The sequence below is a fragment of the Coregonus lavaretus genome (assembly GCF_964263955.1).
Source record: "Coregonus lavaretus genome assembly, chromosome: 7".
NCBI classification, from domain to species: Eukaryota; Metazoa; Chordata; class Actinopteri; order Salmoniformes; family Salmonidae; genus Coregonus; species Coregonus lavaretus.
The window spans coordinates 49,749,856-49,821,944 of NC_139994.1; the positions used below are offsets into that span (position 1 = coordinate 49,749,856).

The following is a 72,089-nucleotide window of genomic DNA, read 5'->3' on the forward strand; positions in this document are numbered from 1 at the left end:
CCAGCAGTCCAGAGAGCCCCGGAGCTCTAGGGGAGCGCCGCTACCACCTCCCCCACTCTCAGCTGCAGAGTACGGGGGAGGCACCACCACGCCGGAGGGGGTCCCCACAGGAGCGCTGGAGGCCAGAGAGTTGGAGTGCTGGAGGTGGTGGTGGTGGTTGTCGGGAGAGAGCTCCTCGGAGAACTCCAGAGCCTGGTGGTGAGCCCCCTTCTCCAGTGTGCCGCTCATACTCATGGTCAACTGGGGAGGGAGAGATAAAGGTTAGCACAGGTTGATCCAATGTGAACAATACAATGCAACGCTACATGTATAATATGGTCCTTGTTTCTCATTCTCGAGTGTACCAGCTCAGTCTTCAAAGGTAGTTCACAGGGAGGTTAGTTAGAGGAATGATCTGTTAGAGGAAGAGGACGGCAGGCTGCACCGTGTAATCTATAAACACTCTCATATCTTCTATCAGTGCAGGATGGTTATCTGAAAGCTGATTGGTCAGAGCGGGATGGTTATCTGAAAGCTGATTGGTCAGAGCGGGATCGTCATCTGAACGCTGATTGGCCCTGTGGGAAACGCCTCTAATTGCCAGATGAGGGTGCACAGAGGATGATGATGGATAAGATGAAGATGAAGGGTAAGAGACAGAACCAAAGGATGTGTGTGTGCATGTGTGTGTGTGTTTGTGTGTGCTTCTACACATGCCTGAATGCATTTGTTTATCGTTGGGCTGATAACAGACTGCCGTTCCTGTCTTGTTAGAAATAGAAAACTTAGAAAACTTGTTCAAGACACTGTAAAGGTGTTGCCGCAGCCCGTCTGGTGTTCAACCTTCCCAAGTTCTCTCACGTCACCCCCCTCCTCCGCACACTCCACTGGCTTCCAGTTGAAGCTCGCATCCGCTACAAGACCATGGTGCTTGCCTATGGAGCAGTGAGGGGAACGGCACCTCTGTACCTTCAGGCTCTGATCAGTCCCTACACCCAAACGAGGACATTGCGTTCATCCACCTCTGGCCTGCTGGCTCCCCTTCCTCTGCGGAAGCACAGCTCCCGCTCAGCCCAGTCAAAACTGTTCGCTGCTCTGGCACCCCAATGGTGGAACAAGCTTCCTCACGACGCCAGGACAGCGGAGTCACTCACCACCTTCCGGAGACATTTGAAACCCCACCTCTTTAAGGAATACCTGGGATAGGATAAAGTATTCCTTCTAACCCCCCCCCCCCCCCCCCCCAAATTGTAAAGTGGTTATCCCACTGGCTATAGGGTGAACGCACCAATTTGTGAGTCGCTCTGGCTAAGAGCGTCTGCTAAATGACGTTAATGTGCCCTTGAGCAAGGCACTTAACCCTAATTGCTCCTGTAAGTCGCTCTGGTTAAGAGCGTCTGCTAAATGACTAAAATGTAAAATGTAAAATGTTGTTTGATTCTTCCAGTATGGTAAAAAACCACACCAAATCACCATAGACCAAGTTTCAAGTTTCCCTGAATCAGCTATAACGCCTAACTGACATGTGCCATTAACGCTGACAGGATAGCACCCCCTCCCCCATGCTAACTAAGCGTTGCCCTGACCAGCCTGAACAATGGACTGAGGTCAGCGGCCAGCCCGCCTTCCAGAAATACCCCAGACCTCGGCACCGCTCGGCCCCAGTGTGTTAAATCTATCAGGGCAGACCAGAGGGGCCAAGGCCCAGCACTTAACACTGTTAGTTCAGAAGTTGTGTAAAAGTAGTATATTGAGCAATATTCCACAGGTGCAGGGTACAAATAATGCCAAGGGAAAATATAATACTTTTTGGTAGCATTCAAGCACACCCATGAGAATTCTAGCAGCGTGGGTACTGTTCTTTTTCCTCCCCGTAGTACTTTTATTTCTAAAGCAGTGTATGCACATCCAGCACTTCCACAGGTGCAGGAAACAAAATAAAACATTGAATGCCTCACATTGGTTTTAGCCGGGACAAGGGGTTTTCTTGACCGCATGGTAAACTCTTGTGGGTATTTGTGGGTTCATGTTTTTCATCATGAATCTTGTTCTGGAGGCAGCTCTGCAGAGTGGTCACTAGCTGGCACAGCCACAAAGTCATAAAATATGATTTTAAACCTAACCCCAATCACACTGCTAACCCTAATACCTAACACTAACCTTAAATTAAGACCAAAAAGCTCATTTTGACTTTGCAACTGGCCTATCTAAAGGAATATCACTCTGTTCTGCCTCCAGGACAAGACTCCATTTTTCCACCCCTTATTTTTACCAAACAAACACACATCACCCTCATCTGACCGTTAACCCTGACCCTAACCACGCTATGGAAGACGTCCACTTGAGAAGTATTGTTACTGACTCGATAACTGTTTACGTTCTACGTCAGTCTCCTATTGTTAGTAAAGTGTTGTTCAGGTGTAAGGTCAGAGTCCAGTAAGAGGGAGACCTGCTCACGCGTTGTATCCCGACTTAAAATAGGCCTCCACTTGGCTGCTCCATCTGTTTTACACATCCCATGTATTTGCTATTCTTTGAAATATGACACGTCATTGTTTCTCATAACTCTGGAGACACTGATCTTAATCTGCTATAGAAATGACTGAATCATGTCCTATGGTATTTTCAAATGACCTTCCTCTCTAGCTTTGTGGTTACTGATATAACACTGAACTACATTCAAGCTGGTCCTTGAAAGATTATCATAATATATTCTCTAATCTAGAACATACTGAAGCAGCTCTATTGTCTTTTGACTGGCAGTTATTTGTTTCTGGCCATTTTGAGCCTGTAATCGAACCCACAATTGCTGATGTTCCAGATACTCAACTAGTCTCAAGAAGGCCAGTTTTATTGCTTCTTTAATCAGCACAACAGTTTTCAGCTGTGCTAACAATAATTGCAAAAGGGTTTTCTAACGATCAGTTAGCCTTTTAAAATGATAAACTTGGATTAGCAAACACAACGTGCCATTGGAACACAGGACTGATGGTTGCTGATAATGGGCCTCTGTACGCCTATGTAGATATTCCATTAAAATGCAATAGCAATTTACAACATTAACAATGTCTACACTGTATTTCTGATCAATTTGATGTTATTTTAATGGACAAAAAAATTGCTTTTCTTTCGAAAACAAGGACATTTCTAAGTGACCCCAAACTTTTGAACGGTAGTGTACCCCCTGTCTGAAATGTTATTATCTATGCATTTAATTATCAGTGATGCTAACAAGAATAGTAATTTTAAAATGCTGCTAATTTTGTGAATGATTTTCACAGATAGTAGAATAGTTGACGTCTAAATAGAATGTTTTAGTTAGTTCAACTCCCTCCCTGGGTCTGTACGTTCTCACTCACATTGACGTGGAGCCTGGTAGAGCCTCTCTCTCTTCTTCTCTCTTCTCTTCTCCTTCTCTTCTTCTCTCTTCTCTTCTCCTTGAAGTTGCAGTGAAACTCTCTCTTTTTTTCCCACTTCTTCAAGAAGGTGGACAATGTTCACAAGCTTTAACTGTTCTCTCTCCTGTCTTTCCTCAAATCTCCCCTTGCGTTTTGGCTTTGGGTTTTCACTTCTAGTCCCTCTGTATCAGTTCAGATTCCTTTACACTCTTCTTAATGAAGTTGTGACCAGCTCGTGTAGTAATGGTATGCTGGCCTCCAGTAGGTGTAGTCTCATGCTGTTTCCTCTCTGCACTGTGCAGGGTCGTCGGTCCGTCAGGGATAAGTCAGTGTCGGTCCCCCTCCCCTTCTTCTCAGACTGAAGTGCTTCCTCCTTTCATCTGATGTTCTCGCCCTGACTGCAGTCGACCGCTCCAGCCTCAGCGTTTTTGGGCCTCAGCTCTTTAGAAGTATCCCAGACCTCTGTACGTCCCTCCGTCAGTCCGTCAGTCCGTCCCTCCTTCTCCTCCTCTTCTCACACTTACTACGTTTGATACAAGAGCCCGTCTTGAGGAATTAGAGGGATGCCTTTCTCTCACGCTCTCTCTCACTTCTCCCTCACTCCTTCTCCTCCCTCCCCCTTCCCCCCCCCCCCCCCTTTCTTAACTACTACATCGAGTGCTTGTGCCCCCACCACACTCCTCTCCCTCTTAACTACTACACCCAGTGTCTGTAAAGCACCCCCTCTCTCTTCTCTCTATCCGTCTATTAACTGTGTGCAGCAGTCTGTGTTTGGGGATGGAGCCAGGCTGCTTCTCTGATAACCTGTGAAGTGATGGAGCCTGTGGAGAGAGGGAGAGGGAATTAATGTCACGGTTTCGGCCGAGGCTGCTCCTCTTCCTTGTTCGGGCAGGCTTCGGCGGTCGTCGTCTCCGGAGTACTAGCTGCCACCGTTCTATGTTTCATGTTCATTTGGTTTTGTCTGTTCATAACACCTGTCCCTTATTTGTGTCTTAATTGTTCCCTTATTTAGTTTCGTGTGTTTGGGTCAGGTGTTATGCGTGATTGTGAATGTCAGCTTGCCTCTACGTGTTTGGTTCTCTCGTTATTGTGTTTCGAGAGCTCGCACTGCGTGCGCTTTTCTTGTTGTTACCGCACTGTTGTTTTCGTGCGTAATTGTTCGCGCCACCCGGTTGGGTTGGCGACCTATTTTGTGTTTGGACTCTAGTAAAGATCTGTTGAAGTCCTCCTGGTTTCCTGCACCTGATTCCTACTATTCCACCCACCACACTCTGACAGAATCACGCATCCTCACCATGGAATCAGCAGGAGCGACCGCGCCGACAGCCGAGATGGCTGAACGTCTTCGTGGTCAGGAGGACCGCATCAACCAGGTCTGTCATGCCCTGGAGGGGGTGATGAATACTCTGCACCGATGGGAGACCAGCGGGGTTCCCACACCTCCACGAACCGAACCAGCCCCATCGGTCAGCCCCCCTGTCTCATCTCCGGAACCTAGTGGGATTCGGCTCTCGCTCCCGAGGGCGTACGACGGCTCCACTGCCGGGTGTCAAGGGTTCCTGCTGCAGGTGGAGCTCTACCTCGCCACCGTACACCCGGCGCCCTCGGGACACGAGAGCGTCTCAGCCCTCATCTCCTGTCTCACAGGCAAGGCGTTGGAGTGGGCCAACGCCGAGTGGAGGAGAATGGACGCCGCTACCACGAACTATGCGGAGTTCTCCCGCCGCTTCCGTGCTGTGTTCGACCATCCACCGGAAGGGAAGGCGGCGGGGGAACGTCTATTCTACCTCCGACAGGGGATGAGGAGCGCCCAGGACTTTGCCTTAGAGTTTCGGACCCTAGCGGCTGACGCAGGGTGGAATGAGCGGGCCCATATCGACCATTTCCGCTGCAGCCTCCGGGAGGACGTCCAGCGAGAGTTGGCGTGCAGGGACACGTCGTTGACGTTCGACCAGCTGGTCGACATGGCCATCCGGCTGGATACCCTGCTCGCCACCCGTGGGCGTCCCGGAGGGGGGGGTTCGCCCATTCCACTCTCCAGCACCTCCGAGCCGAGCCCTATGGAGCTCGGAGGTGCTGGCGCTAGGGAACGGAGGAGGAGGAGCCCGAGGGGACCCGGCCCTTGCACCAACTGTGGTCGTGGAGGGCACACCGCGGCTAGGTGTTGGGGCGGGTCCTCCAGTGAGGGAGATGGCAGGTCACGCATTGGGGGGTCCCCCCAGGTGAGTAGGCGCCCTGCTTACCCAGAGCTTTCTGTCGTGCACCTAACCTTGCCTGTTTGTTTCCCACAGGTTGCACCTCGTTCCCAGCATAAGGCGCTGGTAGATTCAGGCGCAGCTGGGAATTTTGTAGATCGCCAGTTCTGTATAGAGTTAGGGATTCCCCTCCTTCCAGTGGATAAGCCTTTCCCCGTCCATGCCCTAGATAGCCGTCCGTTAGGGTCTGGGTTGATTAGGGAAGTCACAGCACCCCTTCAGATGACGGCGCAGGAGGGTCATGAGGAGAGAATTCAGCTCTATCTGATTGACTCTCCTGCGTATCCGGTAGTGCTGGGTCTTCCCTGGTTGATGACTCATGACCCTATTATTAGGTGGCGAGAGAAAGCTCTTAAAGGGTGGTCTGCTCAATGTGAGGGGCGGTGTCTGGGTGTTTCCATAGGGGCGACCTCGGTGGAGAGTCCGAATCTAATGCCAGCACTGCAGATTCCCCCCGAGTATGAGGATTTGGCACTGGCGTTCAGTAAGACTAGGGCGGCGCAGCTGCCGCCTCATAGACGGGGGGATTGTGCGATAGATCTCCAGTCAGGAGCAGCTCTCCCGCGGAGCCATGTGTATCCCTTGTCTCAAGAGGAGAGAAAGGCTATGGAGACATACATCTCTGAGTCTCTTAGACAGGGATACATACGGGCCTCCGTTTCACCCGCTTCCTCAAGTTTCTTTTTTGTGAAGAAAAAGGATGGAGGTCTGCGCCCGTGTATTGATTACCGCGGTCTCAATCAGATCACAGTGAAGTACAGCTATCCACTTCCTCTGATTGCGACTATGACGGAGTCACTGCACGGTGCGCAGTTCTTTACAAAATTGGATCTTAGGAGCGCATATAACTTGGTGCGCATTCGAGAGGGCGATGAATGGAAGACAGCGTTTAGCACGACTTCCGGACACTACGAGTATCTAGTCATGCCATATGGGTTGATGAATGCTCCCTCAGTCTTCCAATCCTTCGTCGATGAGATTTTCCGGGACATGCAGGGACAGGGAGTAGTTGTGTACATCGACGACATTCTGGTGTATAGTCCTACCCGTGCTGAGCATGTAGCCCTGGTGCGCCGAGTATTGAGGAGGCTGTTGGAGCATGACCTATATGTCAAGGCAGAGAAATGTCTGTTTTTCCAGAAGTCGGTCTCCTTTCTGGGTTACCAGTTATCTGCGTCAGGGGTGAAGATGGAGGTAGACCGGGTGTCAGCTGTGCGTAATTGGCAGACCCCAACCACTGTGAAGGAGGTGCAACGGTTCTTGGGTTTTGCGAATTATTACCGGAGGTTTATCCGGGGTTTTGGACAGGTGGCAGCTCCCATAACGTCTCTGTTAAAGGGGGGTCCGGTGCGCTTGCGGTGGTCAGCTGAGGCGGACAGGGCATTTGGGAGACTAAAGGACCTGTTTACCTCGGCGCCGGTGTTGGCGCATCCGGATCCCTCTTTACCGTTCCAAGTAGAGGTGGACGCGTCAGAGGCCGGGATAGGGGCCGTTCTTTCCCAGCGTTCTGGCACTCCACCTAAACTCCGCCCCTGTGCGTTCTACTCAAAGAAGCTCAGTCCGGCGGAGCGGAATTATGACGTAGGAGACAGGGAGCTGTTAGCCGTGGTACAGGCCCTAAAGGTGTGGCGGCATTGGCTCGAGGGGGCTCAACACCCTTTCCTCATTCTAACTGACCATCGTAACCTGGAGTACATCCGGGCAGCTAGGAGACTGAATCCTCGCCAGGCTCGCTGGACTATGTTCCTAGCCCGGTTTGTGTTTAAAATCACATACATCCCTGGGTCCCAGAACGGGAAGGCAGATGCTCTGTCTCGGCGGTATGACGCAGAGGAGAGGTCAGTTGAGTCCACGCCCATACTACCGGAGTCTTGTCTGGTTGCTCCGGTGGTGTGGGAGGTTGATGGTGAGATCGAGCGGGCGTTACGCACCGACCCGAGTCCTCCACAGTGTCCTGTGGGTCGGACGTACGTTCCGCTCGAGGTACGCGATCGCCTCATTTGTTGGGCTCATACGTCCCCCTCCTCTGGCCATCCGGGTATCGGCCGGACAGTGCACTGCCTTAGCACGAAGTACTGGTGGCCAACGTTAGCTAGGGATGTGAGGATTTATGTCTCCTCCTGTTCGGTGTGTGCCCAGTGTAAGGCGCCCAGACATTTGCCCAGGGGTAAGTTACAACCCCTGCCTATTCCACAACGACCCTGGTCCCACCTCTCGGTGGATTTTGTTACCGACCTTCCCCCCTCACAGGGGAATACTACCATCCTGGTCGTTGTGGATCGGTTCTCTAAGGCCTGTCGTCTCCTTCCCATGCCGGGTCTACCTACTGCCCTACAGACCGCTGAGGCTCTGTTCACCCATGTCTTCCGGCATTACGGGGTACCCGAGGATATAGTGTCTGACCGAGGCCCCCAGTTCACCTCTAGAGTGTGGAGAGCATTTATGGAACGGTTGGGGGTTTCGGTAAGCCTTACCTCGGGGTACCACCCGGAGAGTAATGGGCAGGTTGAACGTGTCAACCAGGATGTGGGTAGGTTTCTGAGGTCATACTGTCAGGGCCGGCCGGAGGAGTGGGCGAGATATGTGCCCTGGGCCGAGATGGCACAGAACTCTCTTCGCCACTCCTCCACCCAACTAACCCCTTTTCAGTGTGTGTTAGGGTACCAGCCGGTTCTGGCACCATGGCATGAGAGCCAGATCGAGGCCCCCGCTGTGGATGAGTGGGTGCGGCGCTCGGAGGAGACGTGGGACGCTGCACACGTCCATCTGCAGCGTGCCATACGTCGACAGAAGACGAGCGCCGACCTACACCGCAGTGAGGGGCCAGTGTACGCACCTGGAGATCGAGTCTGGCTCTCAACCAGAAACCTGCCCCTCCGCCTGCCCTGCCGGAAGCTGGGTCGGCGGTTTGTGGGGCCATTTAAAGTCCTGAGGAGATTGAACGAGGTGAGTTATAGGTTAGAACTACCTGTTGATTACAAAAATATTAACCCCTCGTTCCATGTGTCTCTCCTCAGGCCGGTGGTAGCTGGTCCACTCCAGGACTTTGAGATTGAGGAGACTCCTCCGCCCCCGTTGGACATCGAGGGGGCTCCGGCGTACACCGTGAGGTCCATCCTGGATTCTAGACGCCGGATGGGGGGTCTTCAATATCTCGTGGAGTGGGAGGGGTACGGCCCGGAGGAGCGGTGCTGGGTGCCAAGGAGGGACGTATTAGACCAGTCCCTACTGACCGATTTCCATCGGGGTCATCCTGCGCGCCCTGCTCCGCGTCGTCCGGGTCGTCCCCGAGCTCCGGGTCGGCGCACGGCTGGAGCCGCGCGTCAAGGGGGGGGTACTGTCATGGTTTCGGCCGAGGCTGCTCCTCTTCCTTGTTCGGGCAGGCTTCGGCGGTCGTCGTCTCCGGAGTACTAGCTGCCACCGTTCTATGTTTCATGTTCATTTGGTTTTGTCTGTTCATAACACCTGTCCCTTATTTGTGTCTTAATTGTTCCCTTATTTAGTTTCGTGTGTTTGGGTCAGGTGTTATGCGTGATTGTGAATGTCAGCTTGCCTCTACGTGTTTGGTTCTCTCGTTATTGTGTTTCGAGAGCTCGCACTGCGTGCGCTTTTCTTGTTGTTACCGCACTGTTGTTTTCGTGCGTAATTGTTCGCGCCACCCGGTTGGGTTGGCGACCTATTTTGTGTTTGGACTCTAGTAAAGATCTGTTGAAGTCCTCCTGGTTTCCTGCACCTGATTCCTACTATTCCACCCACCACACTCTGACAATTAAGAGAGAGTGGGAGAGGGGGAGAAGGAGAGAGGGAGTGTTTATTTAAAGAGCTGCTGTGTCGCTGTGGTCTAATCAGCAGCCAGGGATGGAGCAGAGGCTGCATGGTGCCATTGACATCCCCACCATTTTACAGACAGGATGACAACCCTAGTTGCTTAGACCAACTTATGTAAAGATGTACGTACATTAGTCAGTGCTTTTATTATTTTACAAAGATTTCTGGAAGTAAAGTGTAACACGTTTGGGTATTACACTGTACTTACAATAGTAGACCTAGCCTTAACCATAACCCTAACCCTAGCTGCAACCCTAATCTGAGCTCCAACCGTAACCCATGAGTCTGTAGCAGTGGAAGATAGCGATGTGAGAGAGAGCAGATTCACACTGGGAGGGGACAGGTGGGCCAGTACAGCTCTGATAGTGTTTAGGGATGGGTCCTTGATTCCCACTGAGAAACACCAAGAACCCAGATAAAGAAAGACAAGGAACAGAGGATGAAGGAGGTATAGAGGATGGATGTCATAACAGTTACATTAAGCAGAGATGCAAAAGATGTTAGGAAGTCCAGAGAGACGCCACAACATGGCCACAACAATTCTCTTTTATGATGAAAAAGACAATATCATGAATCGCGGACGGGAGGGATAACTGGAAGGATCAATGGAACAAGGGAAGAAAAAATTTATAAAACGAAAGAGGGGACAGAAGAAGAATTTCTGAACTGATAAGAGCGTGAGTGCAAATCACAGAGTAATTACTGTTATCTGATTGGATTTTCTCTCTCTCTCACCCTTTCTCTCCTTTCTTTCTCTCTGTTCTCGCTCTCTTCTCCCCTTTGAGCTGGTCAGTATTTATTTCCCTTGTCCCTCCACTGGGCTTTATCCCTGATCTCTACAGATATTTGAGTATCTTTTATCTGTATCTGAGCAGAGAAGAGAGGAGTCGAGGGGCAGGAGTGGAGAACACAGAGACCAGGGGGATCCAAACATGCTCAAATAGATGAGTTAGAGATACTGTTGATCTTTACCATCTTTTACTGTACACTTTTACTGGGCTTTACATGTTCATGTTTTTTGTTAGCTTATATCATGCTTATCCGAACCAAGAAAGAAGAAAATGCCTTATCAGTACCATCTTCTACCTCTTAGTGCACTGTACACCCAAGAGACTGACTTACAGATGTGTTTGCGTCATATACGGCCTATGGTTTACATTTTTAAATGTTGGATTATGTAAGAAGAAGCGGAAGATGAATGAGTAGATGGGATGGGAGGAGGGTGGAAGAGAGGGATGTGGTTGATGCAATTCAATCAGAAGTGTTGCTGAAAGAGAGTGTGATGGAGAGGGAGTGAGACAAGAAGAAGTAAGCAATGGAGAAAATAGCTTCTAAAACTAACTGTTGTTGCATCTGTGGCAGGGAATATAATCAAGCATGAAACCGCACACTGGTTGATTGGGTAATTGCAGTGTTCATATGTGAAAGTGTTTTAGTCTGTCCAGCCAACTCTTTCTCAACAGTCTTGTGGAACCTCCATAGTAGACATGTACTGGTAAGCAACTCCAGTGTAGATCTGGCCTTTTGTTGTAGGTTATTTTCCTACTGAAAGATGAATTCCTCTCCTAGTGTCTGTTGCAAAGCAGAATGAAGCAAGTTTTCCTCTACAATTTTATGTGTGCTTAGCTCCATTATCTTTCTCTTTATCATGAAAAACTCCCCAGTATTTGCCGATGTCAAGCATACCCATACCATGATGACAGTGGTGATCGGTGATGATTAAGATGAGGGAGGACAATATTGTTTTTAATGAGCTTGGCCTTCTATTACAGCATATTGGATGACTGTCATTCATATTCCATTCACCCAGTTCAATGTAACATCGATAGGTTTAGGCTACTACATGATACTCGAAGTTTCCCTATACCCATCATGAGGTTGCTACAACCTAGCCTATGAATGAAAGTTTACAACGTAGGAGCACAAGTGGAGAGACACATTAGAGTAATCAAGGTGACAGACAGTGACACATTCAATACCACCTTAGGGTGTAATCATTAGTCCAACAGTTGCAAACGAGAGTATCTATTGGGCAAATTCAGGTATGTTTATCCCTTTTGCTTCCATTTAAGAAACAATTTTCAACAGAATCGGCAGAATGAATACACCCCTGATCACATGCGAACACAGTTCACTTTCATAGCAGCCAAATACAAACAGCAAGATCATTTTTCTCGTTGTATAATTCCTTCTCCTTCTACGCGCTCTCCTCCTCTCACCTTTTCCCTTCACTTGTGGACTTCAGTGCACAACACATCAGCTGCCTGTGACCAGGCGAAAAGATCTTTACAAGCCAAACCTTCATATCATAACCACTAACCATTACACACCGCCTACATTGTTGTACAGTCAGCAAGCAGCAAGCGGTGGCAATACATTTCTAAAACCAAAAGCTTACCTTGACTTTGAAGAGTTCCAGTGTTGGATAGCCATAGCCAACTAGCTAACATAGCACCCCCCACTGTTTGAGCCAGGTGTTTGAGTATGCTACACAAGCTAGCTGCATTCGCTAGCTAAGTGAAAGTGAAATAAAATACTACAAAATATAGCTCTCTCTTTCTCGCTCTCTCTCTCTCTTGCTTCTCCTTCATTTTTAAAGCAACGAATAAGCTACAGTATAGCTGTAGCTTATACTTTCAGTACTAGATTAATTCTCTGATCCTTTGACTGGGTGGACAACATGTCACGATCGTCGAACAGAGATGAGGACCAAGGCGCAGCGTTGCAGGCAAACATACTCTTTATTAGAGACACGATCAAAACCAACAAAACGAAAACGTGACAGTTCACGGTCTAACACAACAGACTCGAAACAAGATCCCACAAACTCTGTGGGGAAACAGGCTGCTAAAGTATGGTTCTCAATCAGAGACAACAAGCAACAGCTGAATCACGTTGCCTCTGATTGAGAACCACACTGGCCAACATAGAACAACAATACTAGAAAGTGAAACCTAGAACAAAACACATAGACTTTACACACCCTGGCTCAACATATTAGAGTCCCCAGAGCCAGGGCGTGACAGTACCCCCCTCTAAAGGCGCGGACTCTGACCGCGCCCACCAAATACCACAGGGGAGGGACCGGGTGGGCACTCCGCTTAGGCGGCGGATCCGGCTCCGGGCCTGATCCCCGCTCCCTCTCCAACCCCCCAAAGTACCCCTGGTCCGGTCTGGCCCCGCTGGCCGGAGCTGGACTGCACACTGGTGGAGCGGATTGCTCTAGCTCCGGCATGAAGCATCTGACCGGTGCCGGACCAGCCACCGGTGGAACAGGCACGGGCCGTGCCGGACTGACGACGCACACCACTGGCTTGGTGTGGGGAGCAGGAGCGGGCTGAGCCGGGCTGACGAAACGCACCACTGACTTGGTGCGGGGAGCAGGAGCGGGCCGGACCGGGCTGACGAAGCGCACCACTGACTTGGTGCGGGGAGCAGGAACGGGACGTGCCGGGCTGACGAAGCGCACCACAGACTTGGTGCGGGGAGCAGGAACAGGCCGGGCCGAGCTGGCGACGCGCACCGTAGACTTGGTGCGAGTGGCAGGAACAGGCCGGACCGTACTGGGAACACACACCACTGGCCCTACGTGGGGATCAGGAACAGGCCGGACCGGACTGGCAACACACGCCAGTACCTCTCGCCGTGCCTCTACATCCTCCTTCCCCCTGGTGACCAGTGACTCCCGTAACCTGGCGGCCTCCTGCTGCCCCGTCGTCCACGGCGTTAGCCCCCCCCTAAAAAAATTATGGGCTTCACTCCTACCCGTGGACCAGGTCTCCATGCTTCTCGCCAGCCTTTCGCCCTTCTGCCTCCACGTCAAGCCCCTCTCTTCCTCACCCGGCTTGACCCAGTCGAGGAGGCGCTGGATATCCGCTAGGGATTTCCCTGGCGATGGTTCCTCGACCCGCTGCTTGGTCCAGTTCTGGTGGGATCTTCTGTCACGATCGTCGAACAGAGATGAGGACCAAGGCGCAGCGTTGCAGGCAAACATACTCTTTATTAGAGACACGATCAAAACAACAAAATGAAAACGTGACAGTTCACGGTCTAACACAACAGACTAGAAACAAGATCCCACAAACTCTGTGGGGAAACAGGCTGCTAAAGTATGGTTCTCAATCAGAGACAACAAGCAACAGCTGAATCACGTTGCCTCTGATTGAGAACCACACTGGCCAACATAGAACAACAATACTAGAATGTGAAACCTAGAACAAAACACATAGACTTTACACACCCTGGCTCAACATATTAGAGTCCCCAGAGCCAGGGCGTGACACAACATGTCAGTTCATGCTGCAAGAGCTCTGATAGGTTGGAGGACGTCCTCCAGAAGTTGTCATAATTACTGTGTAAATCTATGGAAGGGGGTGAGAACCATGAGCCTCCTAGGTTTTGTATTGAAGTCAATGTACACAGAGGAGGACGGAAACTAGCTGTCTGGCTACACCATGGTGCTACCCTACAGAGTGCTGTTGAGGCTACTGTAGACCTTCATTGCAAAACAGTGTCTTTTAATCAATTATTTGGTGATGTGAATATACAGTATTTAGCATAGTTTTATTTTAAAAATGATACATTTTTTAATGTTTCACTATTTTTATTTTTATGAAATTCACTGAGGAGGATGGTCCTCCCCCTCTGAGGAGCCCACTGCATGATGCAGCCACCACCATGCTTGAAAATGAGGCAGTTACTCAGGGATGTGTTGTGTTGGATTTGCCCCAAACATAAGGCTTTCCATTTAGGCCAAAAAGTGTATTCCATTTTCATGTTTTTTTGCAGTATTACCTTAGTGCCTTGTTGCATACAAGATGCATGTTTTGGAATATTTGTATTCTGTGTATTTGTATTCTTCTTTTCACTCTGTCATTTGTCATTATTGTGGAGTCACTACAACGTTGTTGATCCATCCTCAGTTTTCTCCCATCACAGCCATTGAACTCTGTAACTGTTTTAAGATCACCACTGGCCTCATGGTAACATCCCTGAGCAGTTTCATTCCTGTCCTGCAGCTCAGTTCAGAAGGACGACCGTATCTTTGATGTGTCTGGGTGGTTTGATACATAATTGTGTCTAAAACAATTTTCCCCTTGGAACATTAAAAGTAATTCTATCCTAATCCACAGCATAATTATTAACTTGACCATGCTTAAAGATGTATTCAATGTCTGATTTGTTATTGTTACCCATCTACCAATCACTGCCCTTCTTTATGAGGCTTTCAAAAAGCTCCCTGGTCTTCAATACTAAACTGAGGGACCTTACAGATGTTGTATGAATGGGGGACAGAGGAAGGGTTAGTCATTCAAAAATCATGTCAACATATATTATTTAAATGAGAGTGAATCCATGTAATTTATTAAGGGATTTTTTTTTAAGCCACATTTTACTCCTGAACTAATTTAGGCTTTCCTGAACAAAGGGGCTGAATACTTGTGCAACGACTATTTTAGTTATCACATTCTTATTAATCTTTAAAAATATATATATCATTTTTCTTCCACTTTGACATTATAGAATATTTTGAGTAGATTGTTGACCAAAAAATTAAGATTAAATCAATTTCAATCCCACTTTGCAAGGCACTGTATGTATCCACACGACAATCTATATTTCATTGATCCTATCTGAGTAATTATAAATTAATAATAGCTTACTTCATAGTCAGAGCCTCGGCTAACTTTAATAGTAACCCCGGACGACAACAATGACCAACAATAGCTTCAAAGACTTCCTAGGTTTTCCCATCATTAGTCCAACAACATGATGATCACACTAGCCCCTTGAGCCAGCATTGTGTTGGTGGGGTGCGAGTGTTTGGTCACACACACAGGCACAGACACACCAGACTGACCGTCTTTGGCCATCAGATCCGGGTGGAGTTAAGGGGCCAGGGTTCCGGTTTAGAAGCTACAGTTTTGCTTCGGTACTGCAGTTTAACTGACACCTGGCCTAGAAAGACAATTTCCATACATAGCCACATAGAGGGGATTGTACGGAGATTGTGACAGCCGGTTAAATGGCGTCCCTTGACAAGGCAAGAACAAGATGTATGTCAGGACAAGTGCAGTATAATCATAAGGAGACTTATACTTGGAATACGGAGGCGGAATTGAGGGAAAAAGAGAGGCAGAGGAGGTCTAAGAGAGAGAGGGAGGAAGAGGGTGAGCTTGAGTCGGTTAAGAATGGCGGAAAAAAGGGAGATGGTTTGTTAAAGAAGAATGGTAGAAAGTGTAAACAGAGTGAGTTGAAGACAGGAGGAGAAATGGAAGTGAATGAGGGCGAAGTATTGGAGGTGGTAGGTGTGGTGAAGTTCTCGGAGCCCGAGGCTTGCACCAAGGGTCAGGATAAAGATGAGTCTGTGACAGTAGGAGTAAAGTTTTTGGAAAAAGTGGACCCTTGCCTTTTGGCTGACACATTTGTGGTTTCAGGGTGGGTGAAAACAGAGTTGGGTGTATTGGAGATTTTTAGTTAACTACTCTGTCTCACTTAAGGGCAGACAACATAACAAACCAATTATATTAATTATGCATGTTGTAAAATGAAATGCCTATATGCCCTATATGCCTATGGATTAAGAACCAATTAAAGGGTTAAAACAGAGCCATGATGAAATGGCTCTAGGTATTTTTCCATTACATATATTATAATATGCTTAACAATAGTAGAGATATTTCTTTAGTGCAAATGCTGTGCTTCTGAGAAAGGATGGTTCCCTCCAGCTCCCTGCAGCTGGTCTGGCATGTAGTCAAGGACATGGGATGGAGATAAACTTTAGGAACAGATAGACCTGTATTGTTTCCATTTCTCGTTGCTTCTGAGTAACCTGGTCACACGGTCAGGACAAGGAGCCTCAGAATGACCACAGTTTTTTTCAGCTCATCCTAGACAAAGAGCCTCAGAGTGACCACAGTTTTTCAGTTCATCCAGTCTTTTACTATCTTCCAAGGGCGCAGCTGTGTGGAGATATGAATAGTAACGGAACTAACATTATCACTTGTTTGTGCGCTATGACCCGATACACATAGCCACAAGTAGAAAACCATGGTGGCTCCAGGTCAAGGGATGATGGCTGTTTGGATAAAGAGGGGGTTCCGATATGATATGAAAAGGAGACCAAGCAGACATAGGGATAGACAGGAAAGAAGCTAGACAAAGAAACCATAGTGGCTCAGATATGATATGAAAAGAAGTCTGGGACGGCAGTTGCTCTGCAGACCAGCTCGGCTCTATTGCTTGTGTAATAAAGTCTATCTTGATTCTACAAAAACTCTGAAAGTACTTTGTTTGTTTGATAATTTTCTACAACAGGTGCTGTGGAATCGGTGAGGGTAACCAGAAGTGGTCTTGTGATAATTGTTTGTGTTTCTGCTGGTCAGAGAGAGCAGGCGCTCCGTGTTAAACGAATGGGGCAAGATAAATTAATTGTTTTGGTCTCAAGAAAAGTGTGTCATTGAAAGGAGTGATTACTGGGGTAGCAGTAAATGTGAAAGCTGACCAACTGAAGGGGAAGATTGCCGGTGTTTGTGATGTTCGTCGTTTGGTGCAACACAGACAGGGTGGCGTGAGTGGAGAAACAGAAGGGTCATTGTCCATTGTCTGTTCTTTTGAGTTTTGAGTCTTTGCCCGACAAAGTGATGTTAGGATATACAGTGGGGGAAAAAAGTATTTAGTCAGCCACCAATTGTGCAAGTTCTCCCACTTAAAAAGATGAGAGAGGCCTGTAATTTTCATCATAGGTACACATCAACTATGACAGACAAATTGAGAAGAAAAAAATCCAGAAAGTCACATTGTAGGATTTTTAATGAATTTATTTGCAAATGATGGTGGAAAATAAGTATTTGGTCACCTACAAACAAGCAAGATTTCTGGCTCTCACAGACCTGTAACTTTTTCTTTAAGAGGCTCCTCTGTCCTCCACTCGTTACCTGTATTAATGTCACCTGTTTGAACTTGTTATCAGTATAAAAGACACCTGTCCACAACCTCAAACAGTCACACTCCAAACTCCACTATGGCCAAGACCAAAGAGCTGTCAAAGGACACCAGAAACAAAATTGTAGACCTGCACTAGGCTGGGAAGACTGAATCTGCAATAGGTAAGCAGCTTGGTTTGAAGAAATCAACTGTGGGAGCAATTATTAGGAAATGGAAGACATACAAGACCACTGATACTCTCCCTCGATCTGGGGCTCCACGCAAGATCTCACCCCGTGGGGTCAAAATGATCACAAGAACGGTGAGCAAAAATCCCAGAACCACACGGGGGGACCTAGTGAATGACCTGCAGAGAGCTGGGACCAAAGTAACAAAGCCTACCATCAGTAACACACTACGCCGCCAGGGACTCAAATCCTGCAGTGCCAGACGTGTCCCCCTGCTTAAGCCAGTACATGTCCAGGCCCGTCTGAAGTTTGCTAGAGTGCATTTGGATGATCCAGAAGAGGATTGGGAGAATGTCATATGGTCAGATGAAACCAAAATAGAACTTTTTGGTAAAAACTCAACTCGTCGTGTTTGGAGGACAAAGAATGCGGAGTTGCATCCAAAGAACACCATACCTACTGTGAAGCATGGGGGTGGAAACATCATGCTTTGGGGCTGTTTTTCTGCAAAGGGACCAGGACGACTGATCAGTGTAAAGGAAAGAATGAATGGGGCCATGAATCGTGAGATTTTGAGTGAAAACCCCCTTCCATCAGCAAGGGCATTGAAGATGAAACGTGGCTGGGTCTTTCAGCATGACAATGATCCCAAACACATCGCCCGGGCAACGAAGGAGTGGCTTCGTAAGAAGCATTTCAAGGTCCTGGAGTGGCCTAGCCAGTCTCCAGATCTCAACCCCATAGAAAATCTTTGGAGGGAGTTGAAAGTCTGTGTTGCCCAGCGACAGCCCCAAAACATCACTGCTCTAGAGGAGATCTGCATGGAGGAATGGGCCAAAATACCAGCAACAGTGTGTGAAAACCTTGTGAAGACTTACAGAAAACGTTTGACCTGTGTCATTGCCAACAAAGGGTATATAACAAAGTATTGAGAAACTTTTGTTATTGACCAAATACTAATTTTCCACCATAATTTGCAAATAAATTCATTAAAAATCCTACAATGTGATTTTCTGGAGAAAAGAAATCTCATTTTGTCTGTCATAGTTGACGTGTACCTATGATGAAAAATACAGGCCTCTCTCATCTTTTTAAGTGGTAGAACTTGCACAATTGGTGGCTGACTTAATACTTTTTTCCCCCACTGTATAAGTTATCCTGTACAAGCTTTTGTGCTGATACATTACATTGTTACAGGTGTCAAGCTTATGGGCATGTGGCAGCAGTGTGTAGGAGGGAGGTTCCTAGGTGTGAGAAGTGTGCAGAAGGGCATGAAACAAAGGAATGTGTAGCATTAGGGAAAGTAATGGTATGTGTTAATTGTAGGAGTGCCCATGGGGCTGGGGATCAGAAATGTCCCATGCGAGAGAGGCAGGTTGAGGGTTCCAGGGTTAGAGTAGTGCAGAAGTTGTCATATGCTGAGGCAGTGAAGGAAGATGGGTCAAGGGGGAGGGATCCTGAGAGGAGTGGTGTGAGTAGTAGATCTGTACCAGTACAGAGGGATAAACCAATAAGTGATATATGTTTCAGTAAGGTTTGATTTTGGGCATTTATAGCAATGGTTATCAACTGTATTGCATTACATTATTGATGGAACGTAAGTCGCAGAAAATAGAGCTTCTGGTGGCAGCTGCAGAGAGGTATTTGGGTGTGCGAGACTTGACATCAGAAGAGTTACAGGGTGTGTTAAATGGTGGAGTCCCATTCTTTCAGGCTGTTGGCCTGATGTAGGACTAAATATATTTAAATAGTGGAGTATGGTATTTATTATTATTTTATATTTTTGGTGAGTGCAGTGTTAGATGGTAGGGTATTAGTTATTTTTTCTTCTTCTTAAAAAAAAAAAAAAAAAGTATAAGGGAGTAATACTACAGTCTAGTAGGTGGTGGTAATGCAACATTTATTGGATGCCAACCGCCGTTAAACCTCATCGAAGAAGAAGAAGCAACATAGAGGTCAGATTTGAAAATTCCTAATAAGACACTTTAGTAATCAACTTTGTGCACAAAACATCCATTGAATTATTCAAATAATTGTCACAGAGGCCGATTTTTATTTTATTTTTAATTTGTTATCACTCACAGCCGAAGATATTAACATTTTATATTTATCCAATGTCTGTCATGTTTATGGATGACATGATGATGTCGTCGCTGCTCCCTGTGCACACTGAGTGCTGGTGCGCATGTGATGGTCCGTATACACTGGATGCAACCTGGATATAAACGGTCCATGAATCAGCATATGCGAACTTGAGTAGATTACCTTGAAAACAACAGGCGGACATCTTGGACGCAGTCTCCAGTTCTTATTATACCTCAGTGGGTGGAGTGGACGGCGGATGCGACTTCCTGTGTAAGAAGGATATCCTCCATTCTGTCCAGCGTTCCTCCGTACTTGTTGACCTCTTCACTCCGGGGCACAGGATGGGACACACTGACATTCCTTCTCTCACTGCGGGACCTGGATTTTGCGCGATTGATGGATATGTGTTTGGTGTTTACTGGTTATTTCACCACCATTCAGTGGTAGTCCATTCCTATACCCTCAAAGAATGCATAGCCAGAAATGTGTTGGTGGGTGGGCCCCCTCCAAAAAAGAGAAACGTTTGCCGTTTTATAGCTAATCTCATACTATTCTTCACATTTTGTCATGAGGCTAAGACAAAGTGTGGCTGTTTTAAAGCACATTTCCTGCAATGATAAACATTTTACCATGGGGCAGAAAGGAAAATGTACAGTTTTATAGCTCATCTCTTGCTATTCTACACATTTCGCCATGAGGCTGAGAGAAAATGTAGCATTTCTAATGCTAAAATATAGGTGTGTTGACTGTGGTAAAGGCACTGGATTATGAGCTGTCTTGGTGGTCCTCTGTAGCTCAGCTGGTAGAGCACGGTGCTTGTAACGCCAAGGTAGTGGGTTCGATCCCCGGGACCACCCATACACAAAAATGTATGCACGCATGACTGTAAGTCGCTTTGGATAAAAGCGTCTGCTAAATGGCATATTATTATTATTATTATTGTTTGCTAAGTGAACAAATATAAATAGGCAGTGGCATGGTGCATATAGCCATAGAAGCACAGTGACATATGCCTCAATGCAGTCATATTTGTGGCCTATTGGGGGTGTGGCTTTCAGTTAGTTATTTTTGGCAACCCATCCCGTGAGAGTAAATGTCATTCCAGTTAATCCGTTCTGTTATATTTTATCAAATCTGACTAACCCAGTGCACTGCTTGCTATGAATTATATCTAATGGTGTTTGCATGTTTAGGTAAAAAAAACAAATACTGTCCCGTTTGGAACAATAACAAGTAAAGAGCATAATTATTTGTATTTCCTCACTCAGTTTACCTTGGATAGAATTCACCTTACTGTCACTTATTTGTATACACACACACACTCATGTCAAACAAAAGGAACTGAACTGTTATTGATTGACTTGAATGAGGAGACCTCGGCAAGTGCCAGAGATAAGATACAGCTGGGCCAAGAGATATGGGTTCTGGTTGTTAAAAATAGAAGATATAGAAGATATCCGCTTGCCCCCATGTCAGTGGTCTGCCAATCAGCCGCAGGCAGGTAGTCAGATAAAGGGCTGGATTCAATCTGTATCACTTAAGTTCAGCGTAACAGTGTGATTGAAACTTAAAGGCAATGTTCCCGAGTCAGACTGCTTTCACAGTAAACGCTGCATGTCAGCTCAATCAGAAATAACTCTTACATTTCGATTGCGCAATCTGTAACACTACAGCAATACAGATTGAATCCAGTCCAAAAAGGGGTTTATTCATTGGTCTATAGTTCTAGATTCTATATAGATTCTGTATAGTGTAGATTCTATAGGATACTACTCGGGCCTTTGCTTTCAGATTTGATTGACTGGGATGTTACGTTCAATATATAACTATTCTAATATATTCTTCCCATTATTTATTTACATTAAGTCAACCATTGGTGGCTGTATCAGGTATGAGATGTGGTTTGTTTGAGACATCTCCAAAAACACTTGACAGTCAGTGTTAGCTGTTCAGATGAGGTGTGTACCATCAATAGAATTTAAGAAATTAAAAACTATATGCACATTTTTGGCTTTATCAAAAGCGTTTATTTATTAATAAGTCATAGTAATGTCACACAAATTCACAAAGTGTTTAAGACATGTCTGGCTCAGTTTGGTGTGTGTGTGTGTGTGTGTGTGTGAATTCTCTAAACAGTGCAGATTTAAATAAATGACCACAAAGAGAAGGAAAAAGGTATATTGCAACAGGAAAAATATAATTTATCTTAAGGAAAAAACAAAAATATTTCATCCGAAAACTGTAGCACCTTTCTATCCCATAACTCAATATTCCAACAGATTATAATAATAATTATAATAATATTTTAAAAAATCATTTCATCTAAAGCCCCCTAAAAAGAATGAAAAACAAAATTACAATTTCCCCCACGCATTACAAAGACAGTATTCCATTAGTCAACTCTACCTCGGCTGTGGATCCTAGCAACTACCGGGAAAGGTGTAAGTTATATTCATTAGAAATATCATTTATATATATAGAACCAGAAGAAGCACCAGAGAAAACCTTGTCCTCCCGTAACACAACATTTCAGTTGTTACAGAGGACTCAGAATCACCATTAAAAAAAACGTTCAAACTTGTACAACCCTAATAAAAACAAGGGGAGAACATTGACATCCAATAAATAGAAGAAACATTTTAAATAAAAAAAGAACAATGTACAATCCAGAAGAAAAAAATTATAAATCAGAGGTACAACACAATGCTGCAAAATGGAAGCAATTCATTAAAACAAAGACCTGATGTATTCCTAAAGAGTTGTGACAATTGACTCTTCTTTCCCTCTCCCGTGGAAATAAACATTATACATTTGTAAAAACATAAGATTTACAACACATACAAGAGTAAGAAAGACAAAACTAAAAAACTAAAATGACGTTAAAACCCGTATGTTTCTAAGCATTTCAAACAATTGTATTTTTTTTGTCTCTTCTTATTCTTAATGCTTTGAGAAAAAATTTCATATCTCTATTAGTATTTTCCATCTTATTTATCTTCTAAATTCAAGTCACAAGGCCAATGTGGTATATATCTAGGGCTGATCTAGTCTTAAAAAGAAAATACATTATTTTAGAAAAAAACAGCACCCCACAAAAAATACAAAACAGCATTTACAAATTTCAGTATTCAAGATGACAAAAAAAAAAATCGAAGAAATCCAGAAATAATTAAATTCATGCCATTGATAACAACTGTCAACTCTCTGTTGCTTGTTCACAATGGCAGCTAGCACCAACTGCCTTTCCGTTTTTTCAAGTCCTCCGGAAACCAGAACGCTGCTCATGAACACCGTCGGCAACAACTGGCGTTTGATTGGCGTGTTTGGTTTTGTAACCAGTGATGAGTAGTAAACTGGTTTTCGATTGGCTGTTTGATCGGCAAGTATTAGCAATAGTAGTAGTAAAAATATCTTAAATAACGAAGGAAAAAAGGTTAAAATAAAGTTTTTAAAGGTGTGTTTAGTCCTGTCTGGCAGGAGTTTTGGTTATGGCTGTGAGACGGAGGGGGAGGAGCTTTATCACCGTGCACTCGGGGCTGCAGTCTGGAGAGAGGAGACAGACAGAAGAGGAAACGTTACATCTACTGTCCTCAGATTGTTAGGCAGATTACCACCAAAGAAACACTCAGGGCAGATTTCCTTGTATGCGAGAGTGTGCAGGTGTCCGTGTCTCATGAGAAAAAGGTGTGTGTCTCCTCACCAGGTTGAATGTGTCGTAGGTACTCATGAGCTCCTCCATGCGGTACTGCTCCAACACCACTACGTTGTTGGAGAGGCTGGGGTTCCTCTGGCGGGCACAGTCCTCACAGTGGACCACATAGGTCTTCCTGTTGCCGCTCTCAGACGTCACAAACAGCAGGTCAAACACCTCCACCTGGGGACAGAGGAGACACATACACTCAGTATACAGCCAGCGATCACTGGGCTGTGTTAAAGTAAAGGCCTTGTATTGTAATGAATGGGGATGAATTGAAAGCATGCCGAAGCAAGCATGAGGTAAGATTAGGGGGGGTTGAAGTAATGTGGTTTCAGAAGAGCGATGGGCTCTGGCAGTGAGGTAAGTGTGTGTTTTGAGTTCGGTTAGAAGGCGGTTTGGTGCTGGCAGACTGGGGTAAAACATGAGGTTTGAGGTTTTTATTGAGAGGGCAGTAGGTAGATACTGGGTAGAAGTACTACTCACATCACACTCGTTGCAGTAGTAGGCTGGTTCGTCCTTCACTCGGCTCTGGTAAGAGATTTTCTTCCCTGCTGCTACCAGCTGGTCTCTCAGAACCTGGATGTGCTTGATGGACTGCAGCAGGCAGTGTCTGAGAGAGCGAGAGAGCGAAAGATGAGGTTAAGATACAGGCTTCAGGCATGAAGAGGACCTAGAGTGTTTCCTGATCACATGACCTGCCCAGGTAAAACTCTGGTCCAGCACAGTAATAGTCTGTCCCTCATGATACTGCAACCCTTATTAATGGAACAGAAGTTAGTTAGTATAATCAGAATCTGCTCTATTGACTTGTATCATTTGTAACTAATATATCACCACTATAATCAACTACTACAAGTGCAACCAGAAGACCCATCATCAGTCTGAATACTCACTTGATCATCTTGTATGTGTCGGGGTCGGTGACCTTGACGGTGCGGGCCACGTTCCAGGACACGTGGATCATGGGGACGATGGACTTGACCTTCTTGACCTCGTTCCACTCAAACCTCTCCAGGGCCAGCTGGTACTGGTAGGCTGCAGAGAGGATAAGGTACCATTAGTAGTGACCTCACCGGACATTATAAAAGATCAACATCAGTCCTCTGCTTATGAGTCTCATTGGTGTGGATTTGGACAGTGGTCATCATCCTGAAGTTCAAAACTCAGCCAAAATGACTGACCAAGACCATTACTGGTCCATAAAATAACACTAACCATACAAGTCAAGCAAGAGCTCTACTGCAATGTGTTTCAGTAGATGGTTGAGTGGAAGGTCTGCATCTGTAGCAAGACTAACGTACAATAACTTCGGAAAGTATTGAGACCCATTGACTTTATTTTCACATTTTGTTACGTTACAGCTTTATTCTAAAATTGATTTTTCTCTCATCAATCTACACACAATACCCGATAATGACAAAGCAAAAATAGGTTTTTTTTTGTTGCTAATTTATAAAAAATAAAAAAACTGAAATATCACACTTACACAAGTATTCAGACCCTTTACTCAGTACTTTGTTGAAGCACCTTTGGCAGTGATTACAGCATCGAGTCTTCTTGGGTATGACGCTACAAGCTTGGCACACCTGTATTTGGGAAGTTTCTCCCATTCTTCTCTGCAGATCCTCTCAAGCTCTGTCAGGTTGGATGGGGAGCGTTGCTGCACAGCTATTTTGAGGTCTCTCCAGAGATGTTAGATCGGGTTCAAGTCCGGGCTCTGGCTGGGCCACTCAAGGACATTCAGAGACTTGTCCCGAAGCCACTCCTGCGTTGTCTTGGCTGTGTGCTTAGGGTTGTTGTCCTGTTGGAAGGTGAACCTTCGCCCCAGTCTGAGGTCCTGAGCGCTCTGGAGCAGGTTTTCATCAAGGATCTCTATACTTTGCTACGTTCATCTTTGCCTCAATCCTGACTAGTCTCCCAGTCCCTTCTGCTGAAAAACATCCCCACAGCATGATGCTGCCACCACCATGCTTCACCGTAGGGATTGTGCCAGGTTTCCTCCAGACGTGACTCTTGGCATTCAGGCCAAAGAGTTCAATCTTGGTTTCATCAGACCAGAGAATCTTGTTTCTCATGGTCTGAGAGTCCTTAGGTGCCTTTTGGCAAACTCCAAGCGGGCTGTCATGTGCCTTTTACTGAGGAGTGGCTTCCGTCTGGCAACTCTACCATAAAGGCCTGATTGGTGGAGTGCTGCAGAGATGGTTGTCCTTCTGGAAGGTTCTCCCATCTCCACAGAGGAACTCTAGAACTCTGTCAGAGTGACCATAGGGTTCTTGGTCACCTTCTTGACTAAGACCCTTCTCCCCCGATTGCTCAGTTTGGCCGGGTGGCCTGCTCTAGGACGAGTCTTGGTGGTTCCAAACTTCTTCCATTTAAGAATGATGGAGGCCACTGTTCTTGGAGACCTTCAATGCTGCAGACATTTTTTGGTATTCTTCCCCAGATGTGTGCCTCAACACAATCCTGTGTCGGACCTCTACGGACAATTCCTTCAACCTCATGGCTTGGTTTTTGCTCTGACATACACTATTAACTGTGGGACCTTATTTAGACAGGTTTGTGCCTGTCCAAATCAATTGAATTTACCACAGGTGTACTCCAATCAAGTTGTAGAAATATCTCAATACGATCAATGGAAACAGGATGCACCAGAGCTCAATTTCAAGTCTCATAGCAAAGGGTCTGAATACTTATGTGAATAAGGTATTTCCGTTTTAATTTTTTAATAAATTAGCAAAAATTTATAAAAACCTGTTTTCGCTTTGTCATTATGGGGTATTGTGTGTAGATTGCTGAGGATTTGTATTTCTTTAATCTGTTTTAGAATAAGGCTGTAACGTAACAAAATGTGAAAAAGGTCAAGGGGTCCAAATACTTTCCCGAAGGCAATGTAGGCATCTGTATCAGGGAGTTAACTTACAGTTGAGTGGTCCCACGTTCCATGCGATGTTGTTGCACCAGCCCACAGCCTGGACCCAGTGGACGGTCCCTGCGTTAATCCACACCAGGTCCCCTGGTCTCTGAATGAAGCGGTACACAGGGATGTTGGAGCGGTACAGGTCCTCCAGGACAGGCCACCAGGAACCAGTAAGGTAGTCCACTCCATGCCTGAAGGAGGGAGGGAATACGGGGGTTAGATCCTCTGAGGTAATGGGTGATACGTTGGGAGAATGGTAAACTTAAGTAGATGAGACACCTGTGCTATTTTACATTCTACGGTATGCTTTCTTGAAAGCTAATCTCAAGTGACTTGGAAGCGCAGATTCCAACAGGCAAAACTGATTAGGAATATACTATTATACCTCGAAATCATCAACACATTCAATAAGTCAAGGTAAAGTATTAACCAACACTACTTACTTTTCACAGAAGTCGTTGATGGCTGGCCAGTAGTTTTCGTGCACAGAGAACCACTCGCAGTCTCCAGGCCCAATGTTGACGTTCACTGAGCAGAAGTTGTTGTTCTCCTGATGGCCGGGCGTGCGGCTGCCGGGGACCTTCATGTAGAGCTGGACAGTGTTCATGCCCAGGATGGTGTGTCCTACGTGGCTCAGCATGTTACCGCTGGACGCCACACGCATGAAGGCTGGAAGCTTCTGGAGCTCCTGCAGCTGGGGCTTCCACCTGGGAAAGAGAGAGAGGGTTATTGTCTGTTTCAAACGGGCCAACAATACACAATCTGAGCAGCAGTATTGGCATTGATGCTATCATCACTAAGGCGCTTATGTTCTATAGTGATTCTGCAAAATATGGCCATTCTTAGCAATGGATGTTTAGCTTCAGTGATTTTGGGGGGTGGTTTATGTAATAATGCAATACTGACACCTGGCCACTAGGGGTCAGCAAAACCACAGAGGAAACTTCTGGAACAAATGGGAAAAGTTCCACATGTTCTATGTGGTAATACAATGAATCTCCAGCTTACCTCTTGGGGTCTGACAGGTCAATGTTGGTGCCAAACTTGATTATCTTCCCCACTGGTTTCTGCTCGGTACTGGTAGCGTCTTTACTTGTGGGTTCTTTGCTAGATGTCTCAGGGCTGGTCTCCTTACTCTTCTTCTCCTTGTCTTCCTCATCCTCTTCATCACTACCCTTCTCCTCCTGAAGACATAGAAAAGGACAAGGTAGAAGTAAGTTAGATATAAGAGGTGTGTGTGTGTGTGTGTGTGTTGGGGTGTGTGTTGTGTCTGGTCTGTACCTGCAGACTCTCCTGGAAGGATGAAGCCTGGTACTGTGCGTACTTGGCGATGGTGGTGTGTGAGCGGCTGCTCTCGCAGGGCCAGGTCTGCCCCGTCCCACTGGGGTCCCAGTTCTCATCAGCAGGCTGCTGTACCTGGGTCCTCACTTCTACAGCATGCTCGGAGTTAGCATCCACTAGAGACTTAGTGGAGAACAGACCCAGGTCTGAGGAGAGAGAAAGAGAGAGAGAAACAAAGGGGGTTAATATAAAAACATACTAAAGGATGACATGGTATGGCGTAGAGGGAGCAGGTTGACATTTATTGTCATGAGGCGATTTCCCCTTAGATAGGCCAGCTGCAAAGTCAAAATTGGCTATATTGTACAAATTCATTAAAACAAAAATGTGCTTTTTGTCTTAATTTAAGGTTAGGCATTAGGGTTGGCAGTTTGGTTAGGGTTAGGTTTAAAATCAGATTTTAAGAGACTTTGTAGCTGTGCCAGCAAGAGAACAAGATTCATGACGAAAAACGCTAACCTGCATAAAGGGACTACCAAAAGAAATGGAAAACGCTAACCTGCATAAAGGGACTACCAAAAGAAATGGAAAACGCTAACCTGCATAAAGGGACTACCAAAAGAAATGGAAAACGCAAACCTGCATAAAGGGACTACCAAAAGAAATGGAAAACGCTAACCTGCATAAAGGGACTACCAAAAGAAATGGTACTAAGTCCTTTGATTACTGTTTAACATTTGTGGTAGATAGTGTGTTTATGTTGGTGTTAAATAAAGGATTGATTCAATAGTGTGTGTGTGTGTGCAAACTCACTGAGTCGTAGGGACCCGGCCAGTCCTCTGATGACAGTAACAGGGTTCTTGGGGTCAGTACAGAACTGCAGTAGTACAGGGGATAAGGCATCTCTCTTACTCTCCAACTAGAGAGGGGGGAAGAGAAGAGAACAGTTAGTACTGTCATAAATTTCAGGTGCATTTGTCTACCAGAAGAGGGCAGCACAGGCATACAAAAAGGCTTCCTAATATCATACCACACACCTTCAAAGAGAAAGCAAGAGAGTGAAAGGAGAATGACATAGGTGATGGAGAGAGAATAGAATGAAGATAGATCGAGCTACAGTAACTGGTTTGTGTTATGGAGAATGATGATAGACTTACATAAATGCTAGGTGTGGGAGGGTTGAGTTTCTCCCGTGGGAGGGGCTCTGTAGTAAATATGGGCTTGACAGAGAACGCAGGGAGCAGATAGGACTCTCTAAACTTCCCCTTCACCCTCGCACCCCTGAGAGAGAGAGAGAGAGAGAGAGAGAGAGAGAGAGAGAGAGAGAGAGAAATGTTAGACCAAACGCCGTCACACACTGGAGTTAGCTTACTGTCTTTTTAGAAATTGATTAACTAGAATGTAACCCCCCCTTAACTTCTCATTGGTAAGACCACCCCCTCTCACTACACCCCTGCCTTGTTCATACCTCCATCCACCCCTCTCTCCTCCATCCTCCTCTCTCATACTCACTTGCAGGCCCTGATGACCTCTGCGGCTGTGTTCTTGATGTTGATTTCCTCCAGCGGTGTCCTCTTCTCCTCCACCTCCGAGGCGATGAACGTCTCTCTGTCTCCGCTCTCCACCTTGATCAGTCTGATTTTCAACTCCTTGGGCGGCCCGTCCGACAGGGCCTTCAACTTCATGAAGTCAGCAGCCGAACCCTGCAGCGTTGATCCAGCCCCTCTGTCCTGAGAAGAGGACATGACTCCTGAACTTCTTTCACTTCTACTATGGGATGCCCATTCAGAGGGTTCACCGTCGCTGGTGGACCCAGCCTCATTCCTCCTCTTCCTCTCCATGTTGGAGCGGTCGCGGTCCTTCTCCCGGATCTCCTTGCTCTGGAGGTCCAGGTTCCCGAGGATCCGCCGGTGGTCCTTCTTCTCCCTGTGACCTTTGCCCTCCTTGTGCCGTTTAGAACTGGAGTGGGAGGAGGAAGAGGAGTGGGAGGAAGAAGAGGAGGAGGAGGACATGTCCTCTCGTTTCTCTCTGTGCTTTTTCTTCCTCTCCCTGTGCTTCTTGCTGCTGCCGTGTTTCCTCTCCTCCTTCTCTCGGTCTCGTTCCCTCTCTCTCTCAGGCTTGTCCTCCTGTTTGAGCTCAGTCTTGGTCCTGTCCGAGGTGTTCTTGCTAGGGAGGGAGTTGGAGTGTCGGGTCAGGAGAACCTCACAGCTTCGGCCCAGCTCGGCCAGAGAAGACTCTGAGATGGTTGTAAGCGTCATCTCTTCCTTAGGCTCCATCTTGATGAGTTGTGTAGAGGGATAACATTTTGACTCTTCCCTTGAGGAATGGATCCTCTTCTCCATGGCCTCTCTCCCATCTCTCCAGATATCAGGCTCCTCCATCTTGATATTGACCTGTCTCTTTGCCTCCCAGCTGGAGGGGGAATGTGGGCGGATATTTAGGGGCGGGGCCGACGACGGCGTGAAGCCCGGATGATTGGTGGAATCCGAGGTGGGGGAAGTGCTATTCTGCTGCTGTTGGATGTCAAGACCCAGAGAGAGGGAGGAGGAGTACTTCAGTCCCCCAAGAGCAGAGGGGGGCGGGCGGCCAAATGGACCTCCTCGGTAGGCGTACTTCTGGTTCTCCAGAGCGGCCAGGGTGCTGCTCACCCCCGTTTGGTGGAGGTGGGGCCTCTGGGGCGGGGGAGGTGAACTGGAAGGGGTCTCCGACTCCTCTTCCTCATCTTCGTCGTCACACTCGCTCTTCACGGGCTCTGGGAGACCGTAGAGTTTAGCCAGGTCGCTGTGGCTGTAGTTAGTCCCTGACTGGGCGTTGGAGTTGAGGGGGATGGCTGGCATGTGGAGCTCCAAAGCAGGTTTCAGGACGAGACAACCCTCCTCGTCTTCCTCGTTGAGGGAGGAGGTCCGGCTGCAGGGGGAGGCCAGGGAGCCCTGCCGGCTTAGTACAGGGGGGCTCGCGTGGACATTCGTCCCAACAAAGTTGTCCTGCGGTTGCTGATTGGGCGCTGGGATTAGGTCCGGGGCGCACAGGTAGCTCTTGACTGGTGGCATAGCAGAGAAGGCATTCATGATGTTTTCTCTAGCTCCGTTTCGGTCGCTGCAGTACAGAGATTCCTCCTCTTTCTTGATGGACTCATCCAGCATGGCCATGATGTTGGCCAGACCGTCCGGGAGTAACGTAGAGAGCTCCAAGGGTTCCTCCTCAAACTGGGTGCTGTCGGAGTCTCCGCTGCTGCTGACGCTGCTACCCAGGCTACCTAGGCCTCCACTGGGCATGCGCTTGTGGAGGAGGCCTCCTGTGCTGGAGGTGCTACTGCTGGTCCTGGAGGTGTTGGGCCCGGACGGTAGGCTATCCCTGGGGAACGCCTGGAAGAGTTTGGGGGGCTCTCGGAGGGTGACAGTGCTGGAGGTGTGGAGGGGACCCATAGCGTCCATCGCTCCTCCTCGGGCCTGCTGACTAGCGTTCTCCTTGGGATGGGGGGTGTCTTTGGATGGGCGGGGGGCACCTTGCATCATGGTCTTATTTGAGGGGTGGTTGGGGTAAGAGGGCCCCAACGAGGGCAGGGCGTTGTTCCCTGAGGTAACGTTACTAGTGTGTAATGACGAGGGGGGGGTTTCCCCCCACATCTCTCTCTGCCTCTGCTTCTCCCTGGCATACTCTGTCTGGGGGGTGAGAGGAGGCGGCCGTGACATCTCCAGGGGAGTCGGAGGTGGTGGTGCCTGGCCTGGGGGACAAGGGGGAGCCCCGCCCCGGCTCAGCCAGGGGTAGGGGGGCGAGGAGGATGACTGGCTGGGGGGTGGGACAAAGGAGGAGGTGGAGACAGTGGACAGCCGAGGAGGAGGTGGAGCAGAGGAGGTGTTGCCGGACAGGAGTCTCTCCAGACTCTCGATGGCAGACTCCTCTCTCCCCTTAATCTCCTCCTTCCTCCTCTCCTCCTCTTTCGCCCACTCCGTCCTCCTCTTCCTCTCCTCTTTGTCTTGCTCTCTCTCCAAATCCCTCCTCTTCCTTTCCTCCTGCTCTTTTTCCCATTCCCTTATTCTCTTCTTCTCCTCTTCCGCTCTCTCCAACTCTCTCCTCTTCCCCTGCTCTCTCTCCATCTCTCTCCTCTTCCCCTGCTCTCTCTCCATCTCTCTCCTCTTCCCCTGCTCTCTCTCCATCTCTCTCCTCTTCCCCTGCTCTCTCTCCATCTCTCTCCTCTTCCCCTGCTCTCTCTCCCACTCCCTCCTCTTCCTCTCTTCCTGCTCTCTCTCCCTCCTTCTCTCCTCAGCCTGCATATGACCCTGCAGCTCAGCATCCAGTTTATCCAGAGCCTCCTCCATGGACTGGGGGGCTGAGGGTGGAGGTGGCTGGGGTCGAGAACGAGGACACCCCTGGGCTGAGGTGGTGGTAGCCTGGTGGGCCTGGGGTGTAGGCTGGGCACAGAGTCTGGAGTAGGGGGGGTTGGGGGCTGGCTGAGGGGCAGAGCTGACAGTGTGGGGTTGGGGGGCGGGCATGGGGCGGTGCAGGGGCGAGCTAGTGACCGCCGTCTGGGGGCTGTGGTGAGCTCCCCTGCTGGTGATGACACTCTCCCCTGCCCTCTGGTGTCCTGAGAATGACGAAGAGGAGGAGGATGAAGAGGAGGAGGCCGGAGTGCCATCAGGATCAGGCCGTCCGTAGTAAGACTTCCCCTGGACAGACTGTTGGTGGTGCTGGCTAGGGGGCTGCTGCTGGGGCCTGGGTGGTGCCCGATGTGGGTGGCTGGCAGTGCCCGCGTGGGCTCCCTGATACCCTGGGTGCAGCATGGGGTGGATGGGGCCCCTCTCTGGGTCTCTCTCCAGCTGAGACGCAGCTGAGGACTGGTGGGGCAGTGACATCGTCTCCCTGCCTCTCCTACTGGTGGTGTTAACTGAACACACAGCAGGTGGCGCTGTGGGCACAGTGGAGAGTGTAGGTCCAGTCATACTACTACTGTTGGTGTAGCGGTTGTTGTGTGACTGTGAGCAGTGGGCCTGGGGGGTGGAGGTGGGGGTGATGACTGGGGTTCTGGTAGGAACCTGAGGGGGGCTGATTTGGGGGTGCTGATAGTGTTGGAGAGGCGCGGGACCTCGGGTCTCCCCAACCTGGTTCTGCTGCCCCTGAGGTACCAGCCCTGCCCTGTAGTGACCTGACTCCTGTATGGAGAAACAGAGACATGCTAGATTAATGCCCTGGAGATGGAGAGCAATACAGACAGACATAGGATGCATCCCAAATGGCGCCCTATTCCCTATATAGTGCACTACTTTTGACCAGATTTGGTACACAACCGTATACTTCATACAGTCTTTCCTAGCAAAAGTATTTTGATACACTGATAACGATACAAACAAAATTGACATACTTTACACTTCCTATCCTTTCAGTCCATTGTTAATTTAACATTATAAACCGGCTGGTTCGAGCCCTGCTGATTGGCCTAAAGCCGTGGTATTTCAGACCGTATACCATGGGTATGACAAAACAAAACAAAACAAAAATACTATTTACTGGTCTAATTACATTGGTAACCAGTTTATAATAGCAATAAGGCACCTCAGGGGTTTGTGGTATATGGCCAATATACCACGGCTAAGGGCTGTATCCAGACACTCCGTGTTGCGTCGTGCGTAAGAACAGCCCTTAGCCGTGGTATATAGGCCATATACCACACCCCCTCGGGCATTATTGTTCAATTAACTAAGCCCAATCAATTCCAAACTGACCGCTCTGCTAAATGACATTTGGTCCATAGCTGGGTAAAATGGGAGTTGTTTCCGATCTCTTCAGATCTACATGAACTGCCTAAGGGGGGGGGGGGGGGGGGTGAGCTGGCCGGGCGTCGATTCAGAATGTAGCAAATAATGACAGTGTGAAAAAGGCAGAGATCACACGATAACAAATGGAGAGGAGTTAGGAGTGGGGTGTAACATTAGCTCTGCTGGGAGCCTAGGACTCACCAGGGGGTGGTTGCTTTGTGGCCTGCCCTGACCCTGTCCCTGGGGCCTCCAGGCCTCGTGGTGGGGGGTGGTAGGGTTGTGCTGCTGAGGTACTGCGGTGCTGCTGGCAGGGGGGTGGGAGGAAGTGTGGCCCAGCCCGGGGTGGGGCTGGAAGTGGGGGTGGGGGTTGTGGCTGTAAGGCACGCCGGTGTGGTTTGCTGGTGAAGGTTGGGGGGGCTCCCTACTGTCCCCCCTTGCTGGAGGTTGGTGGTGGTGAGGAGGAGGAGGATGAGAGGGGGGTTGGTTGTTGACTCCTCTGCCCCCAGTGGTAGGGCCCCTCTGGGGGGTAGGAGGACCTCCCCTGGGCTCCATCTCCATGCGGGGCGGGGCTGGTTGTTTGGGGTACAGCGGGTGAGAGCTGTGGGGGTTGTTGTGGGGGGGGTGATTGAGGGCCTGAGGTGAGAATGAGGGCTTGTGGGGCCCGCTGTGCCTCTGGGGGTAGCCTCCCGGGGAGGAGATGAGGGGTGGGGAGATGGGCGAGGGGGCAGGAGGTTTGTATGTGTAGCCGCCCATGCATGACTTGGCTGACTCCTGTTAGCAGAGAGAAAGAACGAGCGAGAGAGCGAGAGAGAGACAGTTAGCATTATGGCTCAGAATGTGGGAAGGCTAGGGAAGCATAGATAAACTGACATTCCGAACTGCATCACAACAAATCAAGTTCCACCAAAAAAAACTAATAAATCTGAATAGCTACATTTGATAAGTAGAACTCAATTACATCAAGTCACTTCTTGATAAAGTAGTAGTGTTAAGTGTTCTTATGGTTCTGACCTGGAACTCAGAGGACCCGTTCTTGCGTTCGGGATGGGCCCAGGGGGCATTCCCCTTGTGTATGGGGTTCCAGAAGGCAGGTTTGGGTGGAGGAGGGGGGTAGTGGGACGGGGGCTGCTGCTGTGGGGGCAGGGGGTGTCCTCCTGGGCCAGAGAACCTCTGCATGCCTGGGTGAGGAACCTGGAGATGGAGATACAACAGGGTTTAGGGAATACACCCTATCCCATCTAAACAATATGGTCAAATAACTACAAAGTTTAGATATCAGAAGATGTCCCAAATAATTCTATGCAATCAACTGATTCTACATGTGGGAGAGTATAGACTTGGTTTTGAATGCAGTGGTTTCAATCATTTACGTACCTGCTCAGAGCCCCTCTTCCTCTTGCTAGGACTGGGGCAGTCCTCATTGGGGCGAGAGGTGGGGTGCAGGGAGGTGGGCGGGGTGTGCCGGATGACCGAGTGCTCCCCGAGAGGGGGGGCCGGTCTCTTCAGCTGCCCTCCCAACATCTTCCCTGGGTAACCCCTCTGCTGCTGCACCTGAGCCCACATATCATCACCCAGCGATGTTGGACCCCTGGGAACATGCTGCTCCTGAGGACCCCCATACTGACACACAGAGAGAGAGGCAGGGTTACATCTTCTCTCCTACCAAGACATCCACCTTCCTCCTCACTCACTGATAGGCCACTTGTTTATCGACACTCCTCCTGTATGACGATATCATTGGCTCCTTCTCTCACCTTCAGTAGCTGATTGGACCTGGGGGGCAGGTGGGCGGGAGGCCCGGCGCTATACCCGCCAGGCAGATGGGGTGCGTGGTTGCTGGGCAGGGGTACGGATGGATGGGGAGGGGGGTGCGACTCGTACAGCTGCTCCCACGCCCTGTGAGGGGGAGGAGGGAGGCGTTGCTGGTCCGTTCTCTGGAGGCCAGGTAACATGGTCTGGGACAGCTCCAGCTTCTCACTGCCACGCACCTGCATGGGCCTGGTGGGAACAGAGACATGGAGAGAAAGAGAGACAGTCAGATTGCAATGACTACAGCCTGGAGTTGTGAACGCATGTGATAAAGACCAGAGAGAATGGCGGAGACTACAGCTATCTGATTCTAGAATGGAATACAGTATGTTGCCCAATGGAATATATGCCGGACTCACCCACTATTGAAGAATTTACTGGGATGGTTCAGTCCACCCATGTGACTGGGCGGTTGATGGGGTAGGAGCTGGTGTTGATTGACACCTGGCGGACACCTGGTAGAGAAAACAAGTGTAAAGGTCAGACCAGGGCCAAATTCTGAGACAAGACCAATTTTACCAAATACAAATATTAATTCTAACCTAGAAGAACAATTAACAGTCTGAACTTGTGGACTTAGCCTCGCACTCCCTCCCTTGAGGTCTAAGTCAGTCAGTGTAGGTGTAATTAATTGACTGTAGGTGTGCGTGGGGCCGTTAGTTGCCGTGGAGACTTAACATACCTGGCAGGTGGCGCCCAGGTGGCGTGGCCGCCCACGGGAGCCCATGGTCCCCGGCTGAGTCCGTCCAGAGGGAAGGAGTCCCGTGTGCCACGCCCGCCAAACTGCTCTACTGCGTGATGCATCCAGCCTGGAGGGAGACAGAGTGAGACAGGACTCAGCATATGGAACACACACATTCAATGCACAGAGTACATGTAAAAAGAAACACACACAATCTGTCAACAAACTGTGGCATTTGTGGATTGCCCATAAATGGAAGTATACGCTTTCTACTCACCACACTAGCTGAGTCTGTGAAGCCCTCCACTGCAACACTGAGAAGGCCACACAACAACACTAAGGACGACCCTCTACACGTCTGGCTGCCTGCCTGTCTTCAGCCCAATACAATACAGCCTGTTAGACCAGAGGCAGGGAGAGAGAGAACACAAGAGAGAGACAGACAGAGGGAATGAGAGAGAAAGATAGCACAGTCAATAAATGCCAGTAGGTCTTCCATTTTATAGTTCAGCGTGTGCTTTCGAGCTAAACACTGCCGACGGAGAGGAGGGGTTGAGACTGACGAAATAGGACAGAGAAACAAGTCTACATATGGAACATTTGCTGAGGAATGGTGATGGCTTACACGCCTCTTGAACAAAAATATGTGTGCGGAGTTGTATGGGGAGAGAATCTAGTGTAGCAACGGTTTCTGTGCAGTAACCTGCCAATTTAACAACCTTTACACCACTGACTGTTCTTCCAGGTACTGTAGGTATTAACCATTGTGTCTGTCCATCTCTGTCAGTATTTGCTAGTGTATGCTGGTAGTGCTGTACTGTGTCCCAGCCCCTACGGGGCGATGGTAGTGCTGTACTGTGTCCCAGTCCCTACGGGGCGATGGTAGTGCTGTACTGTGTCCCAGCCCCTACGGGGCGATGGTAGTGCTGTACTGTGTCCCAGCCCCTACGGGGCGATGGTAGTGCTGTACTGTGTCCCAGTCCCTACGGGGCGATGGTAGTGCTGTACTGTGTCCCAGCCCCTACGGGGCGATGGTAGGGCTGTACTGTGTCCCAGTCCCTACGGGGCGATGGTAGTGCTGTACTGTGTCCCAGCCCCTACGGGGCGATGGTAGTGCTGTACTGTGTCCCAGCCCCTACGGGGCGATGGTAGTGCTGTACTGTGTCCCAGCCCCTACGGGGCGATGGTAGTGCTGTACTGTGTCCCAGCCCCTACGGGGCGATGGTAGCTCTACTGTAGGATTATTAGCAGTGCAGATGGCTCTGGGGGAGTCATTGGACCTATAAGAGAGCACGGAGGTTACTGTAATCCTTACAGACTAGCCAATGGTGCAGTGTGTGTGTGTGTATTTAGTGTTCCGTGTGTTGAATCCACTTGGTTTGAATCCCATTAGAACAGGCGTGATGGAGAGGGAGAGGGCCCAACAGACAGTCTGAACAGGATGGGAGGATAGATGGGTTTCAAATAAACCGCTCTTCAGGGAAGGAGGGATGGAGAGAGCGAGAGAGGCTGAGGAGGAGAGCACAGGCTGTGCTGCCTGGATCTCACACCCACATGGCAGAGAGGCAAGCAAAGGAACGGTTGGAGAAGGCAGAAATGAGCCTGGCATATGAGACACACACACACAATCACAAAGAAACACAAAAGACTCCGCTGAAAAAAGTCCATGTTCCAAACATAAAGAGATCGCCTAAAGAGGAACAAAAAGGAGATTCCTGCTCAAAACAGACACACACACGCAGCGAGCCACTCTTGCTCAGCAGAATGCTCCCCGCTCCAGTCAGTGTTGGTTCCTAAATTAGCTCTGCTAGCGCCTCTCTCTCTCATATATATATATATATATATATATATATATATATATATATATATATATATATATATATATATATATATATATATATATATATATATATATAAATAAAAAGCCTAGGGGGAAGATATTTCAGGCGCTCCGTTTTTAGCTTCCAGAGAGACTGAAATAAAGACAACACTGAGCCACGCTGATGTGCCCCTCCTCCTCATGTAAAGACAGACCATGACCAGATGATCATAAACAGCTCTGGCTGGTTAACATATTCCCACAGACACGTACAAAAACACATATGCTCTCACCTTTCAGAATAGCACCTAGTTCAAGATCCTCTGTCTGGTCGAGTCTCAGCTTCTACAGCCAATCATCTCTTGGATCTCTTCAGCCCTGGACCAATCAGAAGAGTGAGACCGATGTAATAATCAAACCGTCATAAAGCAGATAGCTGCCAAAAACAGTCAACAACATCTGTTCACATGAAACTAACACACAGTCTCAATTAAAAAACAGACAATATCTGTGGTCTGCAGTCTTATTACAAGGAACAGACAATAGCCAGACCTTTCTAACACTGTATTCATCTATCAGTCAGAGTCAGGAGACAGACAGGGACTAGCAGTCTCAGTATGACTCTAGCATCTTCTCGCTCGCTCACCCTCTCCCACGTTTACTAGGAAAATGGAGACTGTTGGAGGAGGAGAGGAGAGAAAGAATCACCCCTCCTCGGCCCTGTATATGTTGTGTGTGGAAACCCCGGGGGGGGGGGGGGGGGGCGACAACACAAAGAGAGGGGGCTCACACACACAATGGTGAGAGTGACTGTGCTAGCGGCAACAGGACTGGTGCTAGATAAACAGTAGCCTCTCTCACAGGAAAAGGCTGGCGCTTAGTCGTCAACTAGCACACGTTAAACAACAGACAGAGAGAAGGAGAGAGAGAGAGAAAAAGGGAAAGAGTGGTCAGAATGAAAAAGGCTGCAATTCCAGTTTTATAGAGGGTGTGTGCTGTGGATTTAGACGTGACTGAACCACTGACAAAAAAAGGAAAGTGAAACTGAAACATGTGTTGCATAGGGAACTGAACACTGGAGATGAGTGAGAAACATGCATCAGATACTATTGTATTAAAGTACACTAAGACCTGTGCTTGTTCATGTCATTTAAAGGAAAGATGGACAACTGATCATATCTATAAACTGAACCTGCCTTTTGTGAAGATATAGTGACAGATAGTATTATTACATTTGGTTATCAGTATATATACACTCTGCAATACTCTGCATCTGGGGCGTCACAGCACGGGGAACCCCCGGCCACGCCACCAGTGAAAAGGGCTTACCCCAAACTTAACACTTCACCCCGCCCCTCTCTGACGCCACTTACTGTCAGGTGACCGGGGGCGTTGCTAGCGATGATGTGATGTCACAGGGAATTTCTCAGGCCGCGTCATCGATGGGTTGTGAACCGGTGTTACGGTGAAACAGAATGTGAGGTAGGTAGATTGATAGGCAGGTCGGGGTTTTATGGCAAAGAGAGGAATCCCCCAAATACTGTGGGGGGTGGGGCATTTGTTTGTTGCATTTATGTTTCCTTTACACGTGTTCTGTTGGGGTGTTGCCGAACAAGTCGGGGCAATTCCAACTAACTATGTTGAAGTTACCACAGACACACCTCAAAATTACAGTGGACATTACTACGTCATAATGTGTGAATTCCCCCCCCCCCCGGTAGCCCCCACATATCACCTGGGTTACAGTGAAACCCCCATGGCGACAGACATCAAATACCTGTTCCAATCAACGCCTCCGTCATTCTGGTTACTGTGGCTACCGCTCTGGTAGAGGGAGGTAAGGCTAGGGGCATCGCTATGCCAACCGTCGCTAACCATAGCCCCAGTCCAAATCTATAAACAAAAATAACTTCTGTGATATCACGGCAATCACTAGCCAAGTACTAGAAGTCCACTTCCACCAAGCTAAAAGACCCCCCCCCCCCGACTCTAGTACGGGCCATCCCAAACACAGAACTCCCCTGCCAGCCTCATATATTGGTTTGATCCAGAGCCAGACAGACGAGCTCAATTAAAAATAGACAACTGACTATGGTAGAAACCGAAAGAAAGGAGGGAGAGATTTAGACACTAGTCCCTGACAGAGGCCTGGAGATAAGTGAGGAAGTTGATAAGAGAGATGCGAGACGGAGAGAGAGAGAAAGAGACAGAAGCTTCCGGCGTGTCTGGCGGAGGGAGAGAGCGAGGGATGAGGGAGAGACACTGGTCCATTACATAACTGGCCCTAGATAGGGATTGAGTTCTGGAGGAAACACACACACACACCGCCAGGAACAGACAGCCCGACCTGCGTCCATCCTGTTGCCAGGCTCCCAGAGTGTGTGTGCGCGAGCGTTTGTTTGTGTGCGACGCAGGCTAGCTCGTCACCGTCGTGTCCGAGCTTTTCCCACACACACACATACCGGGAGAACACTGATACAGCCAAACACACACAGAACATCCTCCAGCGGGAATAGAGGGTCAGTTCAGGACAGAGCCAACGCTCTCTCTCTCTCTTCCTCCATACTAACTACAGTACAGCACTGTAGCCCAGTCTAGTTCTACCGGTTTGGCCTTCTAATAAATAAACCAAGTGTTCCAACCTCAGAAACACCGCAAACTCACAACCTCTCACCTATTTACCAAGCCTTTAACTGTGACTGTTCCCCCAAAAATCAGGGTAGACAACAAGCTGAAAATAAGGTCCAGTTTGTATGTGCCTATTTAGGCCTGCTAAGTTTAGGACTCAGCCTAGCTTAATGCCCTCTGTTGGATTCAGCTGAAAACCTCTCAGAGAAAGGGCTAAAATATGTTCATATCCCGTTCTTTTGAAGAATCCTGGCTGGAGTCGAACAGAACATGTGCCGTTTCTGAGAGTCACAGCTCGCACTCTGGAGAAGAGCCTTGCCCAACACCCTTCTCTGGATCCTATCCCATGCCTTCTAGTGACAGACATGGTGAAATGTTCTGATATACTCTACTGTACAGAGTTGAAAGTCTAGTGTGGTATTTTGGCAGCCGCTTTGGGCCGTTTGAGAAGATGGAAACAGCAAGAGCTGCTTTATCTAACTGCCATCGCACCTGTGCTTTGGACAACTGTAAGAGTGCGTGTGTGTGTGAGTGAGAGCTCTCTCGCGGTTCAGGACGGTTCACACATACGTGGTGGCACGGGTGTGACGTTTAGAAAAGGAGAAGAGAGAGAAGCTGGTACGAGATCAGACAGGAAGCTGCCGTCAGAGCTTCAGGAAGTAGCTAGGCCTCCCTGACGTGTGTGTGGATGGCTTGAGGAGGGGAGAAGAAGGGGTAGTAGTTTCCTGTGGAACAGAAACGGTGTGTGTGTGAATGAAAGAAGAATGAGTAGCCCAAATATGGGAATGAGAGTAAATGTGTAAATCGAAAACAAATAACAGGGGTTCACTTCTAAAACCTGTGAATCTATGTCAGACATGACGTCGTCCACCTGTCTGACCAAAAGACTAAACGATCTACAACAGATAACAGAAATATATCAGAGAAAGATCATTTAAAATGTTAACTGATGATGAACAAGGCTCAAGGCTGCTTACGCAAAGGCACTTTTTTTTTATTGTTTGTCAGCTAAAAAAGTAAGGGTTGCTGACTGCTGTGTGTTGAGGAAGGTTCTTTCCAGTCAGTCACAAATGTCACTTCTGTGGAAGAGATGCTAATGTCACTTCTGTGAAAGAGATGCTAATGTCACTTCTGTGAAAGAGATTCTGAAGACTTCAGAAGAAGAGGAGGAGTGAAGTTCGCCTGTTCTCGTTTTCCAGAAACAGCGTGCCGTCAAGAGGCAGAAAGAGCCATAACCCATGCCTTCATCTGAGCACTGACACGTGTGTGTGTCAGGTAAGCATGTGAAGCAGTGACTCAATATGGGAATATCTGAGACTGAAAACATTGTTTTGTGACTGTCTAAAAATAGGTTGTGATATTTGTGTCGCTGAAATCTGAATGACCACATGCTTTCATGTGTGTGTGTTCACGTTCACTACAGACAGTTACAACACTTGATCAAAGACACTCTCACTTTCCCCAGTGCAGTCACTTTAAAAATTCCAACCTGCCTTGGGTTTCCCCGAACACAGAGGATCACAACATCTTAGAGAAACAGCACAACACCCTGTTTTCCCTGTATGTGGGGAACAAAATGGGACAGAACACCCCAAACTCCCCCCTCCCCCTCACCCAGTGTCTTCAGTACTAGCCATAGACCTCACTTCCCAGAATCTAGAGCGAGACCGACACAAACAAGTAAGCACCCTGAATAGTCACATTCTGTTAAAGGTCCCCCAAGCGCACACATCCCTGGGTTCCAGTCGCTAGCTGCAGCTAGCGACTGGAACGAGCTGCAAAAAAACACTCAAACTGGACAGTTTTATCTCCATCTCTTCATTCAAAGACTCAATCATGGACACTCTTACTGACAGTTGTGGCTGCTTCACGTGATGTATTGTTGTCTCTACCTTGTTGCCCTTTGTGCGGTTGTCTGTGCCCAATAATGTTTGTACCATGTCTTGTGCTGCCACCATGTTGTTCTGCTGCCATGTTGTGTTGCTACCATGATGTTTTCATGTTGGGATGCTACCTTGCTGTGTTGTCATGTGTTGCTGCCATGCTGTTGTTGTTGTCTTAGGTCTCTCTTTATGTAGTGTTGTGTTGTCTCTTGTTGTGATGTGTGTTTGGTCCTATATTTATATATAAAAATGTAATCCCAGCCCCCGTCCCCGCAGGAGGCCTTTTGCCTTTAGGTAGGCCGTCATTGTAAATAAGAATTTGTTCTTAACTGACTTGCCTAGTTAAATAAAGGTTAAATAAAAAAGAAAAATCGTACCCCCAGAAACACACACCCTAACAGAGCAGAGACTGTTTCCTAGACAACTGTTGCCATGGTATCGGTGGCGTCGTGGTGGATGGTTATTAAGGTAGAGAGAGATATATAAATAGATCGAGAGAAAGATAGAGAAACGACTTTCTCAGTAGAGAGACCTCTTTCTCCACAGTTTCCCATTCCCTAGTACAGATTGGTCTTCATTCCAAGAGCTGAAGGTCTGTGGTCATGTCTCCACTGAACAACAACATTAAGGTCAACCTGACCCTCAACACACTCCCACCCCTATCTGTTTGTGTGTACATAACAGAGAAGAGAACATTAATGATCGTCAACAGACCTCTTGGACTGAACTTTCTCTATCAGAATTAAATGCCAGATGAGGTACAACTACCGTCCAGTCCTGTGTTTATATTAATAGTTGGTCATTACACAGTTCTAGTTATCTGAAGACAGAAAGCACAATGATAATGATGCACATAGACATCTGTGTTTGTTATGACTAGGTGAAAAATCTGTCGATGTGCCCTTGAGCAAGGCACTTAACCCTAATTGCTCCTGTAAGTCGCTCTGGATAAGAGCGTCTGCTAAATGACCAAAAATAATAAAATAATAATAATAATTATGGCGGACTGGACTGGTTGTTCATTTAGCCCAAAGAACACTGGACTGTTCATAGATTGTCCTCGCCACTTTCTCCCGCTCTGTTTTCACTACTTTTCTCTTTCATCCACTCTTTCTCTTTTTCTAATACTAGCCCTCTTAACAATGTGCCTCCCCTGATCTTTCTCGCTAACACTCATTCTTGGCCTCTCGCTCTCTCTTTGCCAGAGTAGTTGGAGTAAAAGTTAACAGGAACACACTACTGGTCAAAAGTTTTAGAACACCTACTCATTCAAGGGTTTCTCTTTATTTTTACGATTTTCTACACTGTAGAATAATAGTGAAGACATCAAAACTATGAAATAACACATATGGAATCATGTAGTAACCAAAAAAGTGTTAAACAAATGAAAAATTAACAACAAAAAATGTTTTCTTCGATTCTTCAAATAGCCACCCGTTGCCTTGAAAGCTTTGCACACTTTTGGCATTCTCTCAACCAGCTTCACCTGGAAAGCTTTTCCAACAGTCTTGAAGGAGTTCCCACATATGCTGAGCACTTGTTGGCTGCTTTTCCTTCACTCTGCGGTCCGACTCATCCCAAACCATCTCAATTGGGTTGAGGTTGGGGGATTTTGGAGGCCAGGTCATCTGATGTAGCACTCAATCACTCTCCTTCTTGGTAAAATAGCCCTTACACAGCCTGGAGGTGTGTTGGGTCATTGTCCTGTTGAAAAACAAATGATAGTCCCACTAAGCCCAAACCAGATGGGATGGCGTATTGCTGCAGAACGCTGTGGTAGCCATGCTGGGTAAGTGTGCCTTGAATTCTAAATAAATCACAGACAGTGTCACCAGCAAAGCACCCCCACACCATAACACCTCCTCCATGTTTTACGGTGGGAAATACACATGCAGAGATCATCCATTCAATCACACCGCGTCTCACAAAGACGACCCCCACGACAGCGGAGTCACTGACCACCTTCCGGAGACACTTGAAACCCTACCTCTTTAAGGAATACCTGGAATAGTATAAAGTAATCCTTCTACCCCCCCCCCCCCTCCCCAACCCCCCCATAAAAAAAAGAAAAAAAGTGGTTGTCCCACTTGCCATCATAAGTTGAATGCACCAATTTGTAAGTCGCTCTGGATAAGAGCGTCTGCTAAATGATGTAAATGTAAATGTAATGATAAATGTAGACTGTCATTTCGCTTTGCTTATTTGAGCTGTTCTTGTCATAATATGGACATGGTCTTTTACCAAATAGGGCTGTCTTCTGTATATCCCCCCTACCTTGTCACAACACAACTGATTGGCTCAGACGCATTAAGAAGGAAAGGAATTCCACAAATTAACTTTTAAGGCAGCACACCAGTTAATTGAAATGCATTCCAGGTGACTACCTCATGAAGCTGGTTGAGAGAATGCCAAGAGTGTACAAAGCTGTCATCAAGGCAAAGGATGGCCATTTGAAGAATCTCAAATATAACATATTTTGATTTGTTTAACACTTTTTTGGTTACTACATGATTCCATATGTGTTATTTATAGTTTTGACATCTTCACTATTATTCTACAATGTAGAAAATCGTAAAAATAAAGAAAAACCCTTGAATGAGTAGGTGTTCTAAAACTTTTGACCGGTAGTGTATATCTCTAGAACTTGTAGACAGAGAAACAAAACGACACACTAAACAGTCTAGTCCCCCTTCCCAACGCTCTAGGGCCACAGCTACAGGTCTCACACTGCTGGATGGAATTCCACACAGAGCTTTACCCCAATGACACCAGGAACCTCCTCTCCACCTACTAGAAACACTAAGATAACTAACACTAGGATAGGTCAACTGAGGTTTTTTGCTCTCCTATCAATACACTTGTTCCTATTCTCAATTCTAAATGGACCCCTAGGCAGATTCCCTGTATCCACTCCTGTATATTCGAAAGGATTGGATATGTGCCCATCTTGATCTTCATCCTTAAGGACTGCCTGTTAATATGTTGGATTGTTATCAAATCTCCTTTTCCAAACATCTAGCAGTGTAAGGGCTCATGTTATTGTTTGCAGCAGGACTAATGTTTCCGCTACACTTCCCTGGTGAAGACATGACACCCTTTGTTTCTGGTAAAACAAGACTTGGTGTGGTCTCTGACAAATAGTGGTTTCATCATCGAGTTAGTTCCCCTCGACTCTGACCCAAGTTACCACACGCACACGCCTAACATGACATGTTTTCTCACGGGCACATTGCAATGAAAGTGGATGCAAAAGTATGTCAGGCAGCCACACACACAAACACCTCCTACATCACTGACATCATTCACTCGCATCCCCTACACACACACACACAAGCTACACCGGTTTCTACAACCAATCTCACACTACACACACACAACCTGTCAACTACAGCTAATACCACCAATCTTCTCAAAACACCATCGGCCAAAACTTTCTTCATCCATCACCTATACTGAGACAGACACGCACTTTCTGTAACACAGTTTATTCCACTTTCATCCGTCTGATTCAGTTACACCATTACATGAGCCTTATCACGTAAATGAAACAGTTGTGCATACAAATGTGGTGTGTGTACAACTTTAACTGTACATGTTCGTCATAGAAGTAGTAGAATGGGCGTGATTGTTCATTCACTCGCATTCAGATCACGGGATAGGACAAAAGGGGGCGGGTGATTCAAGCCAGAGCAAGAAGCAGTTACTAGGCTACTATTCTGCCAAGAAGCCAAAGAGCTGTATGATAGGAGTGATAAGAAGAAGAGCTTTTGTAAGCCGCTTTCTGCCTGTCCTAACTTTACAACTTGATACTTCAAAGAGTCAAACACACCACTCATTAAGTTTCCATTAATCGGAAGTGGACGTTCAAAGGGTTTTACCGACCCCATGCCAGCACACTTCGGTTTATAACGGCCCATAAAATGCATAGGACCGAGTCGAGCTCTCGCATAAACACTTATTTTAGGCTACACTCCTGTCAAACAATTATAGGCTAACTGAGAAAAAGCACAACACTCGCCACCTTTTCCCATGAGTGTTTCAGTTATTTATTCTGGGCCATTTCTCATCTCTGACGGCTCTTCCAGACAGAGGTGTTTTGAGACAAACTCCAAAACCAGACCAAAAACAGTACCCCTCCCCCTTGGACGATGCAAATGACTTCCTTTCAATTCGGCTCTGTGTGTGCGAGGAAGGTCTGACCAGGGGCAATCCATTCACTTTATAAAGCAGCCAGTAAGCCTGCCTACCTCCCTCTGTCCTGCCTGCCCATCCCCACTCAACACTCCCCAGTCAGCCCTTAGCCTAGTAGTCCCACAGACAAAGGCGTGGAGGAGGGGGGAGAGATCCTTACACAAGCAATTTCGCCCCCCTGTTCTCCCTCCACCTATTCCGCTCTCTATCTGTCCCACAAACACATGCGGGATGTTGCTATGTTTCTGAACTGTCCCCCCCCCCCCCAATCGTTCTACTGTCGAAATAAATTCACCAAAACACACGCACAACCCTAAATTATCAATATATTAATATAAATTAGAAAGAGAATAGACTTGTTCTAATTGACACATTCAACCTATTATGTAGGCTGTATGACATGGCATATGAGCTATTATGGGAATTACAATAAGCGACATATTCCCCATCTAATCATTGAGACAGACGCTCAAGAATTAACAAGGCTACGTAAGCAAACAAGTCTTCCGGTTTCATCGAGAACTAATTTAACTGTTGCTACGCTGTAGCCTAACCACTCATAGAGTATCAGCTCCACCACTGTCCACAAATGTCACTATCTAAAGGCGCTTTCTCGTTATCAACACGAGCAAACAAACAGAGGAGAAAACAATTAAAATACCACGTAGACATTTACAGAAGAATAAAGTCTGACGACTTACCTTTGTCGAAAATAACTAAAAACTCGTCCAATATCTCAAGAACTGCCAACGGCTATGTCTCTAGTGTGGACACAGCGCGACGCGAGATACAAAGTACATTTTTTACATTCCATTCGAATAGTACTGTGACAAAAAGTAACCAGCTCGAACAGTGTTACACCGAACAAAGTAGTAATCAAGGTATTCACGTACAGTCGTCAAGAGTAGGCCTAGTGGAAATCGCTGAGAATATTCCCCAAAAAAACGAGGACGTTTTCTTCGCAGGCTATCAGTGTAGTGAATTTTGCTGAGTTTCCTGAATCCAGGCAGTAGCTGGTTGGAGCTGAATGTATCCGCAAGTTTCTCTCTGTGCAGCTAAATTCCAGCTACTCAGACAACTGACCCAGCCGGCAGAATGTTGCAGCGTTTACTTTCTCACTCGCTTCCTTTCAAAGCTCTCATAAACTTGTATCAATTGACGCTCAACTAATGTCTCTGTCTGGCTTTGAAATTCTTCTCGTTTCAGTCAACGAGCGAGATCAGCTTTTTATTATTCAGTTTGTTTTCTCCCTGCCTTCTCTCTTTTTACAGTCCTTGTCTCGTTCTTGCTCTCTCCCGACATAAGCCAGTGGGATCGGGTTGCGCTGACTGAGCCGAGCTCTGTTTTAAAGGGACAAGCCTCTTGGCTCCGTGCGCAACCTATGATGCTATCCGTACAGAGGCACACACCAGCTCACTGGCTGCTTCTTCCACACATACACGCCCCCCCCCTGCTCCGTTCGTCCGCTCGCTGACGTCACCGTACGTCCCCGGAATTCCCTGACAAAGCAAACTGGCACCGGATAACGACCGACTCTAGCTCCGCCCCCGACTACCGGAGCGTGTTCCTCAGCCTTTGCCTCCGTGCTTTTTTTTTTTAAGGTGGGCTCGCCTCGTGACTGACCTACCGGTTGATCACCCGGACAGCGTTTCCGTCTGAATGCCTATTTTTGGACAAAGTACTATCCTGACGCCATAGCTATGATCTTCCATAGTCTACTTATTCTCTAATAATGACTAAGGGAGGGAAAGCCATTATAGTACTATAATCTTAAATGATCCCATGTTGGTCTAATGGCAGTAATATGATCTATAATTGATATACTGTCTCAATAGAATATAATAGAAAAATAGAATAATAAAAACGTATTTTGAACTGACTAAACCAGTTATAACCATTTATAACCAGTTATAAAGTATTTATAACATCAATAATATTGATGATTACTGATATTGATTCATATTGATAAGTCAATGTATTTTCTCTACCATAACATCGATATAGACTCTCATGGAGTTTCTTTCCAATAATTCTGTAACAGGTTTCTGGCTCTTTGGGGACGGAGATGGTTGGGCGCTCCAAACCCCCAGCAATCACCAACATGGGTACTATAATAATGCCAAACACATGCTCGGTTATTACAGGCAGCATGTGACACACACACACACACACACACACACACACACACACACACACACACACACACACACACACACACACACACACACACACACACACACACACACACACCAGTATATTTAGATCCACCACATCAGCAGGATAGGAGTATGTCAACAAAAGCAAGGACACACCCACCCACCCAAGATGAGAGTTTGATGCTGAACTGACAGTTCCCATTACTGGCAGTAAATTACATCGTGACCTCACAAGGAGATGTCCTCGGCACAATGAACATACCAGGTGTCTTTCCTCCTCCCCAGACAACACACACACACAGAAAACATACAGTACCACAGTAGAGAAAGGCTTAGACATACAGTGCATTCTGAAAGTATTCAGACCCCTTGACTTTTTCCAAATTCTGTTACGTTACAGCCTTATTCTAAAATTAATTAAATTGTTTTTTTCCCTCATCAATCTACACACAATACCCCATAATGACAAAGCAAAAACAGGTTTTTAGAAATGTTTGCAAATGTATTAAAAATAAAAAACGGAAATATCACATTTACATACAGTGGTGTGAAAAAGTGTTTGCCCCCTTCCTGATTTCTTATTTGTTTGCATGTTTGTCACACTTTTAAATGTTTCAGATCATCAAACAAATTTAAATATTAGTAAAAGATAACACAAGTAAACACAAAATGCAGTTTGGAAATGAAGGTTGTTATTATTAAGGGAAAACAAAATCCAAACCCACATGGCCCTGTGTGAAAAAGTTCCCCCTACAACCTAATAACTGGTTGGGCCACCCTTAGCAGCAACAACTGCAATCAAGTGTTTGCGATAACTTGCAATGAGTCTTTTACAGCGCTGTGGAGGAATTTTGGCCCACTCATCTTTGCAGAATTGTTGTAATTCAGCCACATTGGAGGGTTTTGGAGCATGAACTGCCTTTTTAAGGTCATGCCACAGCATCCCAATAGGATTCAGGTCAGGACTTTGACTAGGCCACTCCAAAGTCTTCATTTTGTTTTTCTTCAGCCATTCAGAGGTGGACTTGCTGGTGTGTTTTGGATCATTGTCCTGCTGCAGAACCCAAGTTCGCTTCAGCTTGAGGTCACGAACAGATGGCCTGACATTCTCCTTCAGGATTTTTTGGTAGACAGCAGAATTCATTGTTCCATTTATCACAGCAAGTCTTCCAGGTCCTGAAGCAGCAAAACAGGCCCAGACCATCACACTACCACCACCATATTTTACTGTTGGTATGATGTTCTTTTTCTGAAATGCAGTGTTACTTTTACGCCAGATGTAATGGGACACACACCTTCCAAAAAGTTCAACTTTTGTCTCGTCAGTCCACAGAGTATTTTCCCAAAGGTCTTGGGGATCATCAAGATGTTTTCTGGCAAAAATGAGACCAGCCTTAATGTTATTTTTGCTCAGCAGTGGTTTTCGTCTTGGAACTCTGCCATGCAGGCCATTTTTGCCCAGTCTCTTTCTTATGGTGGAGTCATGGACACTGACCTTAACTGAGGCAAGTGAGGCCTGCAGCTCTTTGGATGTTGTTGTGGGTTTTTTTGTGACCTCTTGGATGAGTCGTCGCTGCGCTCTTGGGGTAATTTTGGTCGGCCGACCACTCCTGGGAAGGTTCACCACTGTTCCATGTTTTCGCCATTTGTGGATAATGGCTCTCACTGTGGTTAGCTGGAGTCCCAAAGCTTTAAAAATGGCTTCATAACCTTTTCCAGACTGATGGATCTCAATTACTTTCTTTCTCATTTGTTCCTGAATTTCTTTGGATCTCGGCATGATGTCTAGCTTTTGAGGATCTTTTGGTCTACTTCACTTTGTCAGGCAGGTCCTATTTAAGTGATTCCTTGATTGAGAACAGGTGTGGCAGTAATCAGGCCTGGGCGTGGCTAGAGGAATTGAACTCAGGTGTGATAAACCACAGTTGGGTTGTGTTATAACAGGGAGGGCAAACACTTTTTCACACAGGGCCATGTAGGTTTGGATTTTGTTTTCCCTTAATAATAACAACCTTCATTTCAAAACTGCATTTTGTGTTTACTTGTGTTATCTTTTACTAATATTAACATTTAACATTTAAGTGTGACAAACATGCAAACAAATAAGAAATCAACATGCAAACAAATAATAAATCAGGAAGGGGGCAAACACTTTTTCACACCACTGTAAGAAAAATGTGGAAAAGGTCTAGGGGTCTGAATACTTTCCAAATGCACTGTATGCTATTCACAGGCAATCATGATGTGAGAATGAATGTTCATTCAATGCTGTGTACTGTATGACTGTCTGAAATCAAAAGTTAATAGTAGAATGAGGTCTATGTCAAAGTGAGTGTGTGTTTGAATGCAAGTGCTGTAATGACGTGTCAAAGACAAATGGATTGAGTGTGTGTTCAGAGCAATGCATTAGAGAGATAAATTGCTTAGTGTATTCACTGTTCATTATCTACGATCCTAGGCATGTGTCTTTGAGTGAGTTACAAACTACACAGCTATCAGTCATCAATGTACTCCATACTTGGGAGGCTGTGTGTGTGTCATGTGGGGTTACGGGCTGAAGCAGTGTGTCAAATCAAAAATCGAATAAAATAAAATGTTATTGGTCGCGTACACATATTTTGCAGATGTTATGCAGTGAAATGTTTCTAGTTCCAAACAATGCAAAACAATACACACAAATCCCAATAAATCTAAAGAAAGAAAATAAGAAATATCATAACGCGCAATGTCAGAGTCAAGAATATATAAATCCAGTATATGTACTGTATGTGACGGTGTGTATAGACATTGTGGTACAAACACACACACACACACACACACACACACACACACACACACACACACACACACACACACACACACACACTTAAGCAGCTGCTCCCCCCCACTACACACATAGTACAGTATTGTATACAGTATGTATATGTGAAGTAGTGTGTATGTCTCCCTGTTGAATAGTAGAATCCCCCTTCCTCTTCCACGGCAGCGGGGTCAGACAGGGGACTGCAGGGGGTCCTTCAGGATGTGTGTGTGTGTGTGTGTGTGTGTGTATATATGTGTGTGTACAGTATATATGTGTGTGTTGTGTGTGTGTGTGTATGTAGAGGGTAATTACAGTGACTGGGCCTACTGTAATGAGAGGGGAGGGAGTGAGAGAGGACTGCAGGGAGAGGGAAGTCGAGTTCAGTTCTCACACTGCAGATATATATAGCATCCCTCTCATGGGTACAAGCCCAAAATATTCTTGTCATTCCTATTTCACACAGACACATCATCTGTATACAGAACGCGTTCACACACACACACACACACACACACACACACACACACACACACACACACACACACACACACACACACACACACACACACACAATACATTATATAACATTCATTTCATGTGACTTATCAAGTTAATTACGTTTTTTGTTGCATCACATGTACAGTGCCTTCAGAAAGTATTCATACCCCTTGACTTATTCCACATTTTGTTGTGTTACAGCCTGAATTCCAAATATATTAAATATATTTATTTATTTTTTAAAAGTGAAAACACGTTTTTAGAAATTTTTGCAACTTTATTGAAAATGAAATACAGAAATATCTAATTTACATAAATATTCACACCCCTGAGTCAATACTTTGTAGAAGCACCTTTGGCAGTGATTACAGCTGTGAGTCTTTCTGGGTAAGTCTCTAAGAGCTTTCCACACCTGGATTGTGAAACTTTGCCCATTATTCTTTTAAAAATTCTTCAAGTTCTGTCAAATTAGTTGTTGATCATTGCTAGACAACCATTTTCAGGTCTTGCCATAGATTTTCAAGTAGATTTAAGTCAAAACTGTAACACGGCCACTCAGGAACATTCACTGTCTTCTTGGTAAGCAACTCCAGTTTAGATTTGGCCTTGTGTTTTAGGCTATTGTCCTGCTGAAAGGTGAAATAATCTCTGAGTGTCTGTTGGAAAGCAGACTGAACCAACTTTTCCTCTTGGATTTGAGCTCCATTCCGTTTCTCCCCAGTACTTAACAATTACAAGCATACCCATAATATGATGAAGCCACCATTATGCTTGAAAATAATATGGAGAGTGGTACTCAGTAATGTGTTGTATTGGATTTGCCCCAAACATAACACTTTGTATTCATGACAAAATTATTATTACTTTAGTGCATTATTACTTTAGTGCCTTGTTGCAAACAGGATGCATATTTGGAATATTTTATATTCTGTACAGGCTTCCTTCTTTTCACTCTGTCAATTAGGTTAGTATTGTGGAGTAACTACAATGTTGTTGATCCATCCTCAGTTTTCTCCTATCACAGCCATTAAACTCTGTAACTGTTTTAAAGTCACCATTTTCCTCATTGTGAAATCCCTGAGCGGTTTCCTTCCTCTCCGGCAACTGAGTTAGGAAGGACACCTGTATCTTTGTAGTGACCGGGTGTACTGATGCACCATCCAAAGTGTAATTCATAACTTCACCATGCTCAATGGATATTCAATGTCTGCTTCTTTTTTTTACCCATCTACCAATAGGTGCCCTTCTTTGAGAGGCATTGGAAAACCTCCCTGTTCTTTGTGGTTGAACCTGTGTTTGAAATTCACTGCTCGACTGAGGGACCTTACAGATAATTGTATGTGTGGGGTACAGAGATGAGGTAGTCATTCAAAAATCATGTTCAACTGTAAGGGTTGGGGTGAGGTGTGACCAAGGTGCGGTGCAGGATATACAGTAGGCAGTAGGCAGAGATGGTGAAACAAGGATCTTTATTGGTGGTCCCGAAGCCAAAATACAAAATAACGGACTTATCACGATAAAAGAAAGGTGGAGCAAACAAGTCTCCAAAAACCGTCTGACAGCCAAAATACGAAATACTACCTAAGACTGAAACAAATAACAAAACAGGGAGAACACTTCTCAAGTACCTGTACATAGGTCTCCGATCAGACACTGAGTAGTACTGCTGGACATAGAGAAACTAGCAGAGAAAACTGAGCAAGGGAACACAGGGAAGTGAGGGCATAAATACACAGGTGAACAGATAGACACAGGTGACACCAATAGGATGATGATTAGTCCCGACTGCGAGTGAGGAGGTGCCTAAGGTTGTCGGAAGATGACACCTAATGGGTCGCTCCGGAACTGCGACCCCCTCCTGTAACAGTGCCCCCCCCCCCCCCCCCCCCCGACGAACGGCCCCAGCCATTCACCTCAGCGCCTCCGGGTGGAGGCGACGGAATGTTGTTATCAGCCCTGGGTCCAGAATGTCCCTCCTGGGCACCCAGGACCGCTCCTCCGGCCCATAACGCTCCCAGTCCACCAGAAATTGGAGACCCCTCCCCATCCGCCGGCAGTCCAGGATCCGGTCCACAGTAAAAGCCGGCTGCCCTCCGACGAGGCGCTGTGGGGGAACAGGACGAGGAGGGGGAGCCAGGGGACAGGTGTCGACGGGCTTGAGGAGGGACACATGGAATGTGGGATGCACCTGCATGGTGGGGGGAAGTTGCAGGCGGTAGGCCACTGGGTTGACTCGCCGGACCACTCTGAATGGCCCAACGAACCGGGGGGACAGCTTCCTGGACTCCACGCGGAGGGGAAGATCCCGCATGGAGAGCCACACCCTCTGTCCCAGGTGAAAGACCGGGGCCGGGCAACGCCTGCGGTTGGCCTGATGTTGAGACCTGACCGAGGCCCACTTAAGCGCCGCCCGTACCTGCCTCCAGGTGCGGCGACAGCGACTGATGTGAGCCTGGACCTACGGGACCGCCGCCTCCTCCTCTTGCTCGTGGAATAGGGGGGGGGTTGGTACCTGTATTGGCACTGGAATGGGGACAGGACGGTGGACGAGCAGAGAAGGGTGTTGTGGGCGTACTCCGCCCACGCCAGTCACTGACTCCACGTAGCTGGGTTGCTGGAGGCGTAGCACCTCATAAATCCTGGTTGACGCGCTCCGTCTGCCTGTTCGACTGGGGATGGAAGCCGGAAGACAAGCTGACAGAGGCGCCGAGGCAGGTGGCGAACACCTTCCAGAACCTGGAGGCGAACTGAGGGCCCCGATCCGACACCACATCTTGGGGAAGGCCATGGACCCGGAAAACGTGCTGCACCACCAACTTAACCGTCTCCCTGGCCGACTGGAGTTTGGGAAGGGGAATGAAGTGGGCAGCCTTTGAGAACCGGTCCACAACAACCAGGATGACTGTGTATCCATCAGAGGGGGGTAGGGCGGAAATGAAATCCAGCAAGATGTGGGACCAGGGGCGCTTGGGGATAGGCAGGGGTCGTGAGCTCTGACGTGAGCTCACGAGCGCGTATCCCCCTCAGCAGATGGCCACCAGAACCTCCTACGCAGGAACTCCAACGTCCTGGTGCCCCCCGGATGGCTGGTGAGGTCGGACACGTGCGCCCACTGAAGCAGTCGCGAGCGCGCAGCCTTGGGTACGTACATCCTCCCCGATGGACCTCTGCCCAGATCAGGCTCCCGCCGTAGCGCTGCTCTGACCACCCTATCAATTCCCCACGAAACTGGGGCAGCAATCAGGGCGTTGGGGACAATGGGGTCATCCCTCTCCACCAGGTCCACGGGGTCGAACTGCCGGGAGAGCGCGTCAGGCTTGGTGTTCTTCGACCCCGGACGGTATGCGATGGTGAATCAGAACCTGGTGAAGAACAACGCCCACCTGGCCTGGCGCGAGTTGAGCCTCTTGGCCCCCTGAATGTAGGCTAAGTTCTTGTGGTCAGTCCATATGACGAATGGATGGGCGGCCCCCTCTAGCCAATGCCTCCACTCCCCCAGGGCGAGCTTGACCGCTAGCAGCTCACAGTTCCCCACATCGCCGGGGACAGCCGACGGGAGAAAAACGCGCAGGGGTGAGTCTTACCGTCCGTGAGTAACTGCTGGGACAGGATTGCTCCCACCCCAACGTCTGAAGCATCCACCTCCACAATGAATGGCAGGGACGGATCAGGTTGCCTGAGGACCGGGGCCGATGTAAAGCACCGCTTAAGCGCATCAAATGCGTTCCCTGCTTCCGTGGTCCAGGCAAAGGAGCGTACGCTCGTCTGGGTGAGGGCTGTCAGGGGAGCGGCTAGGGAGCTAAAATTGCGAATAAATAGCCTATAAAAATTTGTGAACCCTAAAAACCATTGTAGTTGCTTGAAGGATGAGGGCTGGGGCCAATCCAGTACTGTGCTGACCTTGGCTGGGTCCATCCGTAGGTCCCACTGGGTGACGATGAACCCCAGGAAGGAGACTGTCTCTGTGTGGAACACACACTTCTCCGCCTTGACGTAGTGCTGGTAACGGAGAAGGCATTGGAGGACCTGCCGAACGTGCTGCTGGTTTTCACTCATGTCCTTCGAAAATATTAGGATGTCATCCAATACACAAAGACGCTGTAGTCGAGGAGGTCCCAGAGCACGTCATTGACCAACGCCTGGAACAACGCAGGCGCGTTGGCTAGACCGAACGGCATGACTTGGTACTCGTGTGTTAAAAGCAGTCTTCCACTCGTGCCTCTCCCGAATCATCACCAGGTTGTAGGCATTACGTAAGTCCAGCTTGGTGAAGACCCGGGCACCCTGCAATGACTAGAATGCCGTCGTCATCAGGGGGAGTGGGTAGCGGTTCTTAATCAATGCACGTCCGCTGCCCACCGTCCTTTTTCCCCACGAAGAAGCCCGCGCCCGCGGGTGAGGTAGCGGGACGGATGTGACCCTCAACGAGTGCCTCGTTGATATACTCCCTCATGGCCAGCGTCTCCGGCCAGGACAAGAAAAACAATCGCCCTCGTGTGGGCATGGCACCCGGCAGGAGATCGATAGCGCAGTCGTATGGCCTGTGAGGAGGTAGGCCCTTGGCACGCCTCTTACTAAACACCTCCCCCAGATCCCAATACTCCCGGGGAACGCCTGCCAGGTCTGGGCGATGACGGAGTCTGTAGCCGCCGTCCTCCTGGTGGCAACCGCCGCTAGGGCCGTATACGGTTTGGAGTGCTGGACCTGGGGAAGAGGTGAGGACTGGTAGGTGGTCTGGGACGGTGGTTTGGGCTGATGAGTGGTCGGTGGAGACCGGAACAGGGCGGGGGCAGAGCCTCCCTCCAGGATGAGCCACCCCATGGACCAGTCTATCCGGGGTTTGTGGGCGACCAGCCAGGGTTGCCCGAGAACGAGGGGACACTCCGGAGAGTCCATAATGAAAAACTGGATATCCTCCCATAGCCCCCCCGCCACCCAGACACGCACAGGGACAGTGCGCCGGGTGATGAATCCCAACCCCAACGGACGGCCGTCCAGGCCCATGACTGGAACCGGCTCGGAGAGGGAGAGTAACAGAACGCTCCACCCTTGGGCCAGCCCCGCGTCCCCAGAATCCACCAGTGCATGCGCCTGACTCGCAGTGCGTGCCCACTGAACCCTGACGGGGAGAAAAGTCTGTGAGTCTCTGGAGTTGGGGATTCGGTTCCAGCTCGCTAGCACCCCTCCCGATACTAGCGAGCAACCCAAGAGGTGTCGAACACCTTGCGTAGCTCCCGGGTGAATTGGTATGAGTCGGAGCACGCCGGAGTTTGGCTCTCCCACTCCACGGTAGCCCAGGAAAGGGCCAGACCCGTCAACAGAGTGATGATGTAGGCCACCCGGACCTGCTCCGTCGGGAAGGAGGAGGGTTGTAGGCTGAATACCAGGGAACACTGGGTGAGGAATTCCCTGCAGCCCTCTGGATGTCCGTCATACCTCTCCGGAGGCGGTAGGCGGGGTTCCCGCGATGTCGCAGGCGAGACTGGAGACGCTGCTGCCGCAGCTTCCACTCCGCCGGCTGCCGGGGCTGGTTGTGTGTCCACCCAGCTCTGCACGGCGACCGTCAGCTGGCGGAGATTCTCGGTGATCTGCTGCAGGCTGTGGTCGTGTTGGTTCAGCATAGCTCCCTGTGTTGCCAATGCGCTCCGATACTGTGCTGCCTCATCTGGATCCATATTGGCTCAGTTTTCTGTAAGGGTTGGGGTGAGGTGTGAACCAGGTGCGGTGCAGGATATACAGTAGGCAGTAGGCAGAGATGGTGAAACAAGGATCTTTAATGGTGGTCCCGAAGCCAAAATACAAAATAACAGAATTATCACGATAAAAGAAAGGCGGAGCAAATAAATCTCCAAAAGCCAAAATACGAAATACTACCTAAGACTGAAACAAATAACAAAACAGGGAGAACACTTCTCAAGTACCTGTACATAGGTCTCCGATCAGACACTGAGTAGTACTGCTGGACATAGAGAAACTAGCAGAGAAAACTGAGCAAGGGAACACAGGGAAGGGAGGGCATAAATACACAGGTGAACAGATAGACACAGGTGACACCAATAGGATGATGATTAGTCCCGACTGTGAGTGAGGAGGTGCCTAAGGTTGTCGGAGGATGACACCTAATGGGTCGTTCCGGAACTGCGACCCCCCTCCTGTAACATTAAACACTATTATTGCACACAGAGTGAGTCCATGCAACTTATGTGACTTGTTAAGCAAATGTTTACTCCTGAACTTATTTAGACTTGTCATAACAAAGGGGTTGAATACTTATTGACTCTAGACATTTCAGCTTTTTAGATTTTTAATTAATTAGTAAAAGAAATTGAGAAACATAATTCCACTTTGACATTATGGGGTATTGTGTGTAGGCCAGTGACAAAATATCTGCATTTAATCCATTTTAAATTCAGGCTGTAACACAACAAAATGTAGAAAAAGCAGTATCAAGCAGTAAGTGTGAGTAGCAGAGTCGTAGAGAGGGGGAGTGTGTGTGTGTGTGTGAATGAGTGTGTGTGTGTGTGTGGGGTGTGTGTGTGTGTGGGGTGTGTGTGCACGTGTGTGTGGTAACAGTAGGAGGGTGTGTCACTGGTACAGGCAGTGCCTCTCAGCCTCCTCTCTGTGGGACTGTGTGGACAGAGAAACCGACAGACGTGTGTGTAAATCCTTAGAGTTATGCTCACACTCATTCTTGACTCAGACCATGCCACTACAAGTCCAGCAAGTCTTACTCACCACACACACACACACACACACATACACACACACACTCACAGTGACACATCGTTACACATAGTTCATAACCGTCACCCTCCTCACAAATGACTCTTTGTGGTCTCTCTCTCTCTCGCGCTCTCTGTTGGTTTCTCTCACTCTCCATAGAAGACCAGCCTCCCTCTGTTCTCATTCTAAAATCTTGTCTTCCTGTTCCTCTACTTTCCTAGACTCTATCTCGCTCCCTTCTTCCCTGGGCACATATATTTCTGTGTATATGTGTAACAGACATAGTGAAGTGAAACCCAAAAGAGTGGTTGAGTCTTACCTGTATGACACGTATTCAATCTGGTCAGTGGCAGGGATGTTGGAGTTTCAGTTGACCACCATATTACCACATCTCAGTCGCTCTCTCTTCCTGTCTGCACCTCCTGAAAATACATGGTCGACAACATGGTCAGTCTGGGCTTGGGGTCAAAACGCGGTCAACATTTTAGTAAGCGGTTACAACATGATGGGAATGCCATTCTATGGTGGAATGGTTACACAATCAACATTGTAGTTTAGGGTTCAAAACACAGTCGACATTTCAGACCAGGGTTCAATACACAGTTGACATGTCAGACATTTGAGTCAACATTTTAGTCTGTGAGCAAAACATGGTTAACTTGTCACTCTGTGGTTCATAAAGCTACAGTCTGAATCAGGCTAAACATGAGGCCCTGCCTTGGCTGGTGCTGTGGCCATCTGTGAGTGTGTGTGTGTGTGTGTGTGTGTGTGTGTGTGTGTGTGTGCCGCCTGTTCCTGAGTGACTCACAGTGTTACTGCAGGGTCATGTGATCAAGAACAGGTGGCACTCTGGTACACCTCCTACCCCCTACACACACACGCATGTGCGCGCGCACAGACACACACACACACACACACACACACAGATGCCGGTTTGCATGCCCTTTTTGACATGAGGTTGTGGTTTACATCGAGTGCAGTCAACCTAAATGTCATGTACCCTACCACCTCCTACTCCCTACTTTCAACTCTTCACCCCTCCTCCCATCTGTCCTCCTCCCTCTCCTCCTCTCTTCTCCACCTCTCCTCCTCCTTTTTCACCCTCACCACTTACCTAAACAGATAACCTCTCTCTCTTTCCCTCCCTCCCTCTCTCCCTTTCTTGTTCTCTCTCACTCGCTCTCTCTATCTATCTTCCAGGCTCATGAAAAACACACACACACACACACATTACTGTTTCATACATATACCTAAATACATTACATAAACACACACTACACTCTATAAGAGTTTTACCATATACTTATAGCTCAAGGCATGCTTTTACATGTACTTCTATAAAACACAGGTCCTGACAGTTGTGTCAATAATTGGCATGTTTACATTCATCTGCCCCTGGCAGTCAAGTGGACTAGCAGTTAAGGCACTTGACCTTTCACATATAGGGGTCAGAGGTCAGGGGTCATAGGCCTTACTCCCTGGAAGGCCACAGCTGGTGTGTAGGGCCCTCAGAGGACCCTACAGTAAAGGTGGGATACTAATAATATGCGGAAGAGGTAGGAAAATGTTTGTAAGAGATTGAGCATTTCCACCTTAAAACAGGATGGATTAATCTGTATAGTATATGTATCTGTTACTTCTGCGTGACTGCTTACTTTTTAGCTTAGTTAGCAGTGAAAATATACTTAGTTGGACATGACATTATGTTTGAATAGACACTAAAACCGAACGGTTTCAAGTATGTTGCATTCATATCACCCGTATCAGTGTAGCCTTAGGTGATTTTATGCTTGTAATAAATGTCAATCCTGACCCCAGATCAGCCCAGAGTGAGATGTGTGGGAGGGATAGGGTTGATTCTGAGAGTTCATCAGAGATCAGATGATAAGTAACATGTGTCTACTACAGTATCTGTGTCTGTAAAAGGTTAATCCGTGGGAGGAACAATAACCAGCCCAGCAGAGAGATACATTGAAGAAAGGAGAGGAGGATGGAGGAGTAGGGAAAGAGGGAGGGAGGAGGAGGGAGAGAGGGAGGGAGGGAGGGTGGGAGGGAGGGAGGGAGGAGGAGGAGGGAAAGAGGGAGGGAGGGAGGAGGAGGAGGGAAAGAGGGATGGAGGGAAGGAGGAGGAGGGAAAGAGGGATGGAGGAGGAGGAGGAGGAGGAGGAGGGAGGGAGGGAGGGAGGGAGGGAGGGAGGGAGGGAGGGAGGGAGGGAGGGGAGAGAGATGGAGATAAAGAGAAGAAAGAAAGAGTGAAGCAGGGGGAGAGAGGCAAGGAGGGGGAGAGAGGCAAGGAGGGGGAGAGAGGCAAGGAGGGTGAGAGAGGCAAGGAGGGGGAGAGGGAGAAAAAAGAGAAGAGAGGGAATGAGGAGGAGTGAAAACAACCCCAGTCAACTATCCAAAAGATGAATAAGGTGGGAAAATAAACTGGGTGGCGAGATTCTTCAAGTCTTCAAGAGAAACAGATAACAAGAAAATAAAAAAAAGGAATGGAGAGTATCACAGTTTCTGAGAAAGAGGAAGAGAAAGAGATTAAAGAATGGAAAGTGAGAGACAAAATAAACTAAAGAAAGTAGCAGAAAGAGAGAACTAGAGGGGGGAGAGGAGAGAGTGAAGGAGGGAGGCCAAGGTCGTGAAAGGGGCAAGACAGTGTTGCTCTCGTGACAGCAGGGCTGCATGTGACTTAGCTCAAGTCAAGGTCTGCATTGTGCCAGCCCTACACTATTGTACTAATATCTGCCCTATTGTCTGAGCACCAGCTGGGATACACGCGCTGCACACACACACACATACACATACACACATACACACATACACACACACACACACACACACACTTTGTGCCTTCACTCTCCCTGCATCTGATACTGAGTTGTGTGTCAATGGAACACAGCCTTAGTTCAGATAACAAAACACCATGGACTGAACACACTGACCCACTGAACGCACCTACTGACTGAACACACTGACCCACTAAACACACCTACTGACTGAACACACTGACCCACTAAACACTCCTACTGACTGAACACACTGAACACACCTACTGACTGAACACACTGACCCACTGAACGCACCTACTGACTGAACACACTGACCCACTGAACACACCTACTGACTGAACACACTGACCCACTGAACGCACCTACTGACTGAACACACTGACCCACTAAACACTCCTACTGACTGAACACACTGAACACACCTACTGACTGAACACACTGACCCACTGAACGCACCTACTGACTGAACACACTGACCCACTAAACACACCTACTGACTGAACACACTGACCCACTGAACACACCTACTGACTGAACACACTGACCCACTAAACACTCCTACTGACTGAACACACTGAACACACCTACTGACTGAACACACTGACCCACTGAACGCACCTACTGACTGAACACACTGACCCACTGAACGCACCTACTGACTGAACACACTGACCCACTAAACACACCTACTGACTGAACACACTGACCCACTAAACACTCCTACTGACTGAACACACTGAACACACCTACTGACTGAACACACTGACCCACTGAACGCACCTACTGACTGAACACACTGACCCACTGAACACACCTACTGACTGAACACACTGACCCACTGAACGCACCTACTGACTGAACACACTGACCCACTAAACACTCCTACTGACTGAACACACTGAACACACCTACTGACTGAACACACTGACCCACTGAACGCACCTACTGACTGAACACACTGACCCACTGAACACACCTACTGACTGAACACACTGACCCACTGAACGCACCTACTGACTGAACACACTGACCCACTAAACACTCCTACTGACTGAACACACTGAACACACCTACTGACTGAACACACTGACCCACTGAACGCACCTACTGACTGAACACACTGACCCACTAAACACACCTACTGACTGAACACACTGACCCACTGAACACACTTACTGACTGAACACACTGACCCACTAAACACTCCTACTGACTGAACACACTGAACACACCTACTGACTGAACACACTGACCCACTGAACGCACCTACTGACTGAACACACTGACCCACTAAACACACCTACTGACTGAACACACTGACCCACTGAACGCACCTACTGACTGAACACACTGACCCACTAAACACACCTACTGACTGAACACACTGACCCACTGAACACACCTACTGACTGAACACACTGACCCACTAAACACACCTACTGACTGAACACACTGACCCACTAAACACTCCTACTGACTGAACACACTGACCCACTGAACGCACCTACTGACTGAACACACTGACCCACTAAACACTCCTACTGACTGAACACACTGAACACACCTACTGACTGAACACACTGACCCACTGAACGCACCTACTGACTGAACACACTGACCCACTGAACACACCTACTGACTGAACACACTGACCCACTAAACACTCCTACTGACTGAACACACTGAACACACCTACTGACTGAACACACTGACCCACTGAACGCACCTACTGACTGAACACACTGACCCACTGAACGCACCTACTGACTGAACACACTGACCCACTGAACGCACCTACTGACTGAACACACTGACCCACTGAACACACCTACTGACTGAACACACTGACCCACTAAACACACCTACTGACTGAACACACCTACTGACTGAACACACTGACCCACTAAACACTCCTACTGACTGAACACACTGACCCACTGAACGCACCTACTGACTGAACACACTGACCCACTAAACACTCCTACTGACTGAACACACTGACCCACTGAACGCACCTACTGACTGAACACACCTACTGACTGAACACACTGACCCACATCTACTGACTGAACACACTGACCTTTGACACACATTCACCTTACTCTTACGTCTCTATCTCTCTCTCTCTCTCTCTCTCTCTCTCTCTCTCTCTCTCTCACACAAAGAGCACACACGCGGTCTCTGTTAGCGTGCCTACTCGCGTGTGTGAGCCTGCAAGGCGTGTGTGCAGACTTCATGCTTGGGCTCTAAGAGACCTTAGTCAGTGGTGATTCAGAGACATTCTTCATGTTGGGACAGCAGACTTTATACCTGCACCGGACTGTACACACACACACACACACACACACACACACACACGCTCGGTTGTAAATACCAGGGTATGGCAGCATGGCAGTAAATGAGAGGTTGGTCTGTCTGTCTGTCTCCTATAGAGTGTGTGTGTCTGCAGCAGTCATGAGGCAGAGGGCTACATTCTGGGCACAGCCTGAACTAACTCCCTTTTCTACACACTTACATAGGCATCACAACAGAAAGGTTGAGAAAAGTAATGTGTGTGTGTGAGATAGAGTGGCAGGTCTGTTTTATTTGCATGTGTGTGTGTGTGTGTAGGAGGAGCAAGCCAAGGTCTGTTGGCAGAGTTGTCGTGGGAGTAGACTGTGGTGGGGTGTTGGGGTAGTGAACCTCTGCCACATGTCTTCAGAAAAGGTCATGGTCGACCACAGTTGGGCTGCAAAGATCAAAGATTCCCCCCCCCCCCCCCCCCCACACACACACACAGTCATGCACACACACACAGACAGACAGAAACACACACACTCCTACACACACAGTCATGCACACACAAACAGAAAGCCAGACAGACGGACAGACAGTTTCAACCAGACACACCCACACATAGACACTGTGAGAGACTGACAGACATACAGGCATCTACACACAGACGCAAAACAGATCTGAAGATCTCTTGCAGCCCAACTTGGGTGAATCTGTAAACACACAAACAAAACAGAGCAGAACAGAACAGAGTGGAGCGGAGAAAAGAGAAAAGACTAGAGCAGTGTAGGAGAGGGGAGGAGAGTGGAACAAATAGCTGGTAAATAAATCAAGTCTAGACAGAGGCTAATGAAAGGTGCTCAGGAGCCTGAGTGCTATAATCTGGAGCTGTGAAGTGTGTGTGTGTGTGTATGCATGCGTGTGTGTGAATATCTTAAAGATGCTTTCAACATCTGTCACTCATTCATGTGGGTGTGGCTAACACTCTCTCTCGCTCTCTCTCTCTCACACACACACAAACCAGCACATGCACACGCACACACACACACACACAAGCGGAGAGCCTCCAACGCCACTACAGTAGATGGCTTTAACGCTAACAACATAAAAACATTTCCTATGACGTCAACTCCAAAACACGTCTCTTTCAATGTCAACTCCAAAAACCCATCACTGTATCAACTCCCTTAAACATGACACTGCAGCTACGTTTTAAATATATCAACTCCATTACACATGACATTGCAGCTCCGTTTTATACAGTATATCAACTCCATTACACACTGGTTTACAGTATAGCCCCAGGCCCTATATACCTGTCTAGTGTCTATTAGCACAATCCCTACACATGTATGGGATAATCAACGAGGGGCTATGCGCTCTTTGGAAAATAATGAACGACGTTGAAGGTGTGTTCCACGCCGCACTAGCGGAGTGGAACTGACCTTCCATGGAGTTGCATTATTTTCCAGAGAACGCATAGAGCCCTGAGTTGATTATCCCTTTTATATCATGGCTATAATTTAACACATTTGCCGCTAGAAATGTGTTCATTTGCAGGTAGAAATGTGTTCAACATCCACTGAAGTAGCTAGCAAGTTTACTAGATAGCTACAGTAGCTTCTGTGGTAGCCAAACAAACTTGCTAGTTTAGCGAACCAAACCATCAGACCTAGCTTGCTATTATGAAAATCTAATTCAACAATACCAATACTGTTTTCAATTTGACTTTTCTTTTCAAAAGCAGCTCAAACAAAACATGTAAAAATTATCTATAGCCATTGAATTCTACCGTGCAAATATACCGTGCGTTATAGGGAAATAATGTACGCCCTAGAATGCCCTTCAAGCCAATCAGAAACTAGTATTCAACAATGCCATGCTATAATAGTGTATAAACTGCTCTTCTGCTGTAAACTCTGTCTGAAGACATGACTGTCAACTCCATAACACATGACTGTAGTCCTCACTGTCAGCACTAGTCTGTGAGCACACAGTTGTTTTTAACTGGCAGAGCTGCTGAGCAATGTGTCCTGAGGCAGCAACTTCTGCAGGAAACCTAATGTTGCTAATAAAACAATAAACTGGCTTAATTTCAGGCCTTGTTGTAGTCTGTAAGGTGATGTGTGTGCGTGAGTGCGTGTGTAATACTCTTAGTCAGGGCTATGAGATGTGTGTGAGGCAAGGAGGGCTTAAAATAAGTGCCTGAGGGGACCTACTCACATGGGAAGGGAAGAGGATATCTTGTCAGTTGTACAACTGAACACATTCAACTGCAATGTGTCTTCCACATTTAACCCAACCCCTGTGTGTGTGTGTGTGTGTGTGTGTGTGTGTGTGTGTGTGTGTGTGTGTGTGTGTGTGTGTGTTACCAACCAGTCAGACATGCCCTTCCAAGCCCACATACCGGTCTCAGACAAACTACTGCCTTCTCAGTTACACAATAAGAATACATGCAACAGTCTCATTCCTAATATAGTGTATCATCTAGTAGCTCTGATATGATAATAGTACTGTATTGCATTTCTTTCTAACCTCACTGACTGTAAAATGATACCTGTACAATCATGATGGAATTTTTTTTGGGGAAAAGGGAATGTTAAATTCACAGGCCTAAATTGTGTGGGTGTGTGTGTGCGTGTGGACGTGTGTGTATACTGTATACATGTGTGTGTGTGTGTGTGTGTGTGTGTGTGAGACAGTGGTGCGCTGCATCCCAATCCCCATCTGCTACAGTCCCATCTGTTGACACTCAAACACACATTAACACAAAGAACCTCTTTATCTCCACACACCACACATGATCCCCAAACGCTGTTTATACGATCATCAGAGGACCACACACACACACACATAAAAAACACCCTAACGCGACACACATTCAAACACACTAGTAAATACACATAACCCCATACTGTACACTACACACTCTCTCTCCCCTCTAGAGAAATACCTCTCTCTAGCTAGCTCTCTAACCAGGTTCTGCCTGCCCGCCAGGTTCTTAAAGGGGCAGTGTCAGTCAGAGTTAAAAGGGAGGGGGCACAAACACACACACACACACACACACACACAGAGCTTCCCTTGAGCCCCCTCTAAATCACCAACCAGACACCCACATCACATTAAAGACCAGAAGAGAGACAGAGAAGAGAGAGACAGATAAAGCGGGATAAACATCAGACAGAGAGAGGTGGGAGGGAGAAGGAGAGAGAGAGAGGAGGATAGAGAGAGGGGAGGGGAGAGAGAGGAGTCTAGAGAGAGGGAGGGAGAGAGAGAGAGAGAGAGACGGGGGAGAGGGAGAGATAGATTGGCTAAACATTGGCTAGAGAGAAAGAGAGACTAACACAGAGAGATGGATCCAGTAGAGATGGAGAGTGATAAAAGGTAACAGAGAGCAGCAACAGAGGTTATGTTGAACATAACCTCTCCAATGTTTATAGGATCAATGCCTTGTAAACACTGTGACTACATCACCCCAATCTGCTGATGTCAGCACAGCCCTACCCAGTGTTGCGGTTATTAACGTCCCCCCACCAACACTGAGTGAGTCGTACCTTTGATACCAGCATGGAAAAGGTCAATATGAGTGCTGTCATGTCCGGGATCAATTATGCAACAGAGTGGCACGTCCGTGTGTGTGTGTGTCTGTCTGGCTATGAGTATGAAATATGGAGTGTGTGTGTGTGTGTTTTGGGGAAGTACTGTGTTGACTTTGTACTGGTCTCATGTCACGCAATTGGTTAATCTGTCTCGTCACCGTGGCAACGGGCTGCCAGTCTAGTTGTAATCCTAGGAATCAGGCTACAGCTAGACTGCAGTCACACGCAGTACAGTCTCCAACTGAACATTTCACACAAACTCAACTACCTCACTATGCCTTTGTGAACACAGTCCTACAACCTGCATTCAGGTCTACAGATGTAGGATCTTAATTTGATCACTCTTTTGTTGCTGAGAATTTTCCTGCACAGCAGGAAATGCAAACTTGTAGTGTATTCAAGGTTTAAAAAGGCTTCTAAAGTTTGTCATGTCCACTTTAAATGTCAGACTTGATTTGCCCTAACGAAAAATGTATCAACCCCTACAAAAAATGTCCATGAATTATAATCCACAAAATAATTCACATTTCCTATTGCTGCAGGATTATTTTCCGGCTGTAGCAAACTGGCTCAAATAAAGATCCTACATATGTATGCGTCTGTAAGTGTGTGTATGTATGTGCATGTGTGTGTCCTTGCCCAGCTGCACGAGGGCAGGGGAAATGAGGCGGAACTCAATCTTCCCCACACCTGTCTGTCTGTCTGACTGTCTGTCTCTCCCTGGAGGGAGGAGCCGTAGGGCTTACACTGCTTTCTTCATCACACACACACACACACACACACGCACACACACACACACCTACACACAGCTGTATGTGCTAGACAGGAAGGAAGAACGTGGGTATAATATTATGATATGAATATTATATGAATGTATATACAGAGTCAGTTTAATGCATGTGTATCAGAGAGGGCAATGATCTGTAAGTGTGTTTGCACAGCGAGCTGCCTGCTGGTGGAGAGAGAGAATATTTACTGAACAGACAGAGAGAGAAGAGAGGGAGGGAAGGAAGGAGAGAGGGAGAGGGGGAGGGGGAGGCAGATACTTAAACCAGAAAGATGAAGCAGATGACAGAGAGAGAGACTGAGAGAGACAGAGAGAGAGAGAGTGAAGAAGAGAGTGAGAGGGAGAGAGAGGGAGAGGGGGAGGGTTACTCTAGGTCGACAGAACCCATTGACATGACAAAGATGCAGGACGGAGCTACTGTGCAACCAGAGAGAGAGAGAAAGAGAGGGGGGAGGGGAGGAGGAGAGGGGGAGGGGAGGAGGAGGGGAGGAGAGAGGGGGAGGGGAGGAGGAGAGGGGGAGGGGAGGGGAGAGGAGAGAGGGGTGTGTGAAATCACAATGCTGTTCTGTTTGACACTGCTTTGGAGTAGAGATGCCAACACATACACACACATACACACACACACATTTATTATAGCTATAGGCTACCTTTACTCCCACACATCTAGTCATAGGCCTATATACTGTTTAGGTATAGCTTGGGCCGCTAACAAATATCTACACGCCTACACACATATTGTCACATATACATTTTTTCTCTCACTAAAATGCTAACAAAACACACATATATCCACAGCCAGATAGACAGTCCTGGACTATATCACAGACACCCACAACTTATGGCCGGAGGGCTAGTGTCCAACTCAGCCTCCCTCCATCCATCCCTCCATACCTCACACCTGCTAGGGCCCACAGCACCTCAATTACCCTCTACAGAGAGAGGGGGAGGAGGTAGAGAGAGAAGGATGGGTGGAGGGGCAGTAGAGAGAGCTAGGTGTGGAAGGAGGAAGAGAGAGAGAACATGGGGATAGAGCGAGAGAGAGAGAGAGAGAGAGAGAGAGAGAGGCGGGGAAGAGAGAGAGAGAGAGAGAGAGAGAGAGAGAGAGAGAGAGAGAGAGAGAGAGAGAGAGAGAGAGAGAGAGAGAGAGAGAGAGAGAGAGAGAGAGAGAGAGAGAGAGAGAGAGAGAGAGAGAGAGAGAAGGCAGTGAAGCCAGATTTCACGCTATCCTGAGCACTGGCTAGCACGCACCAATGATTCCTGTCATTTTATTTATGACGCCAAATGTTTAGTACCTGCTCTCCTCTCTCTCTCCTTCCCTCTTTCTCTCCCCCTTCCTTTCTTTCTCTTCCTCGCTAAGTGTATAGTCAGTCATATCAGCTTGAGCTTTCCATCTATTCAATTATAGTTCCCTGTGATCTACAACTCATGAATATAATATAGCAGCTGTATATTAAACACCTTATTATGAAGAACTACAGTCTTAAAGTGAACAGTAGAGCTTATAAATAGGAGATTACAGAAATGGCTCTAACTTCATATAGAAATTATGAGCAATTCATTTCTCAGTGGTAAGATAATGAATGCCTCATTTTACAGCTATTGTTCCTAATAGATATGATTAACCCTTTACACTCGTGGGAATTGTCCAATATGGATAGGGCTAAATTGAAATGTTTCTTACAGAATAAATATGGAATGCATAACCTGGTAGCAGTTTGGAGATTATGGGAAAATGATTAGACTAAAGGTGAGGACACAACAGTTCACCTGACACTAGACTGAATCCAAACATTACACTGTTGATTTTATGTGCATTTTACATTTACTGTACTTTTCGCTGCATTTGTTGATAACGAAATCTGAAAACACTCTGGATACATTCAGTAACATTAAAGAATATTCTTGGGAAATGTTGGGTAGGTGCAACATAAGAGAAAAAAACTAGAAGGGTTTGAGTGAGATGTCTAACTGGTGTCTCCAAGTGAACACACATCTCTCCAAACTGGGCACAGTTCCTAAATCATTTCAATGCACTTTCCGGACTCAAAGAAGAGTCTTCATCTATAAGGTGCTTTTGGAGCTCTCCTAGCCGTGCCATTGAGGAACTAGAACAAGCACACTTGTAGTTATTTTGTTTGGAACACAGCCCTGCATCCCCACCAACACACAATTACTGTTGTTGTTTACACAATCCAAAAACACAATCTGGGTCAGGTAGGCATCATTTGAAAGCGTGTTCTATTGCCAACCTGACTGCTAAATGATCAAATACGATCTTACAGTGTTAGGTTTTCACAAGGCAATTCAGAGAAGCAGATCGTAATTTTGGTGCGCACAGGATTGAGTCATGAGTGCATTCAGATGCAACAAACATAGGCTCATTCTGTTCAGAACAACCCAGGGTAGAACGCCATGTCCTCTTGTAACTGTGGATCAAACATAGTGATCATAAACGTTGACACTGTATATTACATGGAAATGTTTTATGATATGGAAATGTGATGTGCACATTTGGACTCACGGGTGTTTGGCTTGCTTGTATGACATCACAGCGGTATTTATTGTCATCCTTAACGTGTCATTTTTCAAAACACATAGAGTCCTCTTAATTTACAGCATTTCCCTCACTCAGACAACAACAAATGTGCAAAAGTTGCCCAATTAGTGGGAAGGATGTGGGCAACTTCTTGTCTCGCGCAGTGCTCAGGTTTATAATGGCTGTCAGTCAAAACTCATACAGAGCTGTGAAGCGGAGACCCTGAGCTCTGACGTCATGTATAGCATGTTACTGTAAAGCCACTGCGTTCCAATTGAGACAGAGGGAAGAAAGGGGAGGAAAGATAAGGGTGAGGGTCAAGGGGAGCAGAGTGAGAGGGGAGGGAGAGGGGGATGAAAGAAGAGATGCAGACAGTCAGAGAGGGGGAGAGAGGGGGAGAGAGGGGTGAGAAAGGGGGAGAGAGGGTCTTGAGGTCTGCTCCTTGATCCAAAGGAGTGGCATCTGGTTACAGATGTCTGAGAGGAGACAGACAGGCCTGCAGACGCACACACACACACACACACACACACACACACACACACACACACTGAGAGCGAGAGAGGTCACAGTGCACCCGTTGCCCTCCATACACACACACGATCGTGAAAACAAACACTCACACACACGCACTCAGACAGAGTTTCTCTCATAAACACTCACCAGAGCTAAGCACGCACACAACGTACAGTGGTTATGTTCACGTCAACACATCTCTCACTGACACACAAACACACTTCTTCATTGTCAAAAGCACACTTCATTCCCTCCTACCTCTACACAACCACACCTTCACATACACATCTCAGTACCTACCTACGAGTCAAAACCCCTAATCCAACAAAAAACGAAGACTTCTCAGCCCATTATTACCGAATAACAGAATATAATAGAATAAATATATATATATATATAATAGAAAACAATATCACTAATATTCAGAGAACAAGTTCTACCTGACAAGCCGTTGTGTGTCTGGCAGCTATTTACAGTCAGAGTTGTGTTATCTCAGCTGTTACAGAACACAACCTAACTAGGGGTCAGAGTGCACTGGAGAACTGGGCTAGACTGGCACACTGCCACAGAGATACAGAACACAGAGAGACAAAGGCTGCATCCCAAAGGGCACACTATTCCCTATTTCAGGCACTACTTTTGACCAGGACCCATAGGGCCCATAGGGCTCTGGTCAAAAGTAGTGCACCATATAAGGAATAGGGTGCCATTTGGTATGCACTCACTGTACTCCTATACAGTCACGTGAGTAATAGGGTAAGGGACGGGAGGAGAGAGAAAGAGCACAATTGTCCTTGTTGTACCATGTCCTTGTTCTTTGTTGAAAGGCTCTTGATATCCAATGTATTATTATTATTATTATTATTATTATCATTATTATTATTATTAGGTGGCTAGAAAATGGAGGAGTAGATATGGAGGGGAGGAGAGTGTAAAGACAAGGAGAAGAGGAGAGGAAAGGAGAGGAAAGGAGAGGAAAGCAGAGGAGAGGAAATGAGAGGAGAAGAAAGGAGAGGAAATGAGAGGAGAGGAGAAGAGAGGAGAGGAGAGGAGAGGAGAGGAGAGGAGAGGAGAGGAGAGGAGAGGAGAGGAGAGGAG

The 72,089-nt window shown here is 47.4% G+C and overlaps 2 protein-coding genes across 5 annotated transcripts in view; both read right to left on the reverse strand.

The window, feature by feature from the left end:
• Window positions 1–3,775, reverse strand: part of tmem88b (transmembrane protein 88 b) — a gene marked incomplete at its 3' end in the record, with an annotated part of 6,632 nt that extends 2,857 nt beyond the window's left edge. Inside the window, exons 1-2 of the mRNA XM_084166038.1 lie at window positions 3,339–3,775; window positions 1–240 (exon numbers count right to left, since the gene is read on the reverse strand). The exon at window positions 1–240 is cut by the window's left edge and continues 135 nt beyond it. Coding sequence (XP_084022164.1) covers window positions 1–234 — 234 coding nt within the window. The 5' untranslated portion in view covers window positions 235–240; window positions 3,339–3,775. The remainder of the gene's footprint in view (window positions 241–3,338) is intronic.
• A 17,884-nt stretch (window positions 3,776–21,659) lies between these two features.
• On the reverse strand, window positions 21,660–58,921 carry kdm6ba (lysine (K)-specific demethylase 6B, a). Of its 4 annotated transcripts, none has more exons than XM_084166006.1 (20): window positions 58,819–58,921; window positions 37,911–37,995; window positions 36,076–36,194; window positions 35,799–35,925; window positions 35,476–35,571; window positions 35,062–35,305; window positions 34,682–34,927; window positions 34,319–34,498; window positions 33,509–34,078; window positions 29,067–32,704; window positions 28,712–28,835; window positions 28,368–28,473; window positions 27,555–27,760; window positions 27,282–27,457; window positions 26,717–26,980; window positions 26,277–26,464; window positions 24,250–24,391; window positions 23,840–23,966; window positions 23,360–23,533; window positions 21,660–23,202 (listed from the first exon to the last, which is right to left on the reverse strand). In XM_084166006.1, the coding sequence occupies exons 4-20, from the start codon at window positions 35,918–35,920 to the stop codon at window positions 23,179–23,181; spliced, it is 6,627 nt and encodes a 2,208-aa protein (XP_084022132.1). In that variant the 5' UTR covers window positions 35,921–35,925; window positions 36,076–36,194; window positions 37,911–37,995; window positions 58,819–58,921; the 3' UTR covers window positions 21,660–23,178. The 4 variants fall into 4 exon arrangements, with proteins under 4 accessions (XP_084022132.1, XP_084022133.1, XP_084022131.1 ...); XM_084166007.1 differs by lacking the exon at window positions 58,819–58,921 and adding an exon at window positions 47,213–47,682; XM_084166005.1 differs by lacking the exon at window positions 58,819–58,921 and adding an exon at window positions 47,021–47,682.
• Window positions 58,922–72,089: the final 13,168 nt, after the last annotated feature.

Bases quoted from the DNA above. Each gene is read 5' to 3' on its own strand.
- kdm6ba (XM_084166006.1), bottom strand. From the start codon at position 35,920: ATGCATCACGCAGTAGAGCAGTTTGGCGGGCGTGGCACACGGGACTCC. The intron at 34,499-34,681 runs GTACGTAAATGA...CTCCATCTCCAG, and splicing joins GGAAGAGGGGCTCTGAGCAG to GTTCCTCACCCAGGCATGCA. The intron at 23,967-24,249 runs GTGAGTATTCAG...TCGCTCTCTCAG, and splicing joins GACACATACAAGATGATCAA to ACACTGCCTGCTGCAGTCCA.